This window comes from Rattus norvegicus, chromosome 8 (assembly GCF_036323735.1).
Source record: "Rattus norvegicus strain BN/NHsdMcwi chromosome 8, GRCr8, whole genome shotgun sequence".
NCBI classification, from domain to species: domain Eukaryota; kingdom Metazoa; phylum Chordata; class Mammalia; order Rodentia; family Muridae; genus Rattus; species Rattus norvegicus.
This window is the reverse complement of record NC_086026.1, coordinates 817,802-889,890: the sequence shown is the minus strand read 5'-3', so window position 1 is coordinate 889,890 and position 72,089 is coordinate 817,802.

The window sequence follows — 72,089 nt, the reverse complement described above, 5'->3', positions numbered from 1 at the left end:
TTTCTTTGTGAATTCAGTTAGTTCCCAGTAGCAGCCTCTTGTCATATGTATACATTTAAAGATTTATCAAAATTTGTTGAGCCGAATCTCACATACTTCGTGAATTCAGTTTCTTCCCAATAGGGCTCAGTAGTAATAAGTGGACTGTTCGAGATATAGAAAAATTTTCAGGAATGGAATGAAAATTTCTAGGCGAATTCAGTGAGTTCCCAATGGGACATGCTTGTATGAGTGTGCATTTCAATATATAGCAACATTTTAAGTAACGGAATCTAAGTATCATGGTGAATTCAGTAGGTCCCAATAGGATTCACAAGTATTAATCTTGTTATTCAAGATAGAGCAACGTTTTAACGTACTCAAATACTGTTTCTTTGTGAATTTAGTTAGTTCCCAGTAGCAGGCTCTTGTAATATGTGTGCTTTCAAACATTTATCAAAATTTGGTGAGCAGAATCTCAGATACTTGGTAAATTGAGTTTCTTCCAAATAGGGCTCAGTAGTAATAAGTGGACTTTTCGGGATATAGAAAAATTTTCACTAATGAAATCAAAATTTCTAGGCGAATTCAGTGAGTTCCCAATGGGACATGCTTCTATGAGTGTGCATTTCAATATATAGCAACATGTTAAGGAACGGATTCTAAGTATCATGGTGTATTCAATAGGTTCCCAATAGGATTCCCATGTAATAAGCTTGTTATTCAAGATAGAGCAACGTTTTAACGAAGTAAATCACTGTTTCTTTGTGAATTCAGTTAGTTCCCAGTAGCAGGCTCTTTTAATATGTGTACTTTTAAAGATTTTCAAAATTTGGTGAGCCGAATCTGAGTAACATGGTGAATTAAGTTAGTTCCCAATATGCCGCAGTAGCAATAAGTGGACTCTTCGGGATATAGAAAAATTTTCAGGAATGGAATCAAAATTTCTAGGCGAATTCAGTGAGTTCCCAATGGGACATGCTTGTATGAGTGTGCTTTTCAATATATAGCAACATTTTAACGAACGGAATCTAAGTATCATGGTGAATTCAGTAGGTTCCCAATAGGATTCGCATTTAATAAGCATGTTATTCAAGATAGAGCAACGTTTTAACGAACTGAAGCACTGTTTCTTTGTGAATTCAGTTAGTTCCCAGTAGCAGGCTCTTGTAATATGTATACTCTTAAAGATTTATCAAAATTTGTTGAGCCGAATCTCACATACTTCGTGAAATCAGTTTCTTCCAGTAGGGCACTGTAGTAATAACTGGACTGTTCGGGATATAGAAAAATTTTCACGAATGGAATCAAAATTTCTAGGCGAATTCAGTGAGTTCCCAATGGGACATGCTTGTATGAGTGTGCTTTTCAATATATAGCAACATTTTAAGGAACGGAATCTAAGTATCATGGTGAATTCAGTAGGTCCCAATAGGATTCACAAGTAATAAGCTTGTTATTCAAGATAGAGCAACGTTTTAACGAACTCAAACACTGTTTCTTTGTGAATTTAGTTAGTTCCCAGTAGCAGGCTTTTGTAATATGTGTACGTAAAGATTTATCAAAATTTCCTGAGCCGAATCTCAGTAAGTTCGTGAATTCGGGTAGTTCCAAATAGGCCGCAGTAGTAATAAGTGGACTGTTCGGGATATAGAAAAATTTTCACGAATGGAATCAAAATTTCTAGGCTAATTAGTGAGTTCCCAATGGGACACGCTTGTATGAGTGTGCTTTTCAATATATAGCAACATTTTAAGGAACGGATTCTAAGAATCATGTTGAATTCAGTAGGTTCCCAAAAGGATTAGCATGTAATAAGCTTGTCATACAAGATAGAGCAACGTTTTAACGAACTGAAACAGTGTTTCTTTGTGAATTCAGTTAGTTCCAAGTAGCAGGCTCTTGTAATTTTGTGCTTTTAAAGATTTATCAAACTTTGGTGGGCAGAATCTCAGATACTTGGTGAATTCATTTTCTTCCCAATAGGGCTCAGTAGTAATAAGTGGACTGTTCGGGATATAGAAAAATTTTCACGAATGAAATCAAAATTTCTAGGCGAATTCAGGGAGTTCCCAATGGGACATGCTTGTATGAGTGTGCTTTTCAATATATAGCAACATATAAAGGAACGGAATCTAAGTATCTTGGTAAATTCAATAGGTTCCCAATAGGATTCGCATGTAATAAGCTTGTTATTGAAGATAGAGCAACGTTTTAACGAACTGAAACACTGTTTCTTTGTGAATTCAGTTAGTTCCCAGTAGCAGGACTTGTAATATGTATACTTTTAAAGATTTATCAAACTTTGGTGAGCCGAATGTCAGGAACTTGGTGAATTCACTTAGTTACCAATAGGCCGCAGTAGTAATAAGAGGACTGTTCGCATATAGAAAAATTTTCACGATTGGCATCAAAATTTCTAGGCGAATTCAGTGAGTTCCCAATGGGACATGCTAGTATGAGTGTGTTTTTCAATATATAGCAACATTTGAAGGAACCGATTCTAAGTATCATGGTGAATTCAATAGGTCCCAAAAGGATTCGCAAGTTACAAGCTTGTTATTCAAGATAGAGCAATGTTTTAACGAATTGAAACACTGTTTCTTTGTGAATTCAGTTAGTTCCCAGTAGCAGGCTCTTGTAATATGTGTACTTTTAAAGATTTATCAAAATTTGGTGAGCCGAATCTCAGTAAATTTGTGAATTCACTTAGTTCCCAATAGGCCGCAGTAGTAATAAGTGGACTGTTCGGGGTATCGAAAATTTTTCACGAATGAAATGAAAATATCTATGCGAATTAGGTGAGTTCCCAATAGGATATGTTTGTATGAGTGTGCTTTTCAATATATAGCAACATTTTAAGGAACGGATTCTAAGTATCATGGTGAAATCAGTAGGTTCCCAATAGGATTAGCAAGTAATAAGCTTGTTATTCAAGATAGAGCAACGTTTTAACGAACTGAAACACTGTTTCTTTGCGAACTCAGTAAGGCCCAGTAGCAGGCTCTTGTAATTGTGTGCTTTTAAAGATTTATCAAAATTTGGTGAGCCGAATCTCAGAAAGTTGGTGAATTCGGTTAGTTCCAAATAGGCCGCAGTAGTAATAAGTGGACTGTTCGGGATAGAGAAAAATTTTCAGGAATAGAATCAATATTTCTTGGCGAATTCAGGGAGTTCCCAATGGGACATGCTTGTATGAGTGTGCTTTTCAATACATAGCAAAATTTTAAGTAACGGAATCTAAGTACCATGGTGAATTCAGTAGATCTCCAATAGGATTCACATGAAATAAGCTTGTTATTAAAGATAGAGCAACGTTTTAACGAACTGAAACACTGTTTCTTTGTGAATTCAGTTAGTTCCCAGTAGCAGGCTCTTGTAATATGTTTCTTTAAAATTTATCAAAATTTGTTGAGCCGAATCTGAGTAACATGGTGAATTTGGTTAGTTCCCAATAGGCCGCAGTAGTAATAAGTGACTCTTCGGAATATAGAAAAATTTTCACGAATGGAATCAAAATTTCTAGGCGAATTCAGTGAGTTCCCAATGGGACATGCTTGTATGAGTGTGCTTTTCAATATATAGCAATAGTTTAACGAACGGAATCTAAGTATCATGGTGAATTCAGTAGGTTCCCAGTAGGATTTGCATTTAATAAGTTGTTATTCAAGATAGGGCAAGGTTTTAACGAACTGAAACACTGTTTCTTTGTGAATTCAGTTAGTTCCAGTAGCAGCCTCTTGTAATATGTATACTTTTAAAGTTTATCAAAATTTGTTGAGCCGAATCTCACATACTTCGTGAATTCAGTTTCTTCCAGTAGGGCACTGTAGTAATAAGTGGACTGTTCGGGATGTAGAAAAATTTTCAGGAATGGAATCAAAATTTCTAGGCGAATTCAGTGAGTTCCCAATGGGACATGCTTGTATGAGTGTGCTTTTCAATATATAGTAACATTTTAAGGAACGGTATCTAAGTATCATGGTGAATTCAGTAGGTCCCAATAGGATTCACAAGTAATAAGCTTGTTATTCAAGATAGAGCAACGTTTTAACGTACTCAAACACTGTTTCTTTGTGAATTTATTTAGATCCCAGTAGCAGGCTCTTGTAATATGTGTACTTTTAAAGATTTATCAAAATTTCCTGAGCCGAATCTCAGTAACTTCGTGAATTCTGGTAGTTCCATATAGGCCGCAGTAGTAATAAGTGGACTCTGCGGGATATAGAAAAATTTTCACGAATGGAATCAAAATTTCTAGTCGAATTCAGTGAGTTCCCAATGGGACATGCTTGTATGAGTGTGCTTTTCAATATATAGCAACATTTTAAAGAACGGATTCTAAGTATCATTGTGAATACATTAGGTTCCCAAAAGGATTCGCCCGTAATACGCTTGCTATTCAAGATAGAGCAACGTTTTAACGAACTGAAAAACTGTTTCTTTGTGAATTCAGTTAGTTCCAAGTAGCAGGCTCTTGTAATCTTGTGCTTTTAAATATTTATCAAAATTTGGTGAGCAGAATCTCAGATACTTGGTGAATTCAGTTTCTTCCCAATAGGGCTCAGTAGTAATAAGTGGACTGTTCGGGATATGGAAAAATTTTCACGAATGGATTCAAAATTTCTAGGCGAATTCAGTGAGTTCCTAATGGGACATGCTTGTAAGAGTGTGCTTTTCAATATATAGCAACATTTTAAGGAACAGAATCTACGTATCATGGTGAATTCAATAGGTTCCCAATAGGATTCGCAAGTAACCAGCTTGTTATTCAATATAGAGCAATGGTTTAACAAACTCAAACACTGTTTCTTTGTGAACTCAGTTAGTTCCCAGTAGCAGGCTCTTGTAATATGTGTACTTTTAAAGATTTATCAAAATTTGGTGAGCCGAATATCAGGAACTTGTTGAATTCACTTAGTTCCCAATAGGCCGCAGTAGTAATAAGTGGTCTTTTGGGGATATAGAAAAATTTTAACGAATGGAATCAAAATTTCTAGGCGAATTTAGTGAGTTCCCAATGGGACGTGCTTGTATGAGTGTGCTTTTCAATATATAGCAACATTTTAAGGAACAGAATCTAAGTATCATGGTGAATTCAGTAGGTTCCCAATAGGATTCGCATGTAATAAGCTTGTTATTCAAGATAGAGCAACGTTTTAACGAAGTGAAACACTGTTTCTTTGTGAATTCAGTTAGTTCCCAGTAGCAGGCTCTTTTCATATGTGTACTTTTAAAGATTTTCAAAATTTGGTGAGCCGAATCTGAGTAACATGGTGAATTTGGTTAGTTCCCAATAGGCCGCAGTAGTAATAAGTGGACTCTTCGGGATATAGAAAAATTTTCACGAATGGAATCAAACTTTCTAGGTGAATTCAGTGAGTTCCCAATGGGACATGCTTGTATGAGTGTGCTTTTCAATATATAGTAACATTTTAAGGAACGGATTCTAAGTATCATGGTGAATTCAGTAGGTCCCAATAGGATTCGCATTTAATAAGCTTGTTATTCAATATAGGGCAACATTGTAACGAACTGAAGCACTGTTTCTTTGTGAATTCAGTTAGTTCCCAGTAGCAGGCTCTTGTAATATGTATACTTTTAAAGATTTCTCAAAATTTGTTGAGCCGTATCTCACATACTTCGTGATTTCAGTTTCTTCCAGTAGGGCTCAGTAGTTATAAGTGGACTGTTTGGGATATAGAAAAATTTTCAGGAATGCAATCGAAATTTCTAGGCGAATTCAGTGAGTTCCCAATGGGACATGCTTATATGAGTGTGCTTTTCATTATATAGCAACATTTTAAGGAACAGATTCTAAGTATCATGGTGAATTCAGTAGGTCCCAATAGGTTTCACAAGTAATAAGCTTGTTATTCAAGATAGAACAACGTTTTAACGTACTCAAACACTGTTTCTTTGTGAATTTCGTTAGTTTCCAGTAGCAGGGTCTTGTAATATGTGTACTTTTAAAGATTTATCAAAATTTCCTGAGCCGAATCTCAGTGACTTCGTGAATTCGGGTAGTTCCAAATAGGCCGCAGTAGTAATAAGAGGACTGTTCAGGATATAGAAAAATTTTCACGAATGAAATCAAAATTTCTAGGCGAATTCAGGGAGTTCCCAATGGGACATGCTTGCATGAGTGTGCTTTTCAATATATAGCAACATATTAAGGAACGGAATCTAAGTATCTTGGTAATTTCAATAGGTTCCCAATAGGATTCGCATGTAATAAGCTTGTTATTGAAGATAGAGCAATGTTTTAACCAACTGAAACACTGTTTCTTTGTGATTTCAGTTAGTTCCCAATAGCAGGTCTTGTAATATGTATACTTTTAAAGATTTATCAAACTTTGGTGAGCCGAATGTCAGGAACTTTGAGAATTCACTTAGTTACCAATAGGCCGCACTAGTAATAAGTGGACTGTTCGCATATAGAAAAATTTTCACGAATGGAATCAAAATTTCTAGGCGAATTCAGTGAGTTCCCAATGGGACATGCTTGTATGAGTGTGCTGTTCAATATATAGCAACATTTTAAGGAACGGATTCTAAGTATCATGGTGAATTCCATAGGTCCCAATAGGATTCGCAAGTAATAAGCTTGTTATTCAAGATAGAGCAATGTTTTAACGAACTCAAACACTGTTTCTTTGAGAATTCAGTTAGTTCCCAGTAGCAGGCTCTTGTAATATGTGTACTTTTAAAGATTTATCAAAATTTGGTGAGCCGAATCTCAGTAACTTTGTGAATTTACTTAGTTCCCAATAGGCCGCAGTATTAATAAGTGGACTGTTCGGGGTATCGAAAAATTTTCAGGAATGGAATCAAAATATCTATGCGAATTCTGTGAGTTCCCAATGGGACATGCTTGTATGAGTGTGCTTTTCAATATATAGCAACATTTTAAGGAACGGATTCTAAGTATCATGGTGAAATCAGAAGGTTCCCAATAGGATTCTCATGTAATAAGCTTTTTATTCAAGATAGAGCAACGTTTTAACGAACTGAAACACTGTTTCTTTATGAATTCAGTAAGGCCCTGTAGCAGACTCTTGTAATATGTCTCCTTTAAAATTTATCAAAATTTGGTGAGCCAAATCTGAGTAACATGGTGAATTCGGTTAGTTCCCAATAGGCTGCAGTAGTAATAAGGGGACTCTTCGGGATATAGAAAAATTTTCAGGAATGGAATCAAAATATCTAGGCGAATTCAGGGAGTTCCCAATAGGACATGGTTGTATGAGTGTGCTTTTCAATACATAGCAACAGTTTAACGAACGGAATCTAAGTATCATGGTGAATTCAGTAGGTTCCCAATAGGATTCGCATTTAATAAGCCTGTTATTCAAGATAGATCAATGTTTTAACGAACTGAAACACTGTTTCTTTGTGAATTCAGTTAGTTCCCAGTAGCAGCCTCTTGTCATATGTATACATTTAAAGATTTATCAAAATTTGTTGAGCCGAATCTCACATACTTCGTGAATTCAGTTTCTTCCCAATAGGGCTCAGTAGTAATAAGTGGACTGTTCGAGATATAGAAAAATTTTCAGGAATGGAATGAAAATTTCTAGGCGAATTCAGTGAGTTCCCAATGGGACATGCTTGTATGAGTGTGCATTTCAATATATAGCAACATTTTAAGTAACGGAATCTAAGTATCATGGTGAATTCAGTAGGTCCCAATAGGATTCACAAGTATTAATCTTGTTATTCAAGATAGAGCAACGTTTTAACGTACTCAAATACTGTTTCTTTGTGAATTTAGTTAGTTCCCAGTAGCAGGCTCTTGTAATATGTGTGCTTTCAAACATTTATCAAAATTTGGTGAGCAGAATCTCAGATACTTGGTAAATTGAGTTTCTTCCAAATAGGGCTCAGTAGTAATAAGTGGACTTTTCGGGATATAGAAAAATTTTCACTAATGAAATCAAAATTTCTAGGCGAATTCAGTGAGTTCCCAATGGGACATGCTTCTATGAGTGTGCATTTCAATATATAGCAACATGTTAAGGAACGGATTCTAAGTATCATGGTGAATTCAATAGGTTCCCAATAGGATTCCCATGTAATAAGCTTGTTATTCAAGATAGAGCAACGTTTTAACGAAGTAAATCACTGTTTCTTTGTGAATTCAGTTAGTTCCCAGTAGCAGGCTCTTTTAATATGTGTACTTTTAAAGATTTTCAAAATTTGGTGAGCCGAATCTGAGTAACATGGTGAATTAAGTTAGTTCCCAATATGCCGCAGTAGCAATAAGTGGACTCTTCGGGATATAGAAAAATTTTCAGGAATGGAATCAAAATTTCTAGGCGAATTCAGTGAGTTCCCAATGGGACATGCTTGTATGAGTGTGCTTTTCAATATATAGCAACATTTTAACGAACGGAATCTAAGTATCATGGTGAATTCAGTAGGTTCCCAATAGGATTCGCATTTAATAAGCATGTTATTCAAGATAGAGCAACGTTTTAACGAACTGAAGCACTGTTTCTTTGTGAATTCAGTTAGTTCCCAGTAGCAGGCTCTTGTAATATGTATACTCTTAAAGATTTATCAAAATTTGTTGAGCCGAAACTCACATACTTTGTGAAATCAGTTTCTTCCAGTAGGGCACTGTAGTAATAACTGGACTGTTCGGGATATAGAAAAATTTTCACGAATGGAATCAAAATTTCTAGGCGAATTCAGTGAGTTCCCAATGGGACATGCTTGTATGAGTGTGCTTTTCAATATATAGCAACATTTTAAGGAACGGAATCTAAGTATCATGGTGAATTCAGTAGGTCCCAATAGGATTCACAAGTAATAAGCTTGTTATTCAAGATAGAGCAACGTTTTAACGAACTCAAACACTGTTTCTTTGTGAATTTAGTTAGTTCCCAGTAGCAGGCTTTTGTAATATGTGTACGTAAAGATTTATCAAAATTTCCTGAGCCGAATCTCAGTAAGTTCGTGAATTCGGGTAGTTCCAAATAGGCCGCAGTAGTAATAAGTGGACTGTTCGGGATATAGAAAAATTTTCACGAATGGAATCAGAATTTCTAGGCTAATTAGTGAGTTCCCAATGGGACACGCTTGTATGAGTGTGCTTTTCAATATATAGCAACATTTTAAGGAACGGATTCTAAGAATCATGTTGAATTCAGTAGGTTCCCAAAAGGATTAGCATGTAATAAGCTTGTCATACAAGATAGAGCAACGTTTTAACGAACTGAAACAGTGTTTCTTTGTGAATTCAGTTAGTTCCAAGTAGCAGGCTCTTGTAATTTTGTGCTTTTAAAGATTTATCAAACTTTGGTGGGCAGAATCTCAGATACTTGGTGAATTCATTTTCTTCCCAATAGGGCTCAGTAGTAATAAGTGGACTGTTCGGGATATAGAAAAATTTTCACGAATGAAATCAAAATTTCTAGACGAATTCAGGGAGTTCCCAATGGGACATGCTTGTATGAGTGTGCTTTTCAATATATAGCAACATATAAAGGAACGGAATCTAAGTATCTTGGTAAATTCAATAGGTTCCCAATAGGATTCGCATGTAATAAGCTTGTTATTGAAGATAGAGCAACGTTTTAACGAACTGAAACACTGTTTCTTTGTGAATTCAGTTAGTTCCCAGTAGCAGGACTTGTAATATGTATACTTTTAAAGATTTATCAAACTTTGGTGAGCCGAATGTCAGGAACTTGGTGAATTCACTTAGTTACCAATAGGCCGCAGTAGTAATAAGAGGACTGTTCGCATATAGAAAAATTTTCACGATTGGCATCAAAATTTCTAGGCGAATTCAGTGAGTTCCCAATGGGACATGCTAGTATGAGTGTGTTTTTCAATATATAGCAACATTTGAAGGAACGGATTCTAAGTATCATGGTGAATTCAATAGGTCCCAAAAGGATTCGCAAGTTACAAGCTTGTTATTCAAGATAGAGCAATGTTTTAACGAATTGAAACACTGTTTCTTTGTGAATTCAGTTAGTTCCCAGTAGCAGGCTCTTGTAATATGTGTACTTTTAAAGATTTATCAAAATTTGGTGAGCCGAATCTCAGTAAGTTTGTGAATTCCCTTAGTTCCCAATAGGCCGCAGTAGTAATAAGTGGACTGTTCGGGGTATCGAAAATTTTTCACGAATGAAATGAAAATATCTATGCGAATTAGGTGAGTTCCCAATAGGATATGTTTGTATGAGTGTGCTTTTCAATATATAGCAACATTTTAAGGAACGGATTCTAAGTATCATGGTGAAATCAGTAGGTTCCCAATAGGATTAGCAAGTAATAAGCTTGTTATTCAAGATAGAGCAACGTTTTAACGAACTGAAACACTGTTTCTTTGCGAACTCAGTAAGGCCCAGTAGCAGGCTCTTGTAATTGTGTGCTTTTAAAGATTTATCAAAATTTGGTGAGCCGAATCTCAGAAAGTTGGTGAATTCGGTTAGTTCCCAATAGGCCGCAGTAGTAATAAGTGGACTGTTCGGGATAGAGAAAAATTTTCAGGAATAGAATCAATATTTCTTGGCGAATTCAGGGAGTTCCCAATGGGACATGCTTGTATGAGTGTGCTTTTCAATACATAGCAAAATTTTAAGTAACGGAATCTAAGTACCATGGTGAATTCAGTAGATCTCCAATAGGATTCACATGAAATAAGCTTGTTATTAAAGATAGAGCAACGTTTTAACGAACTGAAACACTGTTTCTTTGTGAATTCAGTTAGTTCCCAGTAGCAGGCTCTTGTAATATGTTTCTTTAAAATTTATCAAAATTTGTTGAGCCGAATCTGAGTAACATGGTGAATTTGGTTAGTTCCCAATAGGCCGCAGTAGTAATAAGTGACTCTTCGGAATATAGAAAAATTTTCACGAATGGAATCAAAATTTCTAGGCGAATTCAGTGAGTTCCCAATGGGACATGCTTGTATGAGTGTGCTTTTCAATATATAGCAATAGTTTAACGAACGGAATCTAAGTATCATGGTGAATTCAGTAGGTTCCCAGTAGGATTTGCATTTAATAAGTTGTTATTCAAGATAGGGCAAGGTTTTAACGAACTGAAACACTGTTTCTTTGTGAATTCAGTTAGTTCCAGTAGCAGCCTCTTGTAATATGTATACTTTTAAAGTTTATCAAAATTTGTTGAGCCGAATCTCACATACTTCGTGAATTCAGTTTCTTCCAGAGGGCACTGTAGTAATAAGTGGACTGTTCGGGATGTAGAAAAATTTTCAGGAATGGAATCAAAATTTCTAGGCGAATTCAGTGAGTTCCCAATGGGACATGCTTGTATGAGTGTGCTTTTCAATATATAGTAACATTTTAAGGAACGGTATCTAAGTATCATGGTGAATTCAGTAGGTCCCAATAGGATTCACAAGTAATAAGCTTGTTATTCAAGATAGAGCAACGTTTTAACGTACTCAAACACTGTTTCTTTGTGAATTTAGTTAGATCCCAGTAGCAGGCTCTTGTAATATGTGTACTTTTAAAGATTTATCAAAATTTCCTGAGCCGAATCTCAGTAACTTCGTGAATTCTGGTAGTTCCATATAGGCCGCAGTAGTAATAAGTGGACTCTGCGGGATATAGAAAAATTTTCACGAATGGAATCAAAATTTCTAGTCGAATTCAGTGAGTTCCCAATGGGACATGCTTGTATGAGTGTGCTTTTCAATATATAGCAACATTTTAAAGAACGGATTCTAAGTATCATTGTGAATGCATTAGGTTCCCAAAAGGATTCGCCCGTAATACGCTTGCTATTCAAGATAGAGCAACGTTTTAACGAACTGAAACACTGTTTCTTTGTGAATTCAGTTAGTTCCAAGTAGCAGGCTCTTGTAATCTTGTGCTTTTAAATATTTATCAAAATTTGGTGAGCAGAATCTCAGATACTTGGTGAATTCAGTTTCTTCCCAATAGGGCTCAGTAGTAATAAGTGGACTGTTCGGGATATGGAAAAATTTTCACGAATGGATTCAAAATTTCTAGGCGAATTCAGTGAGTTCCTAATGGGACATGCTTGTAAGAGTGTGCTTTTCAATATATAGCAACATTTTAAGGAACAGAATCTACGTATCATGGTGAATTCAATAGGTTCCTAATAGGATTCGCAAGTAACCAGCTTGTTATTCAATATAGAGCAATGGTTTAACAAACTCAAACACTGTTTCTTTGTGAACTCAGTTAGTTCCCAGTAGCAGGCTCTTGTAATATGTGTACTTTTAAAGATTTATCAAAATTTGGTGAGCCGAATATCAGGAACTTGTTGAATTCACTTAGTTCCCAATAGGCCGCAGTAGTAATAAGTGGTCTTTTGGGGATATAGAAAAATTTTAACGAATGGAATCAAAATTTCTAGGCGAATTTAGTGAGTTCCCCATGGGACGTGCTTGTATGAGTGTGCTTTTCAATATATAGCAACATTTTAAGGAACAGAATCTAAGTATCATGGTGAATTCAGTAGGTTCCCAATAGGATTCGCATGTAATAAGCTTGTTATTCAAGATAGAGCAACGTTTTAACGAAGTGAAACACTGTTTCTTTGTGAATTCAGTTAGTTCCCAGTAGCAGGCTCTTTTCATATGTGTACTTTTAAAGATTTTCAAAATTTGGTGAGCCGAATCTGAGTAACATGGTGAATTTGGTTAGTTCCCAATAGGCCGCAGTAGTAATAAGTGGACTCTTCGGGATATAGAAAAATTTTCACGAATGGAATCAAACTTTCTAGGTGAATTCAGTGAGTTCCCAATGGGACATGCTTGTATGAGTGTGCTTTTCAATATATAGCAACAGTTTAACGAACGGAATCTAAGTATCATGGTGAATTCAGTAGGTTCCCAAAAGGATTCGCATTTAATAAGCTTGTTATTCAAGATAGAGCAACGTTTTAACGAACTGAAACACTGTTTCTTCCTGAATTCAGTTAGTTCCCAGTAGCAGGCTCTTGTTATATGTATACTTTTAAAGATTTCTCAAAATTTGTTGAGCCGAATCTCACATACTTCGTGATTTCAGTTTCTTCCAGTAGGGCTCAGTAGTAATAAGTGGACTGTTTGGGATATAGAAAAATTTTCAGGAATGCAATCGAAATTTCTAGGCGAATTCAGTGAGTTCCCAATGGGACATGCTTATATGAGTGTGCTTTTCATTATATAGCAACATTTTAAGGAACGGAATCTAAGTATCATGGTGAATTCAGTAGGTCCCAATACGATTCACAAGTAATAAGCTTGTTATTCAAGATAGAGCAACGTTTTAACGTACTCAAACACTGTTTCTTTGTGAATTTAGTTAGTTCCCAGTAGCAGGCTCTTGTAATATGTGTACTTTTAAAGATTTATCAAAATTTCCTGAGCCGAATCTCAGTAACTTCGTGAATTCGGGTAGTTCCAAATAGGCCGCAGTAGTAATAAGTGGACTGTTCTGGATATAGAAAAATTTTCAGGAATGGAATCAAAATTTCTAGGCGAATTCAGTGAGTTCCCAATGGGACACGCTTGTATGAGTGTGCATTTCAATATATAGCAACATTTTAAGGAACGGATTATAAGTATCATGTTGAATTCATTAGGTTCCCAAAAGGATTCGCATGCAATAAGCTTGTCATTCAAGATAGAGCAACGTTGTAACGAACTGAAACACTGTTTCTTTGTGAATTCAGTTAGTTCCAAGTAGCAGGCTCTTGTAATTTTGTGCTTTTAAAGATTTATCAAAATTTGGTGATCAGATTCTCAGATACTTGGTGAATTCAGTTTCTTCCCAATAGGGCTCAGTAGTAATAAGTGGACTGTTCGGGATATAGAAAAATTTTCAGGAATGGAATCAAAATTTGTAGTCGAATTCAGTGAGATCCCAATGGGACATGCTTGTATGAGTGTGCTTTTCAATATATAGCAATATTTTAAGGAACGGATTCTAAGTATCATGGTGAATTCAGTAGGTCCCAATAGGATTCACAAGTAATAAGCTTGTTATTCAAGATAGAGTAACTTTTTAACGTACTCAAACACTGTTTCTTTGTGAATTTAGTTAGTTCCCAGTAGCAGGCTCTTGTAATATTTGTACTTTTAAAGATTTATCAAAATTTCCTGAGCCGAATCTCAGTAACTTCGTGAAGTGGGTAGTTCCAAATAGGCCGCAGTAGTAATAAGTGGACTCTTCGGGATATAGAAAAATTTTCACGAATGGAAACACAATTTCTAGTCGAATTCAGTGAGTTCCCAATGGGACATGCTTGTATGAGTGTGCTTTTCAATATATAGCAACATTTTAAAGAACGGATTCTAAGTATCATTGTGAATGCATTAGGTTCCCAAAAGGATTCGCATGTAATACGCTTGCTATTCAAGATAGAGCAACGTTTTAACGAACTGAAACACTGTTTCTTTGTGAATTCAGTTAGTTCCAAGTAGCAGGCTCTTGTAATTTTGTGCTTTTAAAGATTTGTCAAAATTTGGTGAGCAGAATCTCAGATACTTGGTGAATTCAGTTTCTTCCCAATAGGGATCAGTAGTAATAAATGGACTGTTCGGGATATAGAAAAATTTTCACGAATGGAATCAAAATTTCTAGGCGAATTAGATGAGTTCCCAATGGGACATGCTTGTATGAGTGTGCTTTTCAATATATAGGAACATATTAAGGAACGGAATCTAAGTATCATGTCAAATTCAATAGTTCCCAATAGGATTTGCTTGTAATAAGCTTGTTATTCAAGATAGAGCAACGTTTTTACGAACTGAAACACTGTTTCTTTGTGAATACAGTAGTTCCCAGTAGCATGTCTAGTAATATGTGTACTTTAAAAGATTTATCAAAATTTGGTGAGCCCAATCTCAGTAACTTGGTGAATTCAGTTTCTTCCCAATAGGGCTCAGTAGTAATAAGTGGACTGTTCGGGATATGGAAAAATTTTCACGAATGGATTCAAAATTTCTAGGTGAATTCAGTGAGTTCCGAATGGGACATGCTTGTAAGAGTGTGCTTTTCAATATATAGCAACATTTTAAGGAACAGAATCTACGTATCATGGTGAATTCAATAGGTTCCCAATAGGATTCGCAAGTAACCAGCTTGTTATTCAATATAGAGCAATGGTTTAACAAACTCAAACACTGTTTCTTTGTGAACTCAGTTAGTTCCCAGTAGCAGGCTCTTGTAATATGTGTACTTTTAAAGATTTATCAAAATTTGGTGAGCCGAATATCAGGAACTTGTTGAATTCACTTAGTTCCCAATAGGCCGCAGTAGTAATAAGTGGTCTGTTGGGGATATAGAAAAATTTTAACGAATGGAATCAAAATTTCTAGGCGAATTTAGTGAGTTCCCAATGGGACATGCTTGTATGAGTGTGCTTTTCAATATATAGCAACATTTTAAGGAACAGAATCTAAGTATCATGGTGAATTCAGTAGGTTCCCAATAGGATTCGCATGTAATAAGCTTGTTATTCAAGATAGAGCAACGTTTTAACGAAGTGAAACACTGTTTCTTTGTGAATTCAGTTAGTTCCCAGTAGCAGGCTCTTTTCATATGTGTACTTTTAAAGATTTTCAAAATTTGGTGAGTCGAATCTGAGTAACATGGTGAATTTGGTTAGTTCCCAATAGGCCGCAGTAGTAATAAGTGGACTCTTCGGGATATAGAAAAATTTTCACGAATGGAATCAAACTTTCTAGGTGAATTCAGTGAGTTCCCAATGGGACATGCTTGTATGAGTGTGCTTTTCAATATATAGCAACAGTTTAACGAACGGAATCTAACTATCATGGTGAATTCAGTAGGTTCCCAAAAGGATTCGCATTTAATAAGCTTGTTATTCAAGATAGAGCAACGTTTTAACGAACTGAAACACTGTTTCTTCGTGAATTCAGTTAGTTCCCAGTAGCAGGCTCTTGTTATATGTATACTTTTAAAGATTTCTCAAAATTTGTTGAGCCGAATCTCACATACTTCGTGATTTCAGATTCTTCCAGTAGGGCTCAGTAGTAATAAGTGGACTGTTTGGGATATAGAAAAATTTTCAGGAATGCAATCAAATTTCTAGGCGAATTCAGTGAGTTCCCAATGGGACATGCTTGTATGAGTGTGCTTTTCATTATATAGCAACATTTTAAGGAACGGAATCTAAGTATCATGGTGAATTCAGTAGGTCCCAATACGATTCACAAGTAATAAGCTTGTTATTCAAGATAGAGCAACGTTTTAACGTACTCAAACACTGTTTCTTTGTGAATTTAGTTAGTTCCCAGTAGCAGGCTCTTGTAATATGTGTACTTTTAAAGATTTATCAAAATTTCCTGAGCCGAATCTCAGTAACTTCGTGAATTCGGGTAGTTCCAAGTAGGCCGCAGTAGTAATAAGTGGACTGTTCTGGATATAGAAAAATTTTCAGGAATGGAATCAAAATTTCTAGGCGAATTCAGTGAGTTCCCAATGGGACACGCTTGTATGAGTGTGCATTTCAATATATAGCAACATTTTAAGGAACGGATTCTAAGTATCATGTTGAATTCATTAGGTTCCCAAAAGGATTCGCATGTAATAAGCTTGTCATTCAAGATAGAGCAACGTTGTAACGAACTGAAACACTGTTTCTTTGTGAATTCAGTTAGTTCCAAGTAGCAGGCTCTTGTAATTTTGTGCTTTTAAAGATTTATCAAAATTTGGTGATCAGATTCTCAGATACTTGGTGAATTCAGTTTCTTCCCAATAGGGCTCAGTAGTAATAAGTGGACTGTTCGGGATATAGAACAATTTTCAGGAATGGAATCAAAATTTGTAGGCGAATTCAGTGAGATCCCAATGGGACATGCTTGTATGAGTGAGCTTTTCAATATATAGCAACATTTTAAGGAACGGATTCTAAGTATCATGGTGAATTCAGTAGGTCCCAATAGGATTCACAAGTAATAAGCTTGTTATTCAAGATAGAGTAACGTTTTAACATACTCAAACACTGTTTCTTTGTGAATTTAGTTAGTTCCCAGTAGCAGGCTCTTGTAATATGTGTACTTTTAAAGATTTATCAAAATTTCCTGAGCCGAATCTCAGTAACTTCGTGAAGTGGGTAGTTCCAAATAGGCCGCAGTAGTAATAAGTGGACTCTTCGGGATATAGAAATATTTTCACGAATGGAAACACAATTTCTAGTCGAATTCAGTGAGTTCCCAATGGGACATGCTTGTATGAGTGTGCTTTTCAATATATAGCAACATTTTAAAGAACGGATTCTAAGTATCATTGTGAATGCATTAGGTTCCCAAAAGGATTAGCATGTAATACGCTTGCTATTCAAGATAGAGCAAAGTTTTAACGAACTGAAACACTGTTTCTTTGTGAATTCAGTTAGTTCCAAGTAGCAGGCTCTTGTAATTTTGTGCTTTTAAAGATTTGTCAAAATTTGGTGAGCAGAATCTCAGTAACTTGGTGAATTCAGTTTCTTCCCAATAGGGATCAGTAGTAATAAATGGACTGTTCGGGATATAGAAAAATTTTCACGAATGAAATCAAAATTTCTAGGCGAATTAGGTGAGTTCCCAATGGGACATGCTTGTATGAGTGTGCTTTTCAATATATAGGAACATATTAAGGAACGGAATCTAAGTATCATGTCAAATTCAATAGTTCCCAATAGGATTCGCTTGTAATAAGCTTGTTATTCAAGATAGAGCAACGTTTTTACGAACTGAAACACTGTTTCTTTGTGAATACAGTAGTTCCCAGTAGCATGTCTAGTAATATGTGTACTTTTAAAGATTTATCAAAATTTGGTGAGCCCAATCTCAGTAACTTGGTGAATTCAGTTTCTTCCCAATAGGGCTCAGTAGTAATAAGTGGACTGTTCGGGATATGGAAAAATTTTCACGAATGGATTCAAAATTTCTAGGCGAATTCAGTGAGTTCCTAATGGGACATGCTTGTAAGAGTGTGCTTTTCAATATATAGCAACATTTTAAGGAACAGAATCTACGTATCATGGTGAATTCAATAGGTTCCCAATAGGATTCGCAAGTAACCAGCTTGTTATTCAATATAGAGCAATGGTTTAACAAACTCAAACACTGTTTCTTTGTGAACTCAGTTAGTTCCCAGTAGCAGGCTCTAGTAATATGTGTACTTTTAAGGATTTATCAAAATTTGGTGAGGCGAATCTCAGTAACTTTGTGAATTCACTTAGTTCCCTACAGGCCGCAGTAGTAATAAATGGACTGTTAGGGATATCGAAAAATTTTCACGAATGGAATGAAAATTTCTAGGCGAATTCAGTGAGTTCCCAATGGGACATGCTTGTATGAGTATGCTTTTCAATATATAGCAACATTTTAAGGAACGGAATCTAAGTATCATGGTGAATTCAGTAGATCTCCAATAGGATTCACATGTAATAAGCTTGTTATTCAACATAGAGCAACGTTTTAACGAACTGAAACACTGTTTCTTTGTAAATTTAGTTAGTTCACTGTGCAGGCTATTGTAATATGTGTACTTTTAAAGATTTATCAAAATTTGGTGAGCCGAATCTCAGTAAATTCGTGAATTCATGTAATTCCAAATAGGCCGCAGTAGTAATAAGTGGACTGTTCGGGATATAGAAAAATTTTCACGAATGAAATCAAAATTTCTAGGCGAATTCAGGGAATTCCCAATGGGACATGCATGTATGAGTGTGTTTTTCAATACATAGCAACATTTTAAGGAACGGAATCTAAGTATCATGGTGAATTCAATAGGTTCCCTATAGGATTCACATGTAATAATCATGTTATTCAATATACAGCAACGTTTTAACGAACTGAAACACTGTTTCTTTGTGATTTCAGTTAGTTCCCAGTAGCAGGCTCTTGTAATATGTGTACTTTTAAAGATTTATCAAAATTTGGTGAGGCGAATATCAGGAACTTGGTGAATTCACTTAGTTCCCAATATGCCGCAGTAGTAATAAGTGGATTGTTTTGGATATAGAAAAATTTTCACGAATGGAATCAAAATTTCTAGGCGAATTCTGTGAGTTCCCAATGGGACATGCGTGTATGAGTGTGCTTTTCAATATATAGCAACACATTAAGGAACAGAATCTAAGTATCATGGTGAATGCAGTAGGTTCCCAATAGGATTCGCATGTAATAAGCTTGTTATTCAAGGTAGAGCAAAGTTTTAACGAAGTGAAACACTGTTTCCTTGTGAATTCAGTTAGTTCCCAGTAGCAGGCTCTTTTCATATGTGTACTTTTAAAGATTTTCAAAATTTGGTACGCCGAATCTGAGTAACATGGTGAATTTGGTTAGTTCCCAATAGGCCGCAGTAGTAATAAGTGGACCCTTCGGGATATAGAAAAATTTTCACGAATGGCATCAAACTTTCTAGGTGAATTCAGTGAGTTCCCAATGGGACATGCTTGTATGAGTGTGCTTTTCAATATATAGCAACAGTTTAACGAACGGAATCTAAGTATCATGGTGAATTCAGTAGGTTCCCAAAAGGATTCGCATTGAATAAGATTGTTATTCAAGATAGAGCAACGTTTTAAGGAACTGAAGCACTGTCTTCGTGAATTCAGTTAGTTCCCAGTAGCAGGCTCTTGTAATATGTGTACTTTTAAAGATTTATCAAAATTTGCTGAGCCGAATCTCAGTAACTTTGTGAATTCACTTAGTTCCCAATAGGCCGCAGTAGTAATAAGTGGACTGTTCGGGGTATCGAAAAATTTTCACGAATGAAATGAAAATATCTATTCGAATTCAGTGAGTTCCCAATGGGACATGCTTGTATGAGTGTGCTTTTCAATATATAGCAACATTTTAAGGAACGGATTCTAAGTATCATGGTGAATTCAGTAGGTCCCAATAGGATTCACAAGTAATAAGCTTGTTATTCAAGATAGAGCAACGTTTTAACGTACTCAAACACTGTTTCTTTGTGAATTTAGTTAGTTTCCAGTAGCAGGCTCTTGTAATATGTGTACTTTTAAAGATTTATCAAAATTACCTGAGCCGAATCTCAGTAACTTCATGAATTCGGGTAGTTCCAAATAGGCCGCAGTAGTAATAAGTGGACACTCCGGGATATAGAAAAATTTTCACGAATGGAATCAAAATTTCTCTTCGAATTCAGTGAGTTCCCAATGGGACATGCTTGTATGAGTGTGTTTTTCAATATATAGCAACATTTTAAGAAATGGAATCTAAGTATCATGGTGAATTCAATAGGTTCCTAATAGGATTCGCATGTAATAAGCATGTTATTCAATATAGAGCAACGTTTTAACGAACTGAAACACTGTTTCTTTGTGAATTCAGTTAGTTCCCAGTAGCACGCTCTTGTAATATGTGTACTTTTAAAGATTTATCAAAATTTGGTGAGCCGAATGTCAGGAACTTGGTGAATTCACTTAGTTCCAAATAAGCCGCAGTAGTAATAAGTTGACTGTTTGGGATATAGAAAAATTTTCACGAAAGAAATCAAAATTTCTAGGCGAATTTAGTGAGTTCCCAATGGGACATGCTTGTATGAGTGTGCTTTTCAATATATAGCAACATTTTAAGGAACAGAATCTAAGTATCATGGTAAATTCAGTAGGTTCCCAATAGGATTCGCATGTAATAAGCTAGTTATTCAAGATAGAGCAACGTTTTAACGAACTGAAACATGATTCTTTGTGAATTCAGTTAGTTCCCAGTAGCAGGCTCTTGTAATTGTGTGCTTTTAAAGATTTATCAAAATTTGGTGAGCCGAATCTCAGTAACTTCGTGAATTCGGGTAGTTCCAAATAGGCCGCAGTAGTAATAAGTGGACTCTTCGGGATATCGAAAAATTTTCACGAATGGAATCAAAATTTCTAGGCGAATTCAGTGAGTTCCCAATGGGACATGCTTGTATGAGTGTGCTTTTCAATATATAGCAACATTTTAACGAACAGAATCTAAGTATCATGGTGAGTTCAGTTGGTTCCCAATAGGATTCGCATGTAATAAGCTTGTTATTCAAGATAGAGCAACGTTTTAACGAACTGAAACACTGTTTCTTTGTGAATTCAGTAAGGCCCAGTAGCAGCCTTTAGTAATTGTGTGCTTTTAAAGATATATCAAAATTTGGTGAGCCGAATATCAGTAAGTTGGTGAATTCGGTTAGTTCCCAATAGGCCGCCGTAGTAATAAGTGGACTGTTCGGGATATAGAAAAATTTTCAGGAATGGAATCAAAATTTCTAGGCGAATTCAGGGAGTTCCCAAAGGGACATGCTTGTATGAGTGTGCTTTTCAATATATAGCTACATTTTAGGTAAAGGAATCTAAGTATCATGGTGAATTCAGTAGATCTCCAATAGGATTCGCATGTAATAAGAATGTTATTCAAGATAGAGCAACGTTTTAACGAACTGAAACAGTGTTTCTTTGTGAATTGAGTTAGTTCCCAGTAGCAGGCTCTTGTAATATGTGTACTTTTAAAGATTTATCAAAATTTTGTGAGACGAATCTGAGTAACATGGTGAATTCGGTTAGTTCCCAATAGGCCGCAGTAGTAAAAAGTGGACTCTTCGGGATATAGAAAAATTTTAACGAATCGAATCAAAATTTCTAGGCGAATTCAGTGAGTTCCCAATGGGACATGCTTGTATGAGTGTGCTTTTCAATATATAGCAACAGTTTAACGAAGGGAATCTAAGTATCCTGGTGAATTCAGTAGGTTCCCAATAGGATTCGCAGGTAATAAGCTTGTTATTCAAGATAGAGCAACGTTTTAACGAACTGAAGCACTGTTTCTTTGTGAACTCAGTTAGTTCCCAGTAGCAGGCTCCTGTAATATGTATACTTTTAAAGATTTATCACAATTTGTTGAGCCGAATCTCACATACTACGTGAATTCAGTTTCTTCCCAATAGGGTTCAGTAGTAATACGTGGACTGTACGGGATATAGAAAAATTTTCACGAATGGAATGAAAATATCTATGCGATATCAGTGAGTTCCCAATGGGACATGCTTGTATGAGTGTGCTCTTCAATATATAGCAACATTTTAAGGAACGGAATCTGAGTATCATGGTGAATTCAATAGGTCCCAATAGGATTCGCAAGTAATAACCTTGTTATTCAAGATAGAGCAATGTTTTAACGAATTGAAGCACTGTTTCTTTGTGAATTCAGTTAGTTCCCAGTAGCAGGCTCTTGTAATATGTGTACTTTTAAAGATTTATTAAAATATGGTGAGCCGAATCTCAGTAACTTTGTGAATTGACTTAGTTCCCAATAGGCCGCATTAGTAATAATTGGACAGTTCGGGATATCAAAAAATTTTCACTAATGGAATGAAAATTTCTATGCGAATTCATTGAGTTCCCAATGTGACATGCTTGTATGAATGTGCTTTTCAATATATAGCAACATTTTAAGGAACGGATTCTAACTATCATGGTGAATTCAGTAGGTTCCCAATAGGATTCGCATGTAATAATCTTGGTATTCAAGATAGAGCAACGTTATAACGAACTGAAACACTGTTTCTTTGTGAATTCAGTTAGTTCCAAGTAGCAGGCTCTTGTAATTTTGTGCTTTTAAAGATTTATCAAAATTTGGTGAGCAGAATCTCAGATACTTGGTGAATTCAGTTTCTTCCCAATAGGGATCAGTAGTAATAAATGGACTGTTCGGGATATAGAAAAATTTTCACGAATGAAATCAAAATTTCTATGCGAATTAGGTGAGTTCCCAATGGGACATGCTTGTATGAGTGTGCTTTTCAATATATAGCAACATATTAAGGGCCGGGATCTAAGTATCATGGTAAATTCAATAGCTTCCCAATAGGATTCGCATGTAATAAGCATGTTATTCAAGATAGAGCAACGTTTTAAAGAACTGAAACACTGTTTCTTTGTGAATTCAGTTAGTTCCCAGTAGCAGGTCTTGTAATATGTGTACTTTTAAAGATTTATCAAAATTTGGTGAGCCGAATGTCAGGAACTTGGTGAATTCACTTAGTTACCAATAGGCCGCTGTAGTAATAAGTGGACTGTTCGCATATAGAAAAATTTTCAGGTTCGAATCAAAATTTCTAGGCGAATTCAATGAGTTACCAATGGGACATGCTTCTATGAGTGTGCTTTTCAATATATAGCAACAGTTTAACGAAAGGAATCTAAGTATCATTGTGAATTCAGTATGTTCCCAATAGGATTCGGATGTAATAAGCTTGTTATTCAAGACATAGCAATGCTTTAACGAACTGAAACACTGTTTCTTTGTGAATTCAGTCAGTTCCCAGTAGCAGGCTCTAGTAATATGTATACTTTTAAAGATTTATCAAAATTTGTTGAGCCGAATCTCAGACACTTTGTGAATTCAGTTTCTTCCCAATAGGGTTCAGTAGTAATAAGTGGACTGTTTGGGACATAGAAAAATCTTCAGGAATGGAATCAAAATTTCTAGGCGAATTCAGTGAGTTCCCAATGGGACATGCTTGTATGAGTGTGTTTTCAATATATAGCAACATTTTAAGGAACGGATTCTAAGTATCACGGTGAATTCAGTAGGTTCCCAATAGGATTCTCATGTTAAGCTTGTTATTCAAGACAGAGCAACGTTTTAACGAACTGAAACACTGTTTCTTTGTGAATTCAGTAAGGCCCAGTAGCAGGCTCTTGTAATTGTGTGCTTTAAAAGATTTATCAAAATTTGGTGAGCCGAATCTCAGTAAGTTGGTGAATTCGGTTAGTTCCCATTAGGCCGCAGTAGTAATAAGTGGACTCTTCGGGATATAGAAAAATTTTCAGGAATGGAATCAAAATTTCTAGCCGAATTCAGGGAGTTCCCAATGGGACATGCTTGTATGAGTGTGCTTTTCAATACATAGCCACATTTTAAGTAACGGAATCTAAGTACCATGGTGAATTCAGTAGATCTCCAATAGAATTCACAAGTAATAAGCTTGTTATTCAAGATAGAGCAACGTTTTAACGAACTGAAACACTGTTTCTTTGTGAATTCAGTTAGTTTAGTAGCAAGCTCTTGTAATATGTTTCCTTTAAAGATTTATCAAAATTTGGTGAGCCGAATCTGAGTAACATGGTGAATTTGGTAAGTTCCCAATAGGCCGCAGTAGTAATAAGTGGACTGTCGGGATATAGAAAAATTTTCAGGAATGGAATCAAAATTTCTAGGCGAATTCAGTGAGTTCCCAATGTGACATGCATGTACGAGTGTGCTTTTCAATATATAGCAACAGTTTAACGAACGGAATCTAAGTATCATGGTGAATTCATTAGGTTCCCAAAAGGATTCGCATTTAATAAGCTTGTTATTCAAGGTAGAGCAACGTTTTAACGAACTGAGGCACTGTTTCCTTGTGAATTCAGTTAGTTCCCTTTAGCAGGCTCTTGTAATATGTATACTTTTAAAGACTTATCAAAATTTGTTGAGCCGAATCTCACATACTTCGTGAATTCAGTTTCTTCCCAATAGGGCTCAGTAGTAATAAGTGGACTGCTCGGGATATAGAAAAATTTTCACGAATGGAATCAAAATTTCTAGGCGAATTCAGTGAGTTCCCAATGGGACATGCTTGTATGAGTGTGCTTTTCAATATATAGCAACAGTTTCACGAACGGAATCTAAGTATGATGGTGAATTCAGTAGGTTCCCAAAAGGATTTGCATATAATAAGCTTGTTATTCAAGATAGAGCAACGTTTTAACGAACTGAAACACTGTTTCTTTGTGAATTCAGTTAGTTCCACGTAGCAGGCTCTTGTAATTTTGTGCTTTTCAAGATTTATCAAAATTTGGTGAGCAGAATCTCAGATACTTGGTAAATTCAGTTTCTTCCCAATAGGGCTCAGTAGTAATAAGTGGACTGTTTGGGATATATAAAATTTTCACGAATGAAATCAAAATTTCTAGGCGAATTCAGGGAGTTCCCAATGGGACATACTTGTATGAGTGTGCATTTCACTATATAGCAACATATTAAGGAACGGAAACTAAGTATCATGGTAAATTCAATAGGTTCCCAATAGGATTCGCATGTAATAAGCTTGTTATTCAAGATAGAGCAACGTTTTAACGAACTGAAACACTGTTTCTTTGTGAATTCAGTGAGTTCCCAGTAGCAGGCTCTTGTAATATGTTTCCTTTAAAGATTTACCAAAATTTGGTGAGCCGAACTGAGTAACATGGTGAATTTGGTTAGTTCCCAATAGGCCGCAGTAGTAATAAGTGGACTCTTCGGGATATAGAAAAATTTTCAGGAATGGAATCAAAATTTCTAGGCGAATTCAGTGAGTTCCCAATGGGACATGCTTGTATGAGTGTGCTTTTCAATATATAGCAACATTTTAAGGAACGGAATCTGAGTATCATGGTGAATTCAATAGGTTCCCAATAGGATTCGCATGTATTAAGCTTGTTTTTCAAGATTGAGCAACGTATTAACGAACTGAAATACTGTTTCTTTGTGAATTCAGTCAGTTTCCAGTAGCACGCTCTTGTAATATGTGTACTTTTAAAGATTTATCAAAATTTGGTGAACCGAATTTCAGGAACTTGGTGAATTCACATAGTTCCCAAAAGGCCGCAGTAGTAATAAGTGTACTGTTCTTGATATAGACATATTGTCACGAATGGAATGAAAATTTCTAGGCGAATTCAGTGAGTTCCCAATGGGACATGCTTGTATGAGTGTGCTTTTCAATATATAGCAACATTTTAAGGAACGGAATCTGAGTATCATGGTGAATTCAATAGGTCCCAATAGGATTCGCAAGTAATAACCTTGTTATTCAAGATAGAGCAATGTTTTAACGAATTGAAGCACTGTTTCTTTGTGAATTCAGTTAGTTCCCAGTAGCAGGCTCTTGTAATATGTGTACTTTTAAAGATTTATTAAAATATGGTGAGCCGAATCTCAGTAACTTTGTGAATTGACTTAGTTCCCAATAGGCCGCATTAGTAATAAGTGGACAGTTCGGGATATCGAAAAATTTTCACTAATGGAATGAAAATTTCTATGCGCATTCATTGAGTTCCAAATGTGACATGCTTGTATGAATGTGCTTTTCAATATATAGCAACATTTTAAGGAACGGATTCTAAGTATCATTGTGAATTCAGTAGGTTCCCAATAGGATTCGCATGTAATAAGCTTGGTATTCAAGATAGAGCAACGTTATAACGAACTGAAACACTGTTTCTTTGTGAATTCAGTTAGTTCCAAGTAGCAGGCTCTTGTAATTTTGTGCTTTTAAAGATTTATCAAAATTTGGTGAGCAGATTCTCAGATACTTGGTGAATTCAGTTTCTTCCCAATAGGGATCAGTAGTAATAAATGGACTGTTCGGGATATAGAAAAATTTTCACGAATGAAATCAAAATTTCTAGGCGAATTAGGTGAGTTCCCAATGGGACATGCTTGTATGAGTGTGCTTTTCAATATATAGCAACATATTAAGGGCCGGGATCTAAGTATCATGGTAAATTCAATAGCTTCCCAATAGGATTCGCATGTAATAAGCATGTTATTCAAGATAGAGCAACGTTTTAATGAACTGAAACACTGTTTCTTTGTGAATTCAGTTAGTTCCCAGTAGCAGGTCTTGTAATATGTGTACTTTTAAAGATTTATCAAACTTTGGTGAGCCGAATGTCAGGAACTTGGTGAATTCAATTAGTTACCAATAGGCCGCTGTAGTAATAAGTGGACTGTTCGCATACAGAAAAATTTTCAGGTGCGAATCAAAATTTCTAGGCGAATTCAATGAGTTACCAATGGGACATGCTTCTATGAGTGTGCTTTTCAATATATAGCCACAGTTTTACGAAAGGAATCTAAGTATCATGGTGAATTCAGTATGTTCCCAATAGGATTCGGATGTAATAAGCTTGTTATTCAAGACATAGCAACGCTTTAACGAACTGAAACACTGTTTCTTTGTGAATTCAGTCAGTTCCCAGTAGCAGGCTCTTGTAATATGTGTACTTTTAAAGATTTATCAAAATTTCCTGAGCCGAATCTCAGTAACTTCGTGAATTCGGGTAGTTCCAAATAGGCCGCAGTAGTAATAAGTGGACTGTTCGGGATATAGAAAAATTTTCACGAATGGAATCAAAATTTCTAGGCGAATTCAGTGAGTTCCCAATGGGACATGCTTGTATGCGTGTGCTTTTCAATATATAGCAACAGTTTAAGGAACGCATTCTAAGTATCTTGTTGAATTCAGTAGGTTCCCAAAAGGATTCGCATGTAATAAGCTTGTTATTCAAGATAGAGCAACGTTTTAACGAACTGAAACACTGTTTCTTTGTGAATTCAGTTAGTTCCAAGTAGCAGGCTCTTGTTATTTTGTTCTTTTAAAGATTTATCAAAATTTGGTGAGCAGAATCTCATATACTTGGTGAATTCAGTTTCTTCCCAATAGGGCTCAGTAGTAATAAGTGGACTGTTCGGGATGTAGAAAAATTTTCACGAATGAAATCAAAATTTCTAGGGGAATTCAGGGAGTTCCCAATGGGACATGCTTGTATGAGTGTGCTTTTCAATATATAGCAACATATTAAGGAACGGAATCTAAGTATCATGGTGAATTCGGTAGACCTCCAATAGGATTCGCATGTAATAAGCTTGTTATTGAAGATAGAGCAACGTTTTAACGAACTGAAACACTGTTTCTTTGAGAATTCAGTTAGTTCCCAGTAGCAGGTCTTGTAATATGTGTACTTTTAAAGATTTATCAAACTTTGGTGAGTCGAATGTCAGGAACTTGGTGAATTCACTTAGTTACCAATAGGCCGCTGTAGTAATAAGTGGACTGTTCGCATATAGAAAAATTTTCACGAATGGAATCAAAATTTCTAGGCGAATTCAGTGAGTTCCCAATGGGACATGCTTGTATGAGTGTGCTTTTCAATATATAGCAACATTTTAAGGAACGGATTCTAAGTATCATGGTGAATTCATAAGGTCCCAATAGGATTCACATTAAATAAGCTTGTTATTCAAGATAGAGCAATGTTTTAACGAATTGAAACACTGTTTCTTTGTGAATTCAGTTAGTTCCCAGTAGCAGGATCGTGTAATATGTGTACTTTTAAAGATTTATCAAATTTGGTTAGCCGAATCTCAGTAACTTTGTCAATTCACTTAGATCCCAATAGGCCGCAGTAGTAATAAGTGGACTGTTCGGGGTATCAAAAATTTTCACGAATAAAATGAAAAGATCTATGTGAATTCAGTGAGTTCCCAATGGGACATGCTTGTATGAGTGTGTTTTCAATATATAGCAACATTTTAAGGAACGGATTCTAAGTATCATGGTGAATTCAGGAGGTTCCCAATAGGATTCTCATGTTAAGCTTGTTATTCAAGATAGAGCAACATTTTAACGAACTGAAACACTGTTTCTTTGTGAATTCAGTAAGGCCCAGTAGCAGGCTCTTGTAATTGTGTGCTTTAAAAGATTTATCAAAATTTGGTGAGCCGAATCTCAGTAAGTTGGTGAATTTGGTTAGTTCCCAATAGGCCGCAGTAGTAATAAGTGGACTGTTCGCGATATAGAAAAATTTTCAGGAATGGAATCAAAATTTCTAGGCGAATTCAGGGAGTTCCCAATGGGACATGCTTGTATGAGTTTGCTTTTCAATACATAGCCACATTTTAAGTAACGGAATCTAAGTACCATGGTGAATTCAGTAGATCTCCAATAGGATTCACAAGTAATAAGCTTGTTATTCAAGATAGAGCAACGTTTTAACGAACTGAAACACTGTTTCTTTGTGAATTCAGTTAGTTCCCAGTAGCAAGCTCTTGTAATATGTTTCCTTTAAAGATTTATCAAAATTTGGTGAGCCGAATCTGAGTAACTAGGTGAATTTGGTTAGTTCCCAATAGGCCGCAGTAGTAATAAGTAGACTCTTCGGGATATAGAAAAATTTTCAGGAATGGAATTAAAATTTCTAGGCGAATTCAGTGAGTTCCCAATGGGACATGCATGTATTAGTGTGCTTTTCAATATATAGCAACAGTTTAACGAACGGAATCTAAGTATCATGGTGAATTCATTAGGTTCCCAATAGGATTCGCATTTAATAAGCATGTTATTCAAGATAGAGCAAAGTTTTAACGAACTGAGGCACTGTTTCCTTGTGAATTCAGTTAGTTCCCTTTAGCAGGCTCTTGTAATATGTATACTTTTAAAAACTTATCAAAAATTGTTGAGCCGTATCTCACATACTTCGTGAATTCAGTTTCTTCCCATTCGGGCTCAGTAGTAATAAGTGGACTGTTCGGGATATAGAAGAATTTTCAGGAATGGAATGAAAATTTCTAGGCGAATTCAGTGAGTTCCCAATGGGACATGCTTGTATGAGTGTGCTTTTCAATATTTAGCAACATTTTAAGGAACGGAATCTAAGTATCATGGTGAATTCAGTAGGTCCCAACAGGATTCACAAGTAATAATCTTGTTATTCAAGATAGAGCAACGTTTTAACGTACTCAAACACTGTTTCTTTGTGAATTTAGTTAGTTCCCAGTAGCAGGCTATTGTACTATGTGTACTTTTAAAGATTTATCAAAATTTCCTGAGCCGAATCTCAGTAACTTCGTGATTTCGGGTAGTTCCAAATAGGCCGCTGTAGTAGTAAGTGGACTGTTCAAGATATAGAAAAAATTTCACGAATGGAATCAAAATTTCTAGGCGATTTCAGTGAGTTCCCAATGGGACATGCTTGTATGAGTGTGCTTTTCAATATATAGCAACAGTTTAAAGAACGGATTCTTAGTATCATGGTGAATTCAGTATGTTCCCAATAGGATTCTCATGTAATAAGCTTGTTATTCAAGACTGGTCAACGTTTTAACGAACTGAAACATGTTTCTTTGTGAATTCAGTTAGTTCCCAGTAGCAGGCTCTTGTAATATGTATACTTTTAAAGATTTATCAAAATTTGTTGAGCCGAATCTCAGATACTTGGTGAATTCAGTTTCTTCCCAATAGGGCTCAGTAGTAATAAGTGGACTGTTCGGGATATAGAAAAATTTTCACGAATGGAATCAAAATTTCTAGGCGAATTCAGTGAGTTCCCAATGGGACATGCTTGTATGAGTGTGCTTTTCAATACATAGCCACATTTTAAGTAACGGAATCTAAGTACCATGGTGAATTCAGTAGATCTCCAATAGGATTCACAAGTAATAAGCTTGTTATTCAAGATAGAGCAACGTTTTAACGAACTGAAACACTGTTTCTTTGTGAATTCAGTTAGTTCCCAGTAGCAAGCTCTTGTAATATGTTTCCTTTAAAGATTTATCAAAATTTGGTGAGCCGAATCTGAGTAACATGGTGAATTTGGTTAGTTCCCAATAGGCCGCAGTAGTAATAAGTGGACTCTTCGGGATATAGAAAAATTTTCAGGAATGGAATCAAAATTTCTAGGCGACTCAGTGAGTTCCCAATGGGACATACATGTATGTGTGTGCTCTTCAATATATAGCAACAGTTTAACGAACGGAATCTAAGTATCATGGTGAATTCAGTAGGTTCCCAATAGGATTCACATTTAATAAGCTTGTTATTCAAGATAGAGCAACGTTTTAACGAACGGAAGAACTGTTTCCTTGTGAATTCAGTTAGTTCCCAGTAGCACGCTCTTGTAATATGTATACTTTTAAAGACTTATCAAAATTTGTTGAGCCGAATTTCACTTACTTCGTGAATTCAGTCTTCCCAATAGGGCTCAGTAGTAATAAGTGGACTGTTCGGGATATAGAAAAATTTTCAGGAATGGAATGAAAATTTCTAGGCGAATTCAGTGAGTTCCCAATGGGACATGCTTGTATGAGTGTGCTTTTCAATATTTATCAACATTTTAAGGAACGGAATCTAAGTATCATGGTGAATTCAGTAGGTCCCAACAGGATTCACAAAATAATCTTGTTATTCAAGATAGAGCAACGTTTTAACATACTCAAACACTGTTTCTTTGTGAATTTAGTTAGTTACCAGTAGCAGGCTCTTGTACTATGTTAACTTTTAAAGATTTAGCAAAATTTCCTGAGCCGAATCTCAGTAACTTCGTGAATTCGGGTAGTTCCAAATAGGCCGCACTAGTAATTACTGGACTGTTCGGGATATAGAAAAATTTGCACGAATGGAATCAAAATTTCTAGGCGAATTCAGTGAGTTCCCAATGGGACATGCTTGTATGAGTTTGCTTTTCAAAATAGAGCAACATTTTAAGGAACGGAATCTAAGTTTCATGGTGAATTCAGTAGGTTCCCAATAGGATTCGCATGTAATAAGCTTGTTATTCAAGATAGAGCAACGTTTTAACGAACTGAAACACTGTTTCTTTGTGAATTCAGTTAGTTCCCAGTAGCAGGCTCTTGAAATATGTATACTTTTAAAGATTTATCAAAATGTGTTGAGCCGAATCTCAGACACTTTATGAATTCAGTTTCTTCCCAATCGGGCTCAGTAGTAATAAGTGGACTGTTCGGGATATAGAAAAATCTTGAGGAATGGAATCAAAATTTCTAGGCGAATTCAGTGAGTTCCCAATGGGACATGCTCGTATGAGTGTGCTTTTCAATATATAGCAACATTTTAAGGAACGGAATGTAAGTATCATCGTGAATTCAATAGGTCCCAATAGGATTCGCAAGTAATAAGCTTGTTATTCAAGATAGAGCAACGTTTTAACGAACTGAAACGCTGTTTCTTTGTGAATTCAGTCAGTTCCCAGTAGCAGGCTCTTGTAATATGTATACTTTTAAAGATTTATCAAAATTTGGTGAGCCGAATCTCAGATACTTGGTGAATTCAGTTTTGTCCCAATAGGGCTCAGTAGTAATAAGTGGACTGTTCGGGATTTATAAAAATTTTCAAGAATGGAATCAAAATTTCTAGACGAATTCAGTGACTTCCTAATGTGACATGCTTGTATGAGTGTGCTTTTCAATATATAGCAACATTTTAAGGAAAGGAATCTAAGTATCATGGTGAATTCAGTAGGTTCCCAATAGGATTCGCATGTAATAAGCTTGTTATTCAAGATAGAGCAACGTTTTAACGAACTGGAGCACTGTTTCTTTGTGAATTCAGTTAGGTTCCAGGAGCTGTTATTGTAATATGTATACTGTTAAAGATTTATCAAAATTTGGTGAGCCAAATCTCAGTAAGTTGGTGAATTCGGTTATTTCCCAATAGGCCGCAGTAGTAATAAGTGGACTGTTCGGTATATAGAAAAATTTTCAGGAATGGAATCAAAATTTGTAGGGGAAATCAGGGAGTTCCCAATGGGACATGCTTGTATGAGTGTGCTTTTCAATAGATAGCAACATTTTAAGTAACCGAATCTAAGTATCATGGTGAATTCAGTAGATCTCCAATAGGATTCGCAAGTAATAAGCTTGTTATTCAAGATCGAGCAAAGTTTTAACGAACTGAAACACTGTTTCTTTGTGAATTCAGTTAGTTCCCAGTAGCAGGCTCTTGTAATATGTGTCCTTTAAAGATTTATCAAAATTTCCTGAGCCGAATCTCAGTAACTTCGTGAATTCGGGTAGTTCCAAATAGGCCGCAGTAGTAATAAGTGGACTGCTCAGGATATAGAAAAATTTTCAGGAATGGAATCAATATTTCTAGGCGAATTCATTGAGTTCCCCATGGGACATGCTTGTATGAGTGTGCTTTTCAATATATAGCAACAGTTTAACGAACGGAATCTAAGTATCATGGTGAATTCAGTAGGTTCCCAATAGGATTCGCATGTAATAAGCTTGTTATTCAAGACAGAGCAACGTTTTAACGAACTGAAACACTGTTTCTTTGTGATTTCAGTCAGTTCCCAGTAGCAGGCTCTTGTAATATGTATAATATTAAAGATTTATCAAAATTTGTTGAGCCGAATCTCAGATTCTTGGTGAATTCAGTTTCTTCCCAATAGGGCTCAGTAGTAATAAGTGGACTGTTCGGGATATAGAAAATTTTCACGAATGGAATCAAAATGTCTAGGCGAATTCTGTGAGTTCCTAATGGGACATGCTTGTATGAGTGTTCATTTCAATATATATTAACATTTTAAGGAACGGAATCTAAGTATCATGGTGAATTCAATAGGTTCCCAATAGGATTCATAAGTAACAAGCTTGTTATTCAAGATAGAGCAATGTTTTAACGAACTCAAACACTGTTTCTTTGTGAATTCAGTTACTTCCAAGTAGCAGGTTCTTGTAATATGTGTACTTTTAAAGATTTATCAAAATTTGGTGAGCCGAATCTCAGTAACTTTGTGAATTCACTTACTTCCCAATAGGCCGCAGTAGTACTAAGTGGACTGCTCGGGATATAGAAAAATTTTCACGAATGCAATCAAACTTTCTAGGCGAATTCAGTGAGTTCCCAATGAGACATGCTTGTATGAGTTTGCTTTTCAAAATAGAGCAACATTTTAAGGAACGGAATCTAAGTATCATGGTGAATTCAGTAGGTTCCCAATAGGATTCGCATGTAATAAGCTTGTTATTCAAGATAGAGCAACGTTTTAACGAACTGAAACACTGTTTCTTTGTGAATTCAGTTAGTTCCCAGTAGCAGGCTCTTGAAATATGTATACTTTTAAAGATTTATCAAAATGTGTTGAGCCGAATCTCAGACACTTGATGAATTCAGTTTCTTCCCAATCGGGCTCAGTAGTAATAAGTGGACTGTTCGGGATATAGAAAAATCTACAGGAATGGAATCAAAATTTCTAGGCGAATTCAGTGAGTTCCCAATGGGACATGCTTGTATGAGTTTGCTTTTCAATATAGAGCAACATTTTGTGGAACGGAATCTAAGTATCATGGTGAATTCAGTAGATTCCCAATAGGATTCACATGTAATAAGCTTGTTATTCAAGATAGAGCAACGTTTTAACGAACTGGAGAACTGTTTCTTTGTGAATTCAGTTAGGTTCCAGTAGCTGGCTATTGTAATATGTATACTTTTAAAGATTTATCAAAATTTGGTGAGCCGAATCTCAGTAAGTTGGTGAATTCGGTTATTTCCCAATAGGCCGCAGTAGTAATAAGTGGACTGTTCGGGATATAGAAAAATTTTCAGGAATGGAATCAAAATTTGTAGGGGAAATCAGGGAGTTCCCAATGGGACATGCTTGTATGAGTGTGCATTTCAATAGATAGCAACATTTTAAGTAACCGAATCTAAGTATCATGGTGAATTCAGTAGATCTCCAATAGGATTCGCAAGTAATAAGCTTGTTATTCAAGATCGAGCAAAGTTTTAACGAACTGAAACACTGTTTCTTTGTGAATTCAGTTAGTTCCCAGTAGCAGGCTCTTGTAATATGTGTCCTTTAAAGATTTATCAAAATTTGGTGAGCCGAATCTCAGTAACATTGTGAATTCACTTAGTTCCCAATAATCCGCAGTAGTAATAAGTGGACTCTTAGGGATATAGAAAAATTTTCACGAATGGAATCAAAATTTCTAGGCGAATTCAGTGAGTTCCCAATGTGACATGCTTGTATGAGTATGCTTTCCAATATATAGCAACAGTTTAACGAACGGAATCTAAGTATCATGGTGAATTCAGTAGGTTCCCAATAGGATTCGCATTTAATAAGCTTGTTATTCAAGATAGAGCAACGTTTTAACGAACTGAAGCACTGTTTCTTGTGAATTCAGTTAGTTTCCAGTAGCAGGCTCTTGTAATATGTATACTTTTAAAGATTTATCAAAATTTGTTGAGCCGAATCTCAGATACTTGGTGAATTCAGTTTTGTCCCAATAGGGCTCAGTAGTAATAAGTGGACTGTTCGGGATATAGAAAAATTTTCAGGAATGGAATCAAAATTTCTAGGCGAATTCAGTGAGTTCCCAATGGGACATACTTTTGTGAGTGTGCTTTTCAATATATAGCAACATTTACAGGAACGGAATCTAAGTATAATGATGAATTCAGTAGGTCCCAATACGATTCACAAGAAATAAGCTTATTATTCAGGATAGAGCAACGTTTTAACGTACGCAAACACTGTTTCTTTGTGAATTTCGTTAGTTCCCAGTAGCAGGCTCTTGTAATATGTGTACTTTTAAAGATTTATCAAAATTTCCTGAGCCGAATCTCAGTAACTTCGTGAATTCGGGTAGTTCCAAATAGGCCGCAGTAGTAATAAGTGGACTGCTCAGGATATAGAAAAATTTTCAGGAATGGAATCAATATTTCTAGGCGAATTCATTGAGTTCCCAATGGGACATGCTTGTATGAGTGTGCTTTTCAATATATAGCAACAGTTTAACGAACGGAATCTAAGTATCATGGTGAATTCAGTAGGTTCCCAATAGGATTCGCATGTAATAAGCTTGTTATTCAAGACAGAGCAACGTTTTAACGAACTGAAACACTGTTTCTTTGTGATTTCAGTCAGTTCCCAGTAGCAGGCTCTTGTAACATGTATACTTTTAAAGATTTATCAAAATTTGTTGAGCCGAATCTCAGATTCTTGGTGAATTCAGTTTCTTCCCAATAGGGCTCAGTAGAAATAAGTGGACTGTTCGGGATATAGAAAATTTTCACGAATGGAATCAAAATGTCTAGGCGAATTCTGTGAGTTCCTAATGGGACATGCTTGTATGAGTGTTCATTTCAATATATAGGAACATTTTAAGGAACGGTCTAAGTATCATGGTGAATTCAATAGGTTCCCAATAGGATTCGTAAGTAACAAGCTTGTTATTCAAGATAGAGCAATGTTTTAACGAACTCAAACACTGTTTCTTTGTGAAATCAGTTAGTTCCCAGTAGCAGGCTCTTGTAATATGTGTACTTTTAAAGATTTATCAAAATTTGGTGAGCCGAATCTCAGTAACTTTGTGAATTCACTTACTTCCCAATAGGCCGCAGTAGTACTAAGTGGACTGCTCGGGATATAGAAAAATTTTCACGAATGCAATCAAAATTTCTAGGCGAATTCAGTGAGTTCCCAATGAGACATGCTTGTATGAGTTTGCTTTTCAAAATAGAGCAACATTTTAAGGAACGGAATCTAAGTATCATGGTGAATTCAGTAGGTTCCCAATAGGATTCGCATGTAATAAGCTTGTTATTCAAGATAGAGCAACGTTTTAACGAACTGAAACACTGTTTCTTTGTGAATTCAGTTAGTTCCCAGTAGCAGGCTCTTGAAATATGTATACTTTTAAAGATTTATCAAAATGTGTTGAGCCGAATCTCAGACACTTGATGAATTCAGTTTCTTCCCAATCGGGCTCAGTAGTAATAAGTGGACTGTTCGGGATATAGAAAAATTTTCAGGAATGGAATCAAAATTTGTAGGGGAAATCAGGGAGTTCCCAATGGGACATTCTTGTATGAGTGTGCTTTTCAATATATAGCAACATTTTAAGTAACCGAATCTAAGTATCATGGTGAATTCAGTAGATTTCCAATAGATTTTGAAAGTAATAAGCTTGTTATTCAAGATCGAGCAAAGTTTTAACGAACTGAAACACTGTTTCTTTATGAATTCAGTTAGTTTCCAGTAGCAGGCTCTTGTAATATGTGTCCTTTAAAGATTTATCAAAATTTGGTGAGCCGAATCTCAGTAACATTGTGAATTCACTTAGTTCCCAATAGGCCGCAGTAGTAATAAGTGGACTCTTAGGGATATAGAAAAATTTAACGAATGGAATCAAAATTTCTAGGCGAATTCAGTGAGTTCCCAATGTGACATGCTTGTATGAGTATGCTTTCCAATATATAGCAACAGTTTAACGAACAGAATCTAAGTATCATGGTGAATTCAGTATGTTCCCAATAGGATTCGTAATATCAAGCATGTTATTCAAGATAGAGCAACGTTTTAATGAACTGAAACACTGTTTCTTTGTGAATTCAGTTAGTTCCCAGTAGCAGGCTCTTGAAATATGTATACTTTTAAAGATTTATCAAAATTTGTTGAGCCGAATCTCAGACACTTGGTGAATTCAGTTTCTTCCCATTAGGGCTCAGTAGTAATGAGTGGACTGTTCGGGATATAGAAAAATCTTCAGGGATGGAATCAAAATTTCTAGGCGAATTCAGTGAGTTCCCAATGGGACATGCTCGTATGCGTGTTCTTTTCAATATATAGCAACATTTTAAGGAACGGAATCTAAGTATCATCGTGAATTCAATAGGTCCCAATAGGATTCGCAAGTATTAAGCTTGTTATTCAAGATAGAACAACGTTTTAACGAACTGAAACGCTGTTTCTTTGTGAATTCAGTCAGTTCCCAGTAGCAGGCTCTTGTAATATGTATACTTTTAAAGATTTATCAAAATTTGGTGAGCCGAATCTCAGATACTTGGTGAATTCAGTATTGTCCCAATAGGGCTCCGTAGTAATAAGTGGACTGTTCGGGATATAGAAAAATTTTCAAGAATGGAATCAAAATTTCTAGGCGAATTCAGTAAGTTCCTAATTTGACATGCTTGTATGAGTGTGCTTTTCAATATATAGCAACATTAAGGAACAGAATCTAAGTACCATGGTGAATTCAGTAGGTTCCCAATAGGATTCACATGTAATAAGCTTGTTATTCAAGATAGAGCAACCTTTTAACGAACTGGAGCACTGTTTCTTTGTGAATTCAGTTAGGTTCCAGTAGCTGGCTATTGTAATATGTATACTTTTAAAGATTTATCAAAATTTGTTGAGCCGAATCTCAGATACTTGTTGAATTCAGTTTTGTCCCAATAGGGCTCAGTAGTATTAAGTGTACTGTTCGGGTTATAGAAAAATTTTCACGAATAAAATCAAAATTTCTAGGCGAATTCAGTGAGTTCCCAATGGGACATGCTTGTATGAGTGTGCTTTTCAATATATAGGAACATTTTAAGGAACTGAATCTAAGTATCATAGTGAATTCAATAGGTCCCAATAGGATTCGCAAGTAATAAGCTTGTTATTCAAGATAGAGCAACGTTTTAATCAACTCAAACACTGTTTCTTTGTGAATTCAGTTAGTTCCCAGTAGCAGGTCTTGTAATATGTGTACTTTTAAAGATTTATCAAATTTTGGTGAGTCGAATGTGAGGCACTTGTTGAATTCACTTAGTTAAAAATAGTCCGCAGTAGTAATAAGTGGACTGTTCGGGATATAGAAAAATTTTCACGAATGAAATCAAAATTTCTAGGCGAATTCAGTGAGTTCCCAATGGGACATGCTTGTATGAGTGTGCTTTTCAATATATAGCAACATATTAAGGAACGGATTCTAAGTATCATGGTGAATTCAGTAGGTTCCCAATAGGATTCGCATGTAATAAGCTTGTTATTCAAGATAGAGCAACGTTTTAACGAAGTGAAACACTGTTTCTTTGTGAATTCAGTTAGTTCCCAGTAGCAGGCTCTTGTAATATGTATACTCCTAAAGATTTATCAAAATTTGTTGAGCCGAATCTCAGACACTTGGTGAATTCAGTTTCTTCCCAATAGGGTTCAGTAGTAATAAGTGGACTGTTCGGGATATAGAAAAATCTTCAGGAATGGAATCAAAATTTCTAGGCGAATTCAGTTAGTTCCCCATGGGACATGATCGTATGAGTGTGCTTTTCAATATATAGCAACATTTTAAGGAACAGAATCTAAGTATCATCGTGAATTCAATAGGTCCCAATAGGATTCGCAAGTAATAATCTTGTTATTCAAGATAGAGCAACGTTTTAACGAACTGAAACACTGTTTCTTTGTGAATTCAGTCAGTTCCCAGTAGCAGGCTCTTGTAATATGTATACTTTTAAAGATTTATCAAAATTTGGTGAGCCGATTCTCAGTAACTTTGTGAATTCACTTAGTTCCCAATAGGCCGCAGTAATAATAAGTGGACTGTTCGGGATATCGAAAAATTTTCACGAATGGAATGAAAATTTCTATGCGAATTCAGTGAGTTTCCAATGGGACATGCTTGTATGAGCATGCTTTTCAATATATAGCAACATTTTAAGGAACGTAATCTAAGTATCATGATGAATTCAGTAGATCTCCAATAGAATTCGCATGTAATAAGCTTGTTATTCAAGATAGAGCAACGTTTTAACGAACTGAAACACTGTTTCTTTGTAAATTCAGTTAGTTCCCAGTAGCAGGCTCTTGTAATATGTGTACTGTTAAAGACTTATCAAAATTTGGTGAGCCGAATCTCAGTAACTTCGTGAATTCTGGTAGTTCCAAATAGGCGGCAGTAGTAATAAGTGGACTGTTCGGGTTATCGAAAAATTTTCACGAATGGAATCAAAATTTCTAGGCGAATTCAGTGAGTTCCCAATGGGACATACTTGTATGATTTTGCTTTTCAATATATAGCAACATTTTAAGGAACGGAATCTAAGTATCATGGTGAATTCAATAGGTCCCAATAGTATTCGCAAGTAATAAGCATGTTATTCAAGATAGAGCAACGTTTTAACGAACTCAAACGATGTTTCTTTGTGAATTTAGTTAGTTCCCAGTATTAGGTTCTTGTAATATGTATTCGTTTAAAGATTTATAAAAATTTGTTGAGCCGAATATCAGATTCTTGGTGAATTCAGTTTTTTCCCAATAGGGCTCAGTAGTAATAAGTGGACTCTTCAGGATATAGACAAATTTTCAGGAATGGAATCAAAATTTCTAGGCGAATTCAGGGAGTTCCCAATGGGACATGCTTGTATGAGTGTGCTTTTCCATATATACCAAGATTTTAAGGAACGGAATCTAAGTATCATGGTGAATTGAACAGGTTCCACATAGGATTCGCATGTAATAAGCTTGTTATTCAAGATAGAGCAACGTTTTAACGAACTGAAACACTGTTTCTTTGTGAATTCAGATAGTTCCCAGTAGCAGGCTCTTGTAATATGTGTACTTTTAAAGATTTCTCAAAATTTGGTGAGCCGAATGTCAGGAACTTTGTGAATTCACTTAGTTCCCAATAGGCCGCAGTAGTAATAAGTGGACCGTTGGGGATATAGAAAAATTTTCACGAATGGAATCAAAATTTCTAGGCGAATTCCGTGAGTTCCCAATGGGACATGCTTGTATGAGTGTGCTTTTCCGTATATAGCAACATTTTAAGGAACGGATCTAAGTGTCCTTGTGAATTCAGTAGGTTCCCAATAGGATTCCCATGTAATAAGCTTGTTATTCAAGATAGAGCAACGTTTTAACGAACTGAAACACTGTTTCTTTGTGAATTCAGTTAGTTCCCAAAAGCAGGCTCTTGTAATATGTATACTTTTAAAGATTTATCAAAATTTCTTGAGCCGAATCTCAGACACTTTGTGAATTCAGTTTCTTCCCAATAGGGTTCAGTAGTAACAAGTGGACTTTTGGGATATAGAAAAATCTTCAGGAATGGAATCAAAATTTCTAGGCGAATTCAGTGAGTTCCCAATGGGACATGCTCGTATGAGTGTGCTTTTCAATATATAGCAACATTTTAAGGAACGGAATCTAAGTATCATCGTGAATTCAGTAGGTCCCAATAGGATTCGCAAGTAATAAGCTTGTTATTCAAGATAGAGCAACGTTTTAACGAACTGAACCACTGTTTCTTTGTGAATTCAGTCAGTTCCCTGTAGCAGGCTCTTGTAATATGTATACTTTTAAAGATTTATCAAAATTTGGTGAGCCGAATCTCAGTAACTTTGTGAATTCACTTAGTTCCCAATAGGCCGCAGTAGTAATAAGTGGACCGTTCGGGATATCGAAAAATTTTCACGAATCGAATGAAAATTTCTATGCGAATTCAATGAGTTTCCAACGGGACATGCTACTATGAGCATGCTTTTCAATATATAGCAACATTTTAAGGAACGTAATCTAAGTATCATGATGAATTCAGTAGATCTCCAATAGGTTTCGCATGTAATAAGCTTGTTATTCAAGATAGAGCAACGTTTTAACGAACTGAAACACTGTTTCTTTGTAAATTCAGTTAGTTCCCAGTAGCAGGCTCTTGTAATATGTGTACTGTTAAAGACTTATCAAAATTTGGTGAGCCGAATCTCAGTAACTTCGTGAATTCGGGTAGTTCCAAAGAGGCGGCAGTAGTAATAAGTGGACTGTTCGGGTTATCGAAAAATTTTCACGAATGGAATCAAAATTTCTAGGCGAATTCAGTGAGTTCCCAATGGGACATGCTTGTATGAGTTTGCTTTTCAATATATAGCAACATTTTAAGGAACGGAATCTAAGTATCATGGTGAATTCAATAGGTCCCAATAGTATTCGCAAGTAATAAGCATGTTATTCAAGATAGAGCAACGTTTTAACGAACTCAAACGATGTTTCTTTGTGAATTTAGTTAGTTCCCAGTATTAGGTTCTTGTAATATGTATTCGTTTAAAGATTTATAAAAATTTGTTGAGCCGAATATCAGATTCTTGGTGAATTCAGTTTTTTCCCAATAGGGCTTAGTAGTAATAAGTGGACTGTTCGGGATATAGACAAATTTTCAGGAATGGAATCAAAATTTCTAGGCGAATTCAGGGAGTTCCCAATGGGACATGCTTGTATGAGTGTGCTTTTCCATATATACCAACATTTTAAGGAACGGAATCTAAGTATCATGGTGAATTCAACAGGTTCCACATAGGATTCGCATGTAATAAGCTTGTTATTCAAGATAGACCAATGTTTTAACGAACTGAAACACTGTTTCTTTGTGAATTCAGATAGTTCCCAGTAGCAGGCTCTTGTAATATGTGTCCTTTAAAGATTTATCAAAATTTGGTGAGCCGAATCTCAGTAACTTTGTGAATTCACTTACTTCCCAATAGGCCGCAGTAGTACTAAGTGGACTGCTCGGGATATAGAAAAATTTTCACGAATGCAATCAAAATTTCTAGGCGAATTCAGTGAGTTCCCAATGAGACATGCTTGTATGAGTTTGCTTTTCAAAATAGAGCAACATTTTAAGGAACGGAATCTAAGTATCATGGTGAATTCAGTAGGTTCCCAATAGGATTCGCATGTAATAAGCTTGTTATTCAAGATAGAGCAACGTTTTAACGAACTGAAACACTGTTTCTTTGTGAATTCAGTTAGTTCCCAGTAGCAGGCTCTTGAAATATGTATACTTTTAAAGATTTATCAAAATGTGTTGAGCCGAATCTCAGACACTTGATGAATTCAGTTTCTTCCCAATCGGGCTCAGTAGTAATAAGTGGACTGTTCGGGATATAGAAAAATCTTCAGGAATGGAATCAAAATTTCTAGGCGAATTCAGTCAGTTCCCAATGGGACATGCTCGTATGAGTGTGCAATTTCAATATATAGCAACATTTTAAGGAACGGAATCTAAGTATCATGGTGAATTCAGTAGATTCCCAATAGGATTCACATGTAATAAGCTTGTTATTCAAGATAGAGCAACGTTTTAACGAACTGGAGAACTGTTTCTTTGTGAATTCAGTTAGGTTCCAGTAGCTGGCTATTGTAATATGTATACTTTTAAAGATTTATCAAAATTTGGTGAGCCGAATCTCAGTAAGTTGGTGAATTCGGTTATTTCCCAATACGCCGCAGTAGTAATAAGTGGACTGTTCGGGATATAGAAAAATTTTCAGGAATGGAATCAAAATTTGTAGGGGAAATCAGGGAGTTCCCAATGGGACATGCTTGTATGAGTGTGCATTTCAATAGATAGCAACATTTTAAGTAACCGAATCTAAGTATCATGGTGAATCCAGTAGATCTCCAATAGGATTCGCAAGTAATAAGCTTGTTATTCAAGATCGAGCAAAGTTTTAACGAACTGAAACACTGTTTCTTTGTGAATTCAGTTAGTTCCCAGTAGCAGGCTCTTGTAATATGTGTCCTTTAAAGATTTATCAAAATTTGGTGAGCCGAATCTCAGTAACATTGTGAATTCACTTAGTTCCCAATAATCCGCAGTAGTAATAAGTGGACTCTTAGGGATATAGAAAAATTTTCACGAATGGAATCAAAATTTCTAGGCGAATTCAGTGAGTTCCCAATGTGACATGCTTGTATGAGTATGCTTTCCAATATATAGCAACAGTTTAACGAACGGAATCTAAGTATCATGGTGAATTCAGTAGGTTCCCAATAGGATTCGCATTTAATAAGCTTGTTATTCAAGATAGAGCAACGTTTTAACGAACTGAAGCACTGTTTCTTGTGAATTCAGTTAGTTCCCAGTAGCAGGCTCTTGTAATATGTATACTTTTAAAGATTTATCAAAATTTGTTGAGCCGAATCTCAGATACTTGGTGAATTCAGTTTTGTCCCAATAGGGCTCAGTAGTAATAAGTGGACTGTTCGGGATATAGAAAAATTTTCAGGAATGGAATCAAAATTTCTAGGCGAATTCAGTGAGTTCCCAATGGGACATACTTTTGTGAGTGTGCTTTTCAATATATAGCAACATTTTCAGGAACGGAATCTAAGTATAATGATGAATTCAGTAGGTCCCAATACGATTCACAAGAAATAAGCTTATTATTCAGGATAGAGCAACGTTAAACGTACGCAAACACTGTTTCTTTGTGAATTTCGTTAGTTCCCAGTAGCAGGCTCTTGTAATATGTGTACTTTTAAAGATTTATCAAAATTTCCTGAGCCGAATCTCAGTAACTTCGTGAATTCGGGTAGTTCCAAATAGGCCGCAGTAGTAATAAGTGGACTGCTCAGGATATAGAAAAATTTTCAGGAATGGAATCAATATTTCTAGGCGAATTCATTGAGTTCCCAATGGGACATGCTTGTATGAGTGTGCTTTTCAATATATAGCAACAGTTTAACGAACGGAATCTAAGTATCATGGTGAATTCAGTAGGTTCCCAATAGGATTCGCATGTAATAAGCTTGTTATTCAAGACAGAGCAACGTTTTAACGAACTGAAACACTGTTTCTTTGTGATTTCAGTCAGTTCCCAGTAGCAGGCTCTTGTAACATGTATACTTTTAAAGATTTATCAAAATTTGTTGAGCCGAATCTCAGATTCTTGGTGAATTCAGTTTCTTCCCAATAGGGCTCAGTAGTAATAAGTGGACTGTTCGGGATATAGAAAATTTTCACGAATGGAATCAAAATGTCTAGGCGAATTCTGTGAGTTCCTAATGGGACATGCTTGTATGAGTGTTCATTTCAATATATAGGAACATTTTCAGGAACGGAATCTAAGTATCATGGTGAATTCAATAGGTTCCCAATAGGATTCGTAAGTAACAAGCTTGTTATTCAAGATAGAGCAATGTTTTAACGAACTCAAACACTGTTTCTTTGTGAAATCAGTTAGTTCCCAGTAGCAGGCTCTTGTAATATGTGTACTTTTAAAGATTTATCAAAATTTGGTGAGCCGAATCTCAGTAACTTTGTGAATTCACTTACTTCCCAATAGGCCGCAGTAGTACTAAGTGGACTGCTCGGGATATAGAAAAATTTTCACGAATGCAATGAAAATTTCTAGGCGAATTCAGTGAGTTCCCAATGAGACATGCTTGTATGAGTTTGCTTTTCAAAATAGAGCAACATTTTAAGGAACGGAATCTAAGTATCATGGTGAATTCAGTAGGTTCCCAATTGGATTCGCATGTAATAAGCTTGTTATTCAAGATAGAGCAACGTTTTAACGAACTGAAACACTGTTTCTTTGTGAATTCAGTTAGTTCCCAGTAGCAGGCTCTTGAAATATGTATACTTTTAAAGATTTATCAAAATGTGTTGAGCCGAATCTCAGACACTTGATGAATTCAGTTTCTTCCCAATCGGGCTCAGTAGTAATTAGTGGACTGTTCGGGATATAGAAAAATTTTCAGGAATGGAATCAAAATTTGTAGGGGAAATCAGGGAGTTCCCAATGGGACATTCTTGTATGAGTGTGCTTTTCAATATATAGCAACATTTTAAGTAACCGAATCTAAGTATCATGGTGAATTCAGTAGATTTCCAATAGATTTCGAAAGTAATAAGCTTGTTATTCAAGATCGAGCAAAGTTTTAACGAACTGAAACACTGTTTCTTTATGAATTCAGTTAGTTCCCAGTAGCAGGCTCTTGTAATATGTGTCCTTTAAAGATTTATCAAAATTTGGTGAGCCGAATCTCAGTAACATTGTGAATTCACTTAGTTCCCAATAGGCCGCAGTAGTAATAAGTGGACTCTTAGGGATATAGAAAAAATTAACGAATGGAATCAAAATTTCTAGGCGAATTCAGTGAGTTCCCAATGTGACATGCTTGTATGAGTATGCTTTCCAATATATAGCAACAGTTTAACGAACAGAATCTAAGTATCATGGTGAATTCAGTATGTTCCCAATAGGATTCGTAATATCAAGCATGTTATTCAAGATAGAGCAACGTTTTAATGAACTGAAACACTGTTTCTTTGTGAATTCAGTTAGTTCCCAGTAGCAGGCTCTTGAAATATGTATACTTTTAAAGATTTATCAAAATTTGTTGAGCCGAATCTCAGACACTTGGTGAATTCAGTTTCTTCCCATTAGGGCTCAGTAGTAATGAGTGGACTGTTCGGGATATAGAAAAATCTTCAGGGATGGAATCAAAATTTCTAGGCGAATTCAGTGAGTTCCCAATGGGACATGCTCGTATGCGTGTTCTTTTCAATATATAGCAACATTTTAAGGAACGGAATCTAAGTATCATCGTGAATTCAATAGGTCCCAATAGGATTCGCAAGTAATAAGCTTGTTATTCAAGATAGAACAACGTTTTAACGAACTGAAACGCTGTTTCTTTGTGAATTCAGTCAGTTCCCAGTAGCAGGCTCTTGTAATATGTATACTTTTAAAGATTTATCAAAATTTGGTGAGCCGAATCTCAGATACTTGGTGAATTCAGTATTGTCCCAATAGGGCTCAGTAGTAATAAGTGGACAGTTCGGGATATAGAAAAATTTTCAAGAATGGAATCAAAATTTCTAGGCGAATTCAGTAAGTTCCTAATTTGACATGCTTGTATGAGTGTGCTTTTCAATATATAGCAACATTAAGGAACAGAATCTAAGTACCATGGTGAATTCAGTAGGTTCCCAATAGGATTCACATGTAATAAGCTTGTTATTCAAGATAGAGCAACCTTTTAACGAACTGGAGCACTGTTTCTTTGTGAATTCAGTTAGGTTCCAGTAGCTGGCTATTGTAATATGTATACTTTTAAAGATTTATCAAAATTTGTTGAGCCGAATCTCAGATACTTGTTGAATTCAGTTTTGTCCCAATAGGGCTCAGTAGTATTAAGTGTACTGTTCGGGTTATAGAAAAATTTTCACGAATAAAATCAAAATTTCTAGGCGAATTCAGTGAGTTCCCAATGGGACATGCTTGTATGAGTGTGCTTTTCAATATATAGGAACATTTTAAGGAACTGAATCTAAGTATCATAGTGAATTCAATAGGTCCCAATAGGATTCGCAAGTAATAAGCTTGTTATTCAAGATAGAGCAACGTTTTAATCAACTCAAACACTGTTTCTTTGTGAATTCAGTTAGTTCCCAGTAGCAGGCCTTGTAATATGTGTACTTTTAAAGATTTATCAAATTTTGGTGAGTCGAATGTGAGGCACTTGTTGAATTCACTTAGTTAAAAATAGTCCGCAGTAGTAATAAGTGGACTGTTCGGGATATAGAAAAATTTTCACGAATGAAATCAAAATTTCTAGGCGAATTCCGTGAGTTCCCAATGGGACATGCTTGTATGAGTGTGCTTTTCAATATATAGCAACATATTAAGGAACGGATTCTAAGTATCATGGTGAATTCAGTAGGTTCCCAATAGGATTCGCATGTAATAAGCTTGTTATTCAAGATAGAGCAACGTTTTAACGAAGTGAAACACTGTATCTTTGTGAATTCAGTTAGTTCCCAGTAGCAGGCTCTTGTAATATGTATACTCCTAAAGATTTATCAAAATTTGTTGAGCCGAATCTCAGACAGTTGTTGAATTCAGTTTCTTCCCAATAGGGTTCAGTAGTAATAAGTGGACTGTTCGGGATATAGAAAAATCTTCAGGAATGGAATCAAAATTTCTAGGCGAATTCAGTTAGTTCCCCATGGGACATGATCGTATGAGTGTGCTTTTCAATATATAGCAACATTTTAAGGAACAGAATCTAAGTATCATCGTGAATTCAATAGGTCCCAATAGGATTCGCAAGTAATAATCTTGTTATTCAAGATAGAGCAAAGTTTTAACGAACTGAAACACTGTTTCTTTGTGAATTCAGTCAGTTCCCAGTAGAAGGCTCTTGTAATATGTATACTTTTAAAGATTTATCAAAATTTGGTGAGCCGATTCTCAGTAACTTTGTGAATTCACTTAGTTCCCAATAGGCCGCAGTAATAATAAGTGGACTGTTCGGGATATCGAAAAATTTTCACGAATGGAATGAAAATTTCTATGCGAATTCAGTGAGTTTCCAATGGGACATGCTTGTATGAGCATGCTTTTCAATATATAGCAACATTTTAAGGAACGTAATCTAAGTATCATGATGAATTCAGTAGATCTCCAATAGAATTCGCATGTAATAAGCTTGTTATTCAAGATAGAGCAACGTTTTAACGAACTGAAACACTGTTTCTTTGTAAATTCAGTTAGTTCCCAGTAGCAGGCTCTTGTAATATGTGTACTGTTAAAGACTTATCAAAATTTGGTGAGCCGAATCTCAGTAACTTCGTGAATTCGGGTAGTTCCAAATAGGCGGCAGTAGTAATAAGTGGACTGTTCGGGTTATCGAAAAATTTTCACGAATGGAATCAAAATTTCTAGGCGAATTCAGTGAGTTCCCAATGGGACATACTTGTATGATTTTGCTTTTCAATATATAGCAACATTTTAAGGAACGGAATCTAAGTATCATGGTGAATTCAATAGGTCCCAATAGTATTCGCAAGTAATAAGCATGTTATTCAAGATAGAGCAACGTTTTAACGAACTCAAACGATGTTTCTTTGTGAATTTAGTTAGTTCCCAGTATTAGGTTCTTGTAATATGTATTCGTTTAAAGATTTATAAAAATTTGTTGAGCCGAATATCAGATTCTTGGTGAATTCAGTTTTTTCCCAATAGGGCTCAGTAGTAATAAGTGGACTGTTCAGGATATAGACAAATTTTCAGGAATGGAATCAAAATTTCTAGGCGAATTCAGGGAGTTCCCAATGGGACATGCTTGTATGAGTGTGCTTTTCCATATATACCAAGATTTTAAGGAACGGAATCTAAGTATCATGGTGAATTGAACAGGTTCCACATAGGATTCGCATGTAATAAGCTTGTTATTCAAGATAGAGCAACGTTTTAACGAACTGAAACACTGTTTCTTTGTGAATTCAGATAGTTCCCAGTAGCAGGCTCTTGTAATATGTGTACTTTTAAAGATTTCTCAAAATTTGGTGAGCCGAATGTCAGGAACTTTGTGAATTCACTTAGTTCCCAATAGGCCGCAGTAGTAATAAGTGGACCGTTGGGGATATAGAAAAATTTTCACGAATGGAATCAAAATTTCTAGGCGAATTCCGTGAGTTCCCAATGGGACATGCTTGTATGAGTGTGCTTTTCCGTATATAGCAACATTTTAAGGAACGGATCTAAGTGTCCTTGTGAATTCAGTAGGTTCCCAATAGGATTCCCATGTAATAAGCTTGTTATTCAAGATAGAGCAACGTTTTAACGAACTGAAACACTGTTTCTTTGTGAATTCAGTTAGTTCCCAAAAGCAGGCTCTTGTAATATGTATACTTTTAAAGATTTATCAAAATTTCTTGAGCCGAATCTCAGACACTTTGTGAATTCAGTTTCTTCCCAATAGGGTTCAGTAGTAACAAGTGGACTTTTGGGATATAGAAAAATCTTCAGGAATGGAATCAAAATTTCTAGGCGAATTCAGTGAGTTCCCAATGGGACATGCTCGTATGAGTGTGCTTTTCAATATATAGCAACATTTTAAGGAACGGAATCTAAGTATCATCGTGAATTCAGTAGGTCCCAATAGGATTCGCAAGTAATAAGCTTGTTATTCAAGATAGAGCAACGTTTTAACGAACTGAACCACTGTTTCTTTGTGAATTCAGTCAGTTCCCTGTAGCAGGCTCTTGTAATATGTATACTTTTAAAGATTTATCAAAATTTGGTGAGCCGAATCTCAGTAACTTTGTGAATTCACTTAGTTCCCAATAGGCCGCAGTAGTAATAAGTGGACCGTTCGGGATATCGAAAAATTTTCACGAATGGAATGAAAATTTCTATGCGAATTCAGTGAGTTTCCAACGGGACATGCTACTATGAGCATGCTTTTCAATATATAGCAACATTTTAAGGAACGTAATCTAAGTATCATGATGAATTCAGTAGATCTCCAATAGGTTTCGCATGTAATAAGCTTGTTATTCAAGATAGAGCAACGTTTTAACGAACTGAAACACTGTTTCTTTGTAAATTCAGTTAGTTCCCAGTAGCAGGCTCTTGTAATATGTGTACTGTTAAAGACTTATCAAAATTTGGTGAGCCGAATCTCAGTAACTTCGTGAATTCGGGTAGTTCCAAAGAGGCGGCAGTAGTAATAAGTGGACTGTTCGGATATCGAAAAATTTTCACGAATGGAATCAAAATTTCTAGGCGAATTCAGTGAGTTCCCAATGGGACATGCTTGTATGAGTTTGCTTTTCAATATATAGCAACATTTTAAGGAACGGAATCTAAGTATCATGGTGAATTCAATAGGTCCCAATAGTATTCGCAAGTAATAAGCATGTTATTCAAGATAGAGCAACGTTTTAACGAACTCAAACGATGTTTCTTTGTGAATTTAGTTAGTTCCCAGTATTAGGTTCTTGTAATATGTATTCGTTTAAAGATTTATAAAAATTTGTTGAGCCGAATATCAGATTCTTGGTGAATTCAGTTTTTTCCCAATAGGGCTTAGTAGTAATAAGTGGACTGTTCGGGATATAGACAAATTTTCAGGAATGGAATCAAAATTTCTAGGCGAATTCAGGGAGTTCCCAATGGGACATGCTTGTATGAGTGTGCTTTTCCATATATACCAACATTTTAAGGAACGGAATCTAAGTATCATGGTGAATTCAACAGGTTCCACATAGGATTCGCATGTAATAAGCTTGTTATTCAAGATAGACCAATGTTTTAACGAACTGAAACACTGTTTCTTTGTGAATTCAGATAGTTCCCAGTAGCAGGCTCTTGTAATATGTGTCCTTTAAAGATTTATCAAAATTTGGTGAGCCGAATCTCAGTAACTTTGTGAATTCACTTACTTCCCAATAGGCCGCAGTAGTAATAAGTGGACTCTTAGGGATATAGAAAAAATTAACGAATGGAATCAAAATTTCTAGGCGAATTCAGTGAGTTCCCAATGTGACATGCTTGTATGAGTATGCTTTCCAATATATAGCAACAGTTTAACGAACAGAATCTAAGTATCATGGTGAATTCAGTATGTTCCCAATAGGATTCGTAATATCAAGCATGTTATTCAAGATAGAGCAACGTTTTAATGAACTGAAACACTGTTTCTTTGTGAATTCAGTTAGTTCCCAGTAGCAGGCTCTTGAAATATGTATACTTTTAAAGATTTATCAAAATTTGTTGAGCCGAATCTCAGACACTTGGTGAATTCAGTTTCTTCCCATTAGGGCTCAGTAGTAATGAGTGGACTGTTCGGGATATAGAAAAATCTTCAGGGATGGAATCAAAATTTCTAGGCGAATTCAGTGAGTTCCCAATGGGACATGCTCGTATGCGTGTTCTTTTCAATATATAGCAACATTTTAAGGAACGGAATCTAAGTATCATCGTGAATTCAATAGGTCCCAATAGGATTCGCAAGTAATAAGCTTGTTATTCAAGATAGAACAACGTTTTAACGAACTGAAACGCTGTTTCTTTGTGAATTCAGTCAGTTCCCAGTAGCAGGCTCTTGTAATATGTATACTTTTAAAGATTTATCAAAATTTGGTGAGCCGAATCTCAGATACTTGGTGAATTCAGTATTGTCCCAATAGGGCTCAGTAGTAATAAGTGGACTGTTCGGGATATAGAAAAATTTTCAAGAATGGAATCAAAATTTCTAGGCGAATTCAGTAAGTTCCTAATTTGACATGCTTGTATGAGTGTGCTTTTCAATATATAGCAACATTAAGGAACAGAATCTAAGTACCATGGTGAATTCAGTAGGTTCCCAATAGGATTCACATGTAATAAGCTTGTTATTCAAGATAGAGCAACCTTTTAACGAACTGGAGCACTGTTTCTTTGTGAATTCAGTCAGGTTCCAGTAGCTGGCTATTGTAATATGTATACTTTTAAAGATTTATCAAAATTTGTTGAGCCGAATCTCAGATACTTGTTGAATTCAGTTTTGTCCCAATAGGGCTCAGTAGTATTAAGTGTACTGTTCGGGTTATAGAAAAATTTTCACGAATAAAATCAAAATTTCTAGGCGAATTCAGTGAGTTCCCAATGGGACATGCTTGTATGAGTGTGCTTTTCAATATATAGGAACATTTTAAGGAACTGAATCTAAGTATCATAGTGAATTCAATAGGTCCCAATAGGATTCGCAAGTAATAAGCTTGTTATTCAAGATAGAGCAACGTTTTAATCAACTCAAACACTGTTTCTTTGTGAATTCAGTTAGTTCCCAGTAGCAGGTCTTGTAATATGTGTACTTTTAAAGATTTATCAAATTTTGGTGAGTCGAATGTGAGGCACTTGTTGAATTCACTTAGTTAAAAATAGTCCGCAGTAGTAATAAGTGGACTGTTCGGGATATAGAAAAATTTTCACGAATGAAATCAAAATTTCTAGGCGAATTCAGTGAGTTCCCAATGGGACATGCTTGTATGAGTGTGCTTTTCAATATATAGCAACATATTAAGGAACGGATTCTAAGTATCATGGTGAATTCAGTAGGTTCCCAATAGGATTCGCATGTAATAAGCTTGTTATTCAAGATAGAGCAACGTTTTAACGAAGTGAAACACTGTTTCTTTGTGAATTCAGTTAGTTCCCAGTAGCAGGCTCTTGTAATATGTATACTCCTAAAGATTTATCAAAATTTGTTGAGCCGAATCTCAGACACTTGGTGAATTCAGTTTCTTCCCAATAGGGTTCAGTAGTAATAAGTGGACTGTTCGGGATATAGAAAAATCTTCAGGAATGGAATCAAAATTTCTAGGCGAATTCAGTTAGTTCCCCATGGGACATGATCGTATGAGTGTGCTTTTCAATATATAGCAACATTTTAAGGAACAGAATCTAAGTATCATCGTGAATTCAATAGGTCCCAATAGGATTCGCAAGTAATAATCTTGTTATTCAAGATAGAGCAAAGTTTTAACGAACTGAAACACTGTTTCTTTGTGAATTCAGTCAGTTCCCAGTAGCAGGCTCTTGTAATATGTATACTTTTAAAGATTTATCAAAATTTGGTGAGCCGATTCTCAGTAACTTTGTGAATTCACTTAGTTCCCAATAGGCCGCAGTAATAATAAGTGGACTGTTCGGGATATCGAAAAATTTTCACGAATGGAATGAAAATTTCTATGCGAATTCAGTGAGTTTCCAATGGGACATGCTTGTATGAGCATGCTTTTCAATATATAGCAACATTTTAAGGAACGTAATCTAAGTATCATGATGAATTCAGTAGATCTCCAATAGAATTCGCATGTAATAAGCTTGTTATTCAAGATAGAGCAACGTTTTAACGAACTGAAACACTGTTTCTTTGTAAATTCAGTTAGTTCCCAGTAGCAGGCTCTTGTAATATGTGTACTGTTAAAGACTTATCAAAATTTGGTGAGCCGAATCTCAGTAACTTCGTGAATTCGGGTAGTTCCAAATAGGCGGCAGTAGTAATAAGTGGACTGTTCGGGTTATCGAAAAATTTTCACGAATGGAATCAAAATTTCTAGGCGAATTCAGTGAGTTCCCAATGGGACATACTTGTATGATTTTGCTTTTCAATATATAGCAACATTTTAAGGAACGGAATCTAAGTATCATGGTGAATTCAATAGGTCCCAATAGTATTCGCAAGTAATAAGCATGTTATTCAAGATAGAGCAACGTTTTAACGAACTCAAACGATGTTTCTTTGTGAATTTAGTTAGTTCCCAGTATTAGGTTCTTGTAATATGTATTCGTTTAAAGATTTATAAAAATTTGTTGAGCCGAATATCAGATACTTGGTGAATTCAGTTTTTTCCCAATAGGGCTCAGTAGTAATAAGTGGACTGTTCGGGATATAGACAAATTTTCAGGAATGGAATCAAAATTTCTAGGCGAATTCAGGGAGTTCCCAATGGGACATGCTTGTATGAGTGTGCTTTTCCATATATACCAAGATTTTAAGGAACGGAATCTAAGTATCATGGTGAATTGAACAGGTTCCACATAGGATTCGCATGTAATAAGCTTGTTATTCAAGATAGAGCAACGTTTTAACGAACTGAAACACTGTTTCTTTGTGAATTCAGATAGTTCCCAGTAGCAGGCTCTTGTAATATGTGTACTTTTAAAGATTTCTCAAAATTTGGTGAGCCGAATGTCAGGAACTTTGTGAATTCACTTAGTTCCCAATAGGCCGCAGTAGTAATAAGTGGACTGTTGGGGATATAGAAAAATTTTCACGAATGGAATCAAAATTTCTAGGCGAATTCCGTGAGTTCCCAATGGGACATGCTTGTATGAGTGTGCTTTTCCGTATATAGCAACATTTTAAGGAACGGATCTAAGTGTCCTTGTGAATTCAGTAGGTTCCCAATAGGATTCGCATGTAAGAAGCTTGTTATTCAAGATAGAGCAACGTTTTAACGAACTGAAACACTGTTTCTTTGTGAATTCAGTTAGTTCCCAAAAGCAGGCTCTTGTAATATGTATACTTTTAAAGATTTATCAAAATTTCTTGAGCCGAAACTCAGACACTTTGTGAATTCAGTTTCTTCCCAATAGGGTTCAGTAGTAACAAGTGGACTTTTGGGATATAGAAAAATCTTCAGGAATGGAATCAAAATTTCTAGGCGAATTCAGTGAGTTCCCAATGGGACATGCTCGTATGAGTGTGCTTTTCAATATATAGCAACATTTTAAGGAACGGAATCTAAGTATCATCGTGAATTCAGTAGGTCCCAATAGGATTCGCAAGTAATAAGCTTGTTATTCAAGATAGAGCAACGTTTTAACGAACTGAACCACTGTTTCTTTGTGAATTCAGTCAGTTCCCTGTAGCAGGCTCTTGTAATATGTATACTTTTAAAGATTTATCAAAATTTGGTGAGCCGAATCTCAGTAACTTTGTGAATTCACTTAGTTCCCAATAGGCCGCAGTAGTAATAAGTGGACCGTTCGGGATATCGAAAAATTTTCACGAATGGAATGAAAATTTCTATGCGAATTCAGTGAGTTTCCAACGGGACATGCTACTATGAGCATGCTTTTCAATATATAGCAACATTTTAAGGAACGTAATCTAAGTATCATGATGAATTCAGTAGATCTCCAATAGGTTTCGCATGTAATAAGCTTGTTATTCAAGATAGAGCAACGTTTTAACGAACTGAAACACTGTTTCTTTGTAAATTCAGTTAGTTCCCAGTAGCAGGCTCTTGTAATATGTGTACTGTTAAAGACTTATCAAAATTTGGTGAGCCGAATCTCAGTAACTTCGTGAATTCGGGTAGTTCCAAAGAGGCGGCAGTAGTAATAAGTGGACTGTTCGGGTTATCGAAAAATTTTCACGAATGGAATCAAAATTTCTAGGCGAATTCAGTGAGTTCCCAATGGGACATACTTGTATGATTTTGCTTTTCAATATATAGCAACATTTTAAGGAACGGAATCTAAGTATCATGGTGAATTCAATAGGTCCCAATAGTATTCGCAAGTAATAAGCATGTTATTCAAGATAGAGCAACGTTTTAACGAACTCAAACGATGTTTCTTTGTGAATTTAGTTAGTTCCCAGTATTAGGTTCTTGTAATATGTATTCGTTTAAAGATTTATAAAAATTTGTTGAGCCGAATATCAGATTCTTGGTGAATTCAGTTTTTTCCCAATAGGGCTCAGTAGTAATAAGTGGACTGTTCAGGATATAGACAAATTTTCAGGAATGGAATCAAAATTTCTAGGCGAATTCAGGGAGTTCCCAATGGGACATGCTTGTATGAGTGTGCTTTTCCATATATACCAAGATTTTAAGGAACGGAATCTAAGTATCATGGTGAATTGAACAGGTTCCACATAGGATTCGCATGTAATAAGCTTGTTATTCAAGATAGAGCAACGTTTTAACGAACTGAAACACTGTTTCTTTGTGAATTCAGATAGTTCCCAGTAGCAGGCTCTTGTAATATGTGTACTTTTAAAGATTTCTCAAAATTTGGTGAGCCGAATGTCAGGAACTTTGTGAATTCACTTAGTTCCCAATAGGCCGCAGTAGTAATAAGTGGACTGTTGGGGATATAGAAAAATTTTCACGAATGGAATCAAAATTTCTAGGCGAATTCCGTGAGTTCCCAATGGGACATGCTTGTATGAGTGTGCTTTTCCGTATATAGCAACATTTTAAGGAACGGATCTAAGTGTCCTTGTGAATTCAGTAGGTTCCCAATAGGATTCCCATGTAATAAGCTTGTTATTCAAGATAGAGCAACGTTTTAACGAACTGAAACACTGTTTCTTTGTGAATTCAGTTAGTTCCCAAAAGCAGGCTCTTGTAATATGTATACTTTTAAAGATTTATCAAAATTTCTTGAGCCGAATCTCAGACACTTTGTGAATTCAGTTTCTTCCCAATAGGGTTCAGTAGTAACAAGTGGACTTTTGGGATATAGAAAAATCTTCAGGAATGGAATCAAAATTTCTAGGCGAATTCAGTGAGTTCCCAATGGGACATGCTCGTATGAGTGTGCTTTTCAATATATAGCAACATTTTAAGGAACGGAATCTAAGTATCATCGTGAATTCAGTAGGTCCCAATAGGATTCGCAAGTAATAAGCTTGTTATTCAAGATAGAGCAACGTTTTAACGAACTGAACCACTGTTTCTTTGTGAATTCAGTCAGTTCCCTGTAGCAGGCTCTTGTAATATGTATACTTTTAAAGATTTATCAAAATTTGGTGAGCCGAATCTCAGTAACTTTGTGAATTCACTTAGTTCCCAATAGGCCGCAGTAGTAATAAGTGGACCGTTCGGGATATCGAAAAATTTTCACGAATGGAATGAAAATTTCTATGCGAATTCAGTGAGTTTCCAACGGGACATGCTACTATGAGCATGCTTTTCAATATATAGCAACATTTTAAGGAACGTAATCTAAGTATCATGATGAATTCAGTAGATCTCCAATAGGTTTCGCATGTAATAAGCTTGTTATTCAAGATAGAGCAACGTTTTAACGAACTGAAACACTGTTTCTTTGTAAATTCAGTTAGTTCCCAGTAGCAGGCTCTTGTAATATGTGTACTGTTAAAGACTTATCAAAATTTGGTGAGCCGAATCTCAGTAACTTCGTGAATTCGGGTAGTTCCAAAGAGGCGGCAGTAGTAATAAGTGGACTGTTCGGATATCGAAAAATTTTCACGAATGGAATCAAAATTTCTAGGCGAATTCAGTGAGTTCCCAATGGGACATGCTTGTATGAGTTTGCTTTTCAATATATAGCAACATTTTAAGGAACGGAATCTAAGTATCATGGTGAATTCAATAGGTCCCAATAGTATTCGCAAGTAATAAGCATGTTATTCAAGATAGAGCAACGTTTTAACGAACTCAAACGATGTTTCTTTGTGAATTTAGTTAGTTCCCAGTATTAGGTTCTTGTAATATGTATTCGTTTAAAGATTTATAAAAATTTGTTGAGCCGAATATCAGATTCTTGGTGAATTCAGTTTTTTCCCAATAGGGCTTAGTAGTAATAAGTGGACTGTTCGGGATATAGACAAATTTTCAGGAATGGAATCAAAATTTCTAGGCGAATTCAGGGAGTTCCCAATGGGACATGCTTGTATGAGTGTGCTTTTCCATATATACCAACATTTTAAGGAACGGAATCTAAGTATCATGGTGAATTCAACAGGTTCCACATAGGATTCGCATGTAATAAGCTTGTTATTCAAGATAGACCAATGTTTTAACGAACTGAAACACTGTTTCTTTGTGAATTCAGATAGTTCCCAGTAGCAGGCTCTTGTAATATGTGTCCTTTAAAGATTTATCAAAATTTGGTGAGCCGAATCTCAGTAACTTTGTGAATTCACTTACTTCCCAATAGGCCGCAGTAGTACTAAGTGGACTGCTCGGGATATAGAAAAATTTTCACGAATGCAATCAAAATTTCTAGGCGAATTCAGTGAGTTCCCAATGAGACATGCTTGTATGAGTTTGCTTTTCAAAATAGAGCAACATTTTAAGGAACGGAATCTAAGTATCATGGTGAATTCAGTAGGTTCCCAATAGGATTCGCATGTAATAAGCTTGTTATTCAAGATAGAGCAACGTTTTAACGAACTGAAACACTGTTTCTTTGTGAATTCAGTTAGTTCCCAGTAGCAGGCTCTTGAAATATGTATACTTTTAAAGATTTATCAAAATGTGTTGAGCCGAATCTCAGACACTTGATGAATTCAGTTTCTTCCCAATCGGGCTCAGTAGTAATAAGTGGACTGTTCGGGATATAGAAAAATCTTCAGGAATGGAATCAAAATTTCTAGGCGAATTCAGTCAGTTCCCAATGGGACATGCTCGTATGATTGTGCAATTTCAATATATAGCAACATTTTAAGGAACGGAATCTAAGTATCATGGTGAATTCAGTAGATTCCCAATAGGATTCACATGTAATAAGCTTGTTATTCAAGATAGAGCAACGTTTTAACGAACTGGAGAACTGTTTCTTTGTGAATTCAGTTAGGTTCCAGTAGCTGGCTATTGTAATATGTATACTTTTAAAGATTTATCAAAATTTGGTGAGCCGAATCTCAGTAAGTTGGTGAATTCGGTTATTTCCCAATAGGCCGCAGTAGTAATAAGTGGACTGTTCGGGATATAGAAAAATTTTCAGGAATGGAATCAAAATTTGTAGGGGAAATCAGGGAGTTCCCAATGGGACATGCTTGTATGAGTGTGCATTTCAATAGATAGCAACATTTTAAGTAACCGAATCTAAGTATCATGGTGAATTCAGTAGATCTCCAATAGGATTCGCAAGTAATAAGCTTGTTATTCAAGATCGAGCAAAGTTTTAACGAACTGAAACACTGTTTCTTTGTGAATTCAGTTAGTTCCCAGTAGCAGGCTCTTGTAATATGTGTCCTTTAAAGATTTATCAAAATTTGGTGAGCCGAATCTCAGTAACATTGTGAATTCACTTAGTTCCCAATAATCCGCAGTAGTAATAAGTGGACTCTTAGGGATATAGAAAAATTTTCACGAATGGAATCAAAATTTCTAGGCGAATTCAGTGAGTTCCCAATGTGACATGCTTGTATGAGTATGCTTTCCAATATATAGCAACAGTTTAACGAACGGAATCTAAGTATCATGGTGAATTCAGTAGGTTCCCAATAGGATTCGCATTTAATAAGCTTGTTATTCAAGATAGAGCAACGTTTTAACGAACTGAAGCACTGTTTCTTGTGAATTCAGTTAGTTTCCAGTAGCAGGCTCTTGTAATATGTATACTTTTAAAGATTTATCAAAATTTGTTGAGCCGAATCTCAGATACTTGGTGAATTCAGTTTTGTCCCAATAGGGCTCAGTAGTAATAAGTGGACTGTTCGGGATATAGAAAAATTTTCAGGAATGGAATCAAAATTTCTAGGCGAATTCAGTGAGTTCCCAATGGGACATACTTTTGTGAGTGTGCTTTTCAATATATAGCAACATTTTCAGGAACGGAATCTAAGTATAATGATGAATTCAGTAGGTCCCAATACGATTCACAAGAAATAAGCTTATTATTCAGGATAGAGCAACGTTTTAACGTACGCAAACACTGTTTCTTTGTGAATTTCGTTAGTTCCCAGTAGCAGGCTCTTGTAATATGTGTACTTTTAAAGATTTATCAAAATTTCCTGAGCCGAATCTCAGTAACTTCGTGAATTCGGGTAGTTCCAAATAGGCCGCAGTAGTAATAACTGGACTGCTCAGGATATAGAAAATTTTCAGGAATGGAATCAATATTTCTAGGCGAATTCATTGAGTTCCCAATGGGACATGCTTGTATGAGTGTGCTTTTCAATATATAGCAACAGTTTAACGAACGGAATCTAAGTATCATGGTGAATTCAGTAGGTTCCCAATAGGATTCGCATGTAATAAGCTTGTTATTCAAGACAGAGCAACGTTTTAACGAACTGAAACACTGTTTCTTTGGGATTTCAGTCAGTTCCCAGTAGCAGGCTCTTGTAACATGTATACTTTTAAAGATTTATCAAAATTTGTTGAGCCGAATCTCAGATTCTTGGTGAATTCAGTTTCTTCCCAATAGGGCTCAGTAGTAATAAGTGGACTGTTCGGGATATAGAAAATTTTCAGGAATGGAATCAAAATGTCTAGGCGAATTCTGTGAGTTCCTAATGGTACATGCTTGTATGAGTGTTCATTTCAATATATAGGAACATTTTAAGGAACGGAATCTAAGTATCATGGTGAATTCAATAGGTTCCCAATAGGATTCGTAAGTAACAAGCTTGTTATTCAAGATAGAGCAATGTTTTAACGAACTCAAACACTGTTTCTTTGTGAAATCAGTTAGTTCCCAGTAGCAGGCTCTTGTAATATGTGTACTTTTAAAGATTTATCAAAATTTGGTGAGCCGAATCTCAGTAACTTTGTGAATTCACTTACTTCCCAATAGGCCGCAGTAGTACTAAGTGGACTGCTCGGGATATAGAAAAATTTTCACGAATGCAATCAAAATTTCTAGGCGAATTCAGTGAGTTCCCAATGAGACATGCTTGTATGAGTTTGCTTTTCAAAATAGAGCAACATTTTAAGGAACGGAATCTAAGTATCATGGTGAATTCAGTAGGTTCCCAATAGGATTCGCATGTAATAAGCTTGTTATTCAAGATAGAGCAACGTTTTAACGAACTGAAACACTGTTTCTTTGTGAATTCAGTTAGTTCCCAGTAGCAGGCTCTTGAAATATGTATACTTTTAAAGATTTATCAAAATGTGTTGAGCCGAATCTCAGACACTTGATGAATTCAGTTTCTTCCCAATCGGGCTCAGTAGTAATAAGTGGACTGTTCGGGATATAGAAAAATTTTCAGGAATGGAATCAAAATTTGTAGGGGAAATCAGGGAGTTCCCAATGGGACATTCTTGTATGAGTGTGCTTTTCAATATATAGCAACATTTTAAGTAACCGAATCTAAGTATCATGGTGAATTCAGTAGATTTCCAATAGATTTCGAAAGTAATAAGCTTGTTATTCAAGATCGAGCAAAGTTTTAACGAACTGAAACACTGTTTCTTTATGAATTCAGTTAGTTCCCAGTAGCAGGCTCTTGTAATATGTGTCCTTTAAAGATTTATCAAAATTTGGTGAGCCGAATCTCAGTAACATTGTGAATTCACTTAGTTCCCAATAGGCCGCAGTAGTAATAAGTGGACTCTTAGGGATATAGAAAAATTTAACGAATGGAATCAAAATTTCTAGGCGAATTCAGTGAGTTCCCAATGTGACATGCTTGTATGAGTATGCTTTCCAATATATAGCAACAGTTTAACGAACAGAATCTAAGTATCATGGTGAATTCAGTATGTTCCCAATAGGATTCGTAATATCAAGCTTGTTATTCAAGATAGAGCAACGTTTTAATGAACTGAAACACTGTTTCTTTGTGAATTCAGTTAGTTCCCAGTAGCAGGCTCTTGAAATATGTATACTTTTAAAGATTTATCAAAATTTGTTGAGCCGAATCTCAGACACTTGGTGAATTCAGTTTCTTCCCAATAGGGCTCAGTAGTAATAAGTGGACTGTTCGGGATATAGAAAAATCTTCAGGGATGGAATCAAAATTTCTAGGCGAATTCAGTGAGTTCCCAATGGGACATGCTCGTATGAGTGTTCTTTTCAATATATAGCAACATTTTAAGGAACGGAATCTAAGTATCATCGTGAATTCAATAGGTCCCAATAGGATTCGCAAGTAATAAGCTTGTTATTCAAGATAGAACAACGTTTTAACGAACTGAAACGCTGTTTCTTTGTGAATTCAGTCAGTTCCCAGTAGCAGGCTCTTGTAATATGTATACTTTTAAAGATTTATCAAAATTTGGTGAGCCGAATCTCAGATACTTGGTGAATTCAGTATTGTCCCAATAGGGCTCAGTAGTAATAAGTGGACTGTTCGGGATATAGAAAAATTTTCAAGAATGGAATCAAAATTTCTAGGCGAATTCAGTAAGTTCCTAATGTGACATGCTTGTATGAGTGTGCTTTTCAATATATAGCAACATTTTAAGGAACGGAATCTAAGTATCATGGTGAATTCAGTAGGTTCCCAATAGGATTCGCATGTAATAAGCTTGTTATTCAAGATAGAGCAACCTTTTAACGAACTGGAGCACTGTTTCTTTGTGAATTCAGTTAGGTTCCAGGAGCTGGCTATTGTAATATGTATACTTTTAAAGATTTATCAAAATTTGTTGAGCCGAATCTCAGACACTTGGTGAATTAAGTTTTGTCCCAATAGGGCTCAGTAGTATTAAGTGGACTGTTCGGGTTATAGAAAAATTTTCACGAATAAAATCAAAATTTCTAGGCGAATTCAGTGAGTTCCCAATGGGACATGCTTGTATGAGTGTGCTTTTCAATATATAGGAACATTTTAAGGAACTGAATCTAAGGATCATGGTGAATTCAATAGGTCCCAATAGGATTCGCAAGTAATGAGCTTGTTATTCAAGATAGAGCAACGTTTTAATCAACTCAAACACTGTTTCTTTGTGAATTCAGTTAGTTCCCAGTAGCAGGTCTTGTAATATGTGTACTTTTAAAGATTTATCAAACTTTGGTGAGCCGAATGTGAAGCACTTGTTGAATTCACTTAGTTAAAAATAGGCCGCAGTATTAATAAGTGGACTGTTCGGGATATAGAAAAATTTTCACGAATGAAATCAAAATTTCTAGGCGAATTTAGTGAGTTCCCAATGGGACATGCTTGTATGAGTGTGCTTTTCAATATATAGCAACATATTAAGTAACGGATTCTAAGTATCATGGTGAATTCATTAGGTTCCCAATAGGATTCGCATGTAATAAGCTTGTTATTCAAGATAGAGCAACGTTTTAACGAACTGAAACACTGTTTCTTTGTGAATTCAGTTAGTTCCCAGTAGCAGGCTCTTGTAATATGTATACTCTTAAAGATTTATCAAAATTTGTTGAGCCGAATCTCAGACACTTGGTGAATTCAGTTTCTTCCCAATAGGGTTCAGTAGTAATAAGTGGACTGTTCGGGATATAGAAAATTTTCAGGAATGGAATCAAAATGTCTAGGCGAATTCTGTGAGTTCCTAATGGTACATGCTTGTATGAGTGTTCATTTCAATATATAGGAACATTTTAAGGAACGGAATCTAAGTATCATGGTGAATTCAATAGGTTCCCAATAGGATTCGTAAGTAACAAGCATGTTATTCAAGATAGAGCAATGTTTTAACGAACTCAAACACTGTTTCTTTGTGAAATCAGTTAGTTCCCAGTAGCAGGCTCTTGTAATATGTGTACTTTTAAAGATTTATCAAAATTTGGTGAGCCGAATCTCAGTAACTTTGTGAATTCACTTACTTCCCAATAGGCCGCAGTAGTACTAAGTGGACTGCTCGGGATATAGAAAAATTTTCACGAATGCAATCAAAATTTCTAGGCGAATTCAGTGAGTTCCCAATGAGACATGCTTGTATGAGTTTGCTTTTCAAAATAGAGCAACATTTTAAGGAACGGAATCTAAGTATCATGGTGAATTCAGTAGGTTCCCAATAGGATTCGCATGTAATAAGCTTGTTATTCAAGATAGAGCAACGTTTTAACGAACTGAAACACTGTTTCTTTGTGAATTCAGTTAGTTCCCAGTAGCAGGCTCTTGAAATATGTATACTTTTAAAGATTTATCAAAATGTGTTGAGCCGAATCTCAGACACTTGATGAATTCAGTTTCTTCCCAATCGGGCTCAGTAGTAATAAGTGGACTGTTCGGGATATAGAAAAATTTTCAGGAATGGAATCAAAATTTGTAGGGGAAATCAGGGAGTTCCCAATGGGACATTCTTGTATGAGTGTGCTTTTCAATATATAGCAACATTTTAAGTAACCGAATCTAAGTATCATGGTGAATTCAGGAGATTTCCAATAGATTTCGAAAGTAATAAGCTTGTTATTCAAGATCGAGCAAAGTTTTAACGAACTGAAACACTGTTTCTTTATGAATTCAGTTAGTTCCCAGTAGCAGGCTCTTGTAATATGTGTCCTTTAAAGATTTATCAAAATTTGGTGAGCCGAATCTCAGTAACATTGTGAATTCACTTAGTTCCCAATAGGCCGCAGTAGTAATAAGTGGACTCTTAGGGATATAGAAAAATTTAACGAATGGAATCAAAATTTCTAGGCGAATTCAGTGAGTTCCCAATGTGACATGCTTGTATGAGTATGCTTTCCAATATATAGCAACAGTTTAACGAACAGAATCTAAGTATCATGGTGAATTCAGTATGTTCCCAATAGGATTCGTAATATCAAGCATGTTATTCAAGATAGAGCAACGTTTTAATGAACTGAAACACTGTTTCTTTGTGAATTCAGTTAGTTCCCAGTAGCAGGCTCTTGAAATATGTATACTTTTAAAGATTTATCAAAATTTGTTGAGCCGAATCTCAGACACTTGGTGAATTCAGTTTCTTCCCATTAGGGCTCAGTAGTAATGAGTGGACTGTTCGGGATATAGAAAAATCTTCAGGGATGGAATCAAAATTTCTAGGCGAATTCAGTGAGTTCCCAATGGGACATGCTCGTATGCGTGTTCTTTTCAATATATAGCAACATTTTAAGGAACGGAATCTAAGTATCATCGTGAATTCAATAGGTCCCAATAGGATTCGCAAGTAATAAGCTTGTTATTCAAGATAGAACAACGTTTTAACGAACTGAAACGCTGTTTCTTTGTGAATTCAGTCAGTTCCCAGTAGCAGGCTCTTGTAATATGTATACTTTTAAAGATTTATCAAAATTTGGTGAGCCGAATCTCAGATACTTGGTGAATTCAGTATTGTCCCAATAGGGCTCAGTAGTAATAAGTGGACTGTTCGGGATATAGAAAAATTTTCAAGAATGGAATCAAAATTTCTAGGCGAATTCAGTAAGTTCCTAATTTGACATGCTTGTATGAGTGTGCTTTTCAATATATAGCAACATTAAGGAACAGAATCTAAGTACCATGGTGAATTCAGTAGGTTCCCAATAGGATTCACATGTAATAAGCTTGTTATTCAAGATAGAGCAACCTTTTAACGAACTGGAGCACTGTTTCTTTGTGAATTCAGTTAGGTTCCAGTAGCTGGCTATTGTAATATGTATACTTTTAAAGATTTATCAAAATTTGTTGAGCCGAATCTCAGATACTTGTCGAATTCAGTTTTGTCCCAATAGGGCTCAGTAGTATTAAGTGTACTGTTCGGGTTATAGAAAAATTTTCACGAATAAAATCAAAATTTCTAGGCGAATTCAGTGAGTTCCCAATGGGACATGCTTGTATGAGTGTGCTTTTCAATATATAGGAACATTTTAAGGAACTGAATCTAAGTATCATAGTGAATTCAATAGGTCCCAATAGGATTCGCAAGTAATAAGCTTGTTATTCAAGATAGAGCAACGTTTTAATCAACTCAAACACTGTTTCTTTGTGAATTCAGTTAGTTCCCAGTAGCAGGTCTTGTAATATGTGTACTTTTAAAGATTTATCAAATTTTGGTGAGTCGAATGTGAGGCACTTGTTGAATTCACTTAGTTAAAAATAGTCCGCAGTAGTAATAAGTGGACTGTTCGGGATATAGAAAAATTTTCACGAATGAAATCAAAATTTCTAGGCGAATTCAGTGAGTTCCCAATGGGACATGCTTGTATGAGTGTGCTTTTCAATATATAGCAACATATTAAGGAACGGATTCTAAGTATCATGGTGAATTCAGTAGGTTCCCAATAGGATTCGCATGTAATAAGCTTGTTATTCAAGATAGGGCAACGTTTTAACGAAGTGAAACACTGTTTCTTTGTGAATTCAGTTAGTTCCCAGTAGCAGGCTCTTGTAATATGTATACTCCTAAAGATTTATCAAAATTTGTTGAGCCGAATCTCAGACACTTGGTGAATTCAGTTTCTTCCCAATAGGGTTCAGTAGTAATAAGTGGACTGTTCGGGATATAGAAAAATCTTCAGGAATGGAATCAAAATTTCTAGGCGAATTCAGTTAGTTCCCCATGGGACATGATCGTATGAGTGTGCTTTTCAATATATAGCAACATTTTAAGGAACAGAATCTAAGTATCATCGTGAATTCAATAGGTCCCAATAGGATTCGCAAGTAATAATCTTGTTATTCAAGATAGAGCAACGTTTTAACGAACTGAAACACTGTTTCTTTGTGAATTCAGTCAGTTCCCAGTAGCAGGCTCTTGTAATATGTATACTTTTAAAGATTTATCAAAATTTGGTGAGCCGATTCTCAGTAACTTTGTGAATTCACTTAGTTCCCAATAGGCCGCAGTAATAATAAGTGGACTGTTCGGGATATCGAAAAATTTTCACGAATGGAATGAAAATTTCTATGCGAATTCAGTGAGTTTCCAATGGGACATGCTTGTATGAGCATGCTTTTCAATATATAGCAACATTTTAAGGAACGTATTCTAAGTATCATGATGAATTCAGTAGATCTCCAATAGAATTCGCATGTAATAAGCTTGTTATTCAAGATAGAGCAACGTTTTAACGAACTGAAACACTGTTTCTTTGTAAATTCAGTTAGTTCCCAGTAGCAGGCTCTTGTAATATGTGTACTGTTAAAGACTTATCAAAATTTGGTGAGCCGAATCTCAGTAACTTCGTGAATTCGGGTAGTTCCAAATAGGCGGCAGTAGTAATAAGTGGACTGTTCGGGTTATCGAAAAATTTTCACGAATGGAATCAAAATTTCTAGGCGAATTCAGTGAGTTCCCAATGGGACATACTTGTATGATTTTGCTTTTCAATATATAGCAACATTTTAAGGAACGGAATCTAAGTATCATGGTGAATTCAATAGGTCCCAATAGTATTCGCAAGTAATAAGCATGTTATTCAAGATAGAGCAACGTTTTAACGAACTCAAACGATGTTTCTTTGTGAATTTAGTTAGTTCCCAGTATTAGGTTCTTGTAATATGTATTCGTTTAAAGATTTATAAAAATTTGTTGAGCCGAATATCAGATTCTTGGTGAATTCAGTTTTTTCCCAATAGGGCTCAGTAGTAATAAGTGGACTGTTCAGGATATAGACAAATTTTCAGGAATGGAATCAAAATTTCTAGGCGAATTCAGGGAGTTCCCAATGGGACATGCTTGTATGAGTGTGCTTTTCCATATATACCAAGATTTTAAGGAACGGAATCTAAGTATCATGGTGAATTGAACAGGTTCCACATAGGATTCGCATGTAATAAGCTTGTTATTCAAGATAGAGCAACGTTTTAACGAACTGAAACACTGTTTCTTTGTGAATTCAGATAGTTCCCAGTAGCAGGCTCTTGTAATATGTGTACTTTTAAAGATTTCTCAAAATTTGGTGAGCCGAATATCAGGAACTTTGTGAATTCACTTAGTTCCCAATAGGCCGCAGTAGTAATAAGTGGACTGTTGGGGATATAGAAAAATTTTCACGAATGGAATCAAAATTTCTAGGCGAATTCCGTGAGTTCCCAATGGGACATGCTTGTATGAGTGTGCTTTTCCGTATATAGCAACATTTTAAGGAACGGATCTAAGTGTCCTTGTGAATTCAGTAGGTTCCCAATAGGATTCCCATGTAATAAGCTTGTTATTCAAGATAGAGCAACGTTTTAACGAACTGAAACACTGTTTCTTTGTGAATTCAGTTAGTTCCCAAAAGCAGGCTCTTGTAATATGTATACTTTTAAAGATTTATCAAAATTTCTTGAGCCGAATCTCAGACACTTTGTGAATTCAGTTTCTTCCCAATAGGGTTCAGTAGTAACAAGTGGACTTTTGGGATATAGAAAAATCTTCAGGAATGGAATCAAAATTTCTAGGCGAATTCAGTGAGTTCCCAATGGGACATGCTCGTATGAGTGTGCTTTTCAATATATAGCAACATTTTAAGGAACGGAATCTAAGTATCATCGTGAATTCAGTAGGTCCCAATAGGATTCGCAAGTAATAAGCTTGTTATTCAAGATAGAGCAACGTTTTAACGAACTGAACCACTGTTTCTTTGTGAATTCAGTCAGTTCCCTGTAGCAGGCTCTTGTAATATGTATACTTTTAAAGATTTATCAAAATTTGGTGAGCCGAATCTCAGTAACTTTGTGAATTCACTTAGTTCCCAATAGGCCGCAGTAGTAATAAGTGGACCGTTCGGGATATCGAAAAAATTTCACGAATGGAATGAAAATTTCTATGCGAATTCAGTGAGTTTCCAACGGGACATGCTACTATGAGCATGCTTTTCAATATATAGCAACATTTTAAGGAACGTAATCTAAGTATCATGATGAATTCAGTAGATCTCCAATAGGTTTCGCATGTAATAAGCTTGTTATTCAAGATAGAGCAACGTTTTAACGAACTGAAACACTGTTTCTTTGTAAATTCAGTTAGTTCCCAGTAGCAGGCTCTTGTAATATGTGTACTGTTAAAGACTTATCAAAATTTGGTGAGCCGAATCTCAGTAACTTCGTGAATTCGGGTAGTTCCAAAGAGGCGGCAGTAGTAATAAGTGGACTGTTCGGATATCGAAAAATTTTCACGAATGGAATCAAAATTTCTAGGCGAATTCAGTGAGTTCCCAATGGGACATGCTTGTATGAGTTTGCTTTTCAATATATAGCAACATTTTAAGGAACGGAATCTAAGTATCATGGTGAATTCAATAGGTCCCAATAGTATTCGCAAGTAATAAGCATGTTATTCAAGATAGAGCAACGTTTTAACGAACTCAAACGATGTTTCTTTGTGAATTTAGTTAGTTCCCAGTATTAGGTTCTTGTAATATGTATTCGTTTAAAGATTTATAAAAATTTGTTGAGCCGAATATCAGATTCTTGGTGAATTCAGTTTTTTCCCAATAGGGCTTAGTAGTAATAAGTGGACTGTTCGGGATATAGACAAATTTTCAGGAATGGAATCAAAATTTCTAGGCGAATTCAGGGAGTTCCCAATGGGACATGCTTGTATGAGTGTGCTTTTCCATATATACCAACATTTTAAGGAACGGAATCTAAGTATCATGGTGAATTCAACAGGTTCCACATAGGATTCGCATGTAATAAGCTTGTTATTCAAGATAGACCAATGTTTTAACGAACTGAAACACTGTTTCTTTGTGAATTCAGATAGTTCCCAGTAGCAGGCTCTTGTAATATGTGTCCTTTAAAGATTTATCAAAATTTGGTGAGCCGAATCTCAGTAACTTTGTGAATTCACTTACTTCCCAATAGGCCGCAGTAGTACTAAGTGGACTGCTCGGGATATAGAAAAATTTTCACGAATGCAATCAAAATTTCTAGGCGAATTCAGTGAGTTCCCAATGAGACATGCTTGTATGAGTTTGCTTTTCAAAATAGAGCAACATTTTAAGGAACGGAATCTAAGTATCATGGTGAATTCAGTAGGTTCCCAATAGGATTCGCATGTAATAAGCTTGTTATTCAAGATAGAGCAACGTTTTAACGAACTGAAACACTGTTTCTTTGTGAATTCAGTTAGTTCCCAGTAGCAGGCTCTTGAAATATGTATACTTTTAAAGATTTATCAAAATGTGTTGAGCCGAATCTCAGACACTTGATGAATTCAGTTTCTTCCCAATCGGGCTCAGTAGTAATAAGTGGACTGTTCGGGATATAGAAAAATCTTCAGGAATGGAATCAAAATTTCTAGGCGAATTCAGTCAGTTCCCAATGGGACATGCTCGTATGAGTGTGCAATTTCAATATATAGCAACATTTTAAGGAACGGAATCTAAGTATCATGGTGAATTCAGTAGATTCCCAATAGGATTCACATGTAATAAGCTTGTTATTCAAGATAGAGCAACGTTTTAACGAACTGGAGAACTGTTTCTTTGTGAATTCAGTTAGGTTCCAGTAGCTGGCTATTGTAATATGTATACTTTTAAAGATTTATCAAAATTTGGTGAGCCGAATCTCAGTAAGTTGGTGAATTCGGTTATTTCCCAATAGGCCGCAGTAGTAATAAGTGGACTGTTCGGGATATAGAAAAATTTTCAGGAATGGAATCAAAATTTGTAGGGGAAATCAGGGAGTTCCCAATGGGACATGCTTGTATGAGTGTGCATTTCAATAGATAGCAACATTTTAAGTAACCGAATCTAAGTATCATGGTGAATTCAGTAGATCTCCAATAGGATTCGCAATTAATAAGCTTGTTATTCAAGATCGAGCAAAGTTTTAACGAACTGAAACACTGTTTCTTTGTGAATTCAGTTAGTTCCCAGTAGCAGGCTCTTGTAATATGTGTCCTTTAAAGATTTATCAAAATTTGGTGAGCCGAATCTCAGTAACATTGTGAATTCACTTAGTTCCCAATAATCCGCAGTAGTAATAAGTGGACTCTTAGGGATATAGAAAAATTTTCACGAATGGAATCAAAATTTCTAGGCGAATTCAGTGAGTTCCCAATGTGACATGCTTGTATGAGTATGCTTTCCAATATATAGCAACAGTTTAACGAACGGAATCTAAGTATCATGGTGAATTCAGTAGGTTCCCAATAGGATTCGCATTTAATAAGGTTGTTATTCAAGATAGAGCAACGTTTTAACGAACTGAAGCACTGTTTCTTGTGAATTCAGTTAGTTTCCAGTAGCAGGCTCTTGTAATATGTATACTTTTAAAGATTTATCAAAATTTGTTGAGCCGAATCTCAGATACTTGGTGAATTCAGTTTTGTCCCAATAGGGCTCAGTAGTAATAAGTGGACTGTTCGGGATATAGAAAAATTTTCAGGAATGGAATCAAAATTTCTAGGCGAATTCAGTGAGTTCCCAATGGGACATACTTTTGTGAGTGTGCTTTTCAATATATAGCAACATTTTCAGGAACGGAATCTAAGTATAATGATGAATTCAGTAGGTCCCAATACGATTCACAAGAAATAAGCTTATTATTCAGGATAGAGCAACGTTTTAACGTACGCAAACACTGTTTCTTTGTGAATTTCGTTAGTTCCCAGTAGCAGGCTCTTGTAATATGTGTACTTTTAAAGATTTATCAAAATTTCCTGAGCCGAATCTCAGTAACTTCGTGAATTCGGGTAGTTCCAAATAGGCCGCAGTAGTAATAACTGGACTGCTCAGGATATAGAAAATTTTCAGGAATGGAATCAATATTTCTAGGCGAATTCATTGAGTTCCCAATGGGACATGCTTGTATGAGTGTGCTTTTCAATATATAGCAACAGTTTAACGAACGGAATCTAAGTATCATGGTGAATTCAGTAGGTTCCCAATAGGATTCGCATGTAATAAGCTTGTTATTCAAGACAGAGCAACGTTTTAACGAACTGAAACACTGTTTCTTTGGGATTTCAGTCAGTTCCCAGTAGCAGGCTCTTGTAACATGTATACTTTTAAAGATTTATCAAAATTTGTTGAGCCGAATCTCAGATTCTTGGTGAATTCAGTTTCTTCCCAATAGGGCTCAGTAGTAATAAGTGGACTGTTCGGGATATAGAAAATTTTCACGAATGGAATCAAAATGTCTAGGCGAATTCTGTGAGTTCCTAATGGTACATGCTTGTATGAGTGTTCATTTCAATATATAGGAACATTTTAAGGAACGGAATCTAAGTATCATGGTGAATTCAATAGGTTCCCAATAGGATTCGTAAGTAACAAGCTTGTTATTCAAGATAGAGCAATGTTTTAACGAACTCAAACACTGTTTCTTTGTGAAATCAGTTAGTTCCCAGTAGCAGGCTCTTGTAATATGTGTACTTTTAAAGATTTATCAAAATTTGGTGAGCCGAATCTCAGTAACTTTGTGAATTCACTTACTTCCCAATAGGCCGCAGTAGTACTAAGTGGACTGCTCGGGATATAGAAAAATTTTCACGAATGCAATCAAAATTTCTAGGCGAATTCAGTGAGTTCCCAATGAGACATGCTTGTATGAGTTTGCTTTTCAAAATAGAGCAACATTTTAAGGAACGGAATCTAAGTATCATGGTGAATTCAGTAGGTTCCCAATAGGATTCGCATGTAATAAGCTTGTTATTCAAGATAGAGCAACGTTTTAACGAACTGAAACACTGTTTCTTTGTGAATTCAGTTAGTTCCCAGTAGCAGGCTCTTGAAATATGTATACTTTTAAAGATTTATCAAAATGTGTTGAGCCGAATCTCAGACACTTGATGAATTCAGTTTCTCCCAATCGGGCTCAGTAGTAATAAGTGGACTGTTCGGGATATAGAAAAATTTTCAGGAATGGAATCAAAATTTGTAGGGGAAATCAGGGAGTTCCCAATGGGACATTCTTGTATGAGTGTGCTTTTCAATATATAGCAACATTTTAAGTAACCGAATCTAAGTATCATGGTGAATTCAGTAGATTTCCAATAGATTTCGAAAGTAATAAGCTTGTTATTCAAGATCGAGCAAAGTTTTAACGAACTGAAACACTGTTTCTTTATGAATTCAGTTAGTTCCCAGTAGCAGGCTCTTGTAATATGTGTCCTTTAAAGATTTATCAAAATTTGGTGAGCCGAATCTCAGTAACATTGTGAATTCACTTAGTTCCCAATAGGCCGCAGTAGTAATAAGTGGACTCTTAGGGATATAGAAAAATTT